This window comes from Peromyscus leucopus, chromosome 16_21 (assembly GCF_004664715.2).
Source record: "Peromyscus leucopus breed LL Stock chromosome 16_21, UCI_PerLeu_2.1, whole genome shotgun sequence".
Taxonomy (NCBI): domain Eukaryota; kingdom Metazoa; phylum Chordata; class Mammalia; order Rodentia; family Cricetidae; genus Peromyscus; species Peromyscus leucopus.
In genome coordinates this window covers 14,315,493-14,385,875 of record NC_051084.1, presented here as the reverse complement: position 1 = coordinate 14,385,875, position 70,383 = coordinate 14,315,493, and the positions used below count along the sequence as shown (strand labels likewise).

Here is a 70,383-nt window from a genome sequence, read left to right as displayed (position 1 = left end):
GAGGTAAGGGGTCAGAGAGAAACATTTAGAACATTCTGATTCCTCACACCTTAACCCTCCCCAAGCATCTTACATCCTGCCCCAAAGACCTGTCAAGTAGGCTGTGAATGGGATGAAAGTGTGATCGAGAGGGGTTCAGACTGGGGGCGGGGCCCCTGCCTCCTGACTGCGGGCCTTGGACAGGAGCGTTGCTCTGTGGGGAAGAAAGAGGGCTTCCGTCCCGTGCAGCAAACACTTCCACGACCCCCTAAGTGTGGGCAGAACCCATGTGCCCACCAGCTGCCCAGGTGGCTATACCATCTTGCATGGCTGAGAGGCTCTGCTAATGGCGTCCTGACAGCCAGGTGACGCTGGACAGCTCCCTTTGAGCATCGACCCTGCTCTGGGATGTCATGCATGTTGGATCTAGAAGTGTCCACAGCAGCCCCAGCTTTCTAGGCTTGCGAAAGTTCCTTTCTAAGTACTGAGAACACCTTGTAGAAAGGAACCACAGGGGCAAAGCATAATGATAGACGTTGACTCTGTGACACCAGTGGTCCTACCATGGGTCCTAAATCCTTAGCATTCTAGGATGTTAGTGGCTCATTTCTCCCAGCAGCTCCTAGAAGGCAGTTTCTAACTGCCTCTTGGCTTAGATGTGGCCATTCTCTGTCCATCATCTCATTCACCTCCAACCCTTCTTTGCTCCCCATGGAGAGTGGCCTCAAGATCAAGCCAAAAGGAGGGTCTGCTGAACTTCTCACCCACCTTCCAGGATGTGCTTGGCTGTCTGCACACAGCGCAGGGCTGGAGACACAAAGACCGCTGTGACTCGGATGCCGCTGTCCAGCAGAGCCTCTCCTGGAAAACAAGGTAGGAAACACCCTTCACGCATCAGCCTTGGCTGTGTTGAAAGATGGAGGGGCCCATGTTACAAGGCATGGGTGTGACCTCAGAAGCAGAGAGTGGCCAATAGCAGCCAGGGAAGGCCCCAGCCCTGCACCCCTGAGGATGTGATTTCTAATTATAGCCTAGGTGAGTCTGGAAGAAGCCATGAGCTCCAGATAGAAGTGACTCCATGGAACCCACCATGCCCTGCTCAAGTCAGATCTGCACTGTAGGCTTAACGTGGACATTGCTTTATACCTTCATGGTCATCTAGTTGGTCACTTCAAGGCCAGCCATGGCTTGTAGAATGATAGGCTGTAATCCAACCATGTTTTCTTTGTGACACCAGAAGTGACTTGTCACCCACACAAGATACACATCGAGAGCTGCTCAAACATCTCCATAAGTATTTAGGCACAAAGACAGGACTTCTGGGACACATATACATGTCACATGCAGACACATGTGTGCATTGCCCTGAGGGAGAAGGGACCCTGTGGGGCTATGTGTGGCTGGTGTATCCCAACCTCAGAGCCAACCATTGTCTCACTGGGGAGCCTGAAACAGCCACAGTATGAACGTGGCACCCCCATCCAGAGAGCTGGCAGGGAAGCACTGTGTGTGTTCACACAGTGAGAGGAGCAGGAGAGCTGGTTCTCCTGGGTTCCTTTTACTAACCAGCCAGAGACTGGGGTGCGCCCATTTGTCCCCTTAGGCTCAGCTTCCTAAACTTATAAAATGCAAAGCAGATGAACTCAACAATCTCATCAGCTCCCCAGATTAGATCTCGTGGAAGGAGAATACCCAGTCATTAACTCAAAACTCTGAGGGACAGCGCAATACAACCCATGAGGAGGTGTGCTGTGTGTGTATGTGTGTGTGTGTGTGTGTGTGTGTGTGTGTGTGTGTATGTATATGGAGGTCAGAGGTCAACCTCAAAAGTCATCCTCTGGAATGCTGTCCACCCTTTAAGATAGCATTTCTCACTGGCCTAGAAACTCACTGTGTAGGCTGGGCTGGCCGGCCCCGGAGCTGGCTTGCTAGGGAGCAGCAGCCTGTCTCCATCTCCCTAGCACAGGCCGAGTACACGCCACCACACCCAGCTTTTTTCACGTGGGTTCTGAGTATCAGATCCAGGTGCTTCTGCTTGCACAGCGAACACTTGGCCGACTGAGCTGACTGCCCAGCTTGGTGTTAATTTTAGCAGGGATGCTCTTGGTGCATCTGTGTTTATTGATCTCTCCTCTCCCTACGGTGTCCCCTTCCCTGTATTTCATTGCTTACATCACCAACCATCCATTACTGGATCAGACTGCTCCACTTTTGGTCACTAGCTGTGTGACCCTGGCTAAATCACCTCATACCTCTGTGGTGGTTTAAATGAAAATGCCCCCCTCCTCATATATTTGAATATTTAGTCTCCGGTTAGTGAAACTGTTTGGGAAGGATTAGGAGGTGTGGCATTGTTGGAAGAGGTGTGTCACTGGAGGTGGGCTTTGAGGTTTTAAAAGCTCGTATCAGGCCCAGGCTCCCTCTGCATCCTGCCTATGGATCAGGAGGTAAGCTCTCAGTTACTGCTATAGCTCCATGCCTGCCTGCCGTGATGGTCATGGGCTAACCCTCTGAAACTGTAAGCAAGCCCTCAATTACATGCTTCCTTTTGTAAGTTGCCTTGATCACATCTCTTCACGGCAATAAAACAGTCACTAAGACAATCTCTGTGTCCCTGTATGGGCAGAGTATGGAAGGCATCAGTACTAATGTCAAAGGATGCATGGCAGGGGCTCAGGGTGCACAGCTAAGATCCTTATTATCACTGTTTCTCTCTGGTGGGAGCACTCTTAAACACACCTGTGGTGATATATTGTGTATCCTAATAAAACTTGCCTGAAGATCAGAGGACAGAACAAGCCACTAGATTAAACATAGAGGCCAGGCAGTGGTGGCCACACCTTTAATCCTAGCACGCAGGAGGCAGAGATCAGTCTGGATCTCTGTGAGTTCAAAGCCACCCTGGACTATATGAGATTGACTCAGTCTAGGAGAGAAACAGAGCCAGGTAGTGGTGACACACACCTTTAATCCCAGCACTTGAGATCTCACACCTTTAATCCCAGTATGTGGGAAGTCACATGCCTTCAAGCCCAGCAATAGGAAGTAAGTAATATGGTGGGCAGAGAAAGGTACATAAGGCTGGAGGAGATAGGAACTAGAGGGTTTTTTTCAGGCTGAGAAGTCCTAGAAGTAAGAGGTGTCTGTGGCTTGTTCCTTTGTCTCTCTGATCTTTCAGCAATTACCCCAATATCAGGCAATGGGTTTTTATTATAAGAACTATTAGAATTCAAGCTACACATACCAGCAAGTCTGGCCTGGAAAATTCCACAGGATGATAAGGGCGGATCATTTTCAAAGTCTTTGATACCATTGCTCCTCCTGGGCAGGCTGCGGGGGAAGTTCAGGTCTGGCCTGTAGTATTTTCCTAAAGTAGAAACAAGTAGCAGACATCTGGGACCACTGAATCAGATCCATTTGTCCCTCAAGATCCCAAAACCGAGATCCACATGGGAAGGGTATTGCCTAAATCCTTGCCAATGCTGTCGTTTCTAGAATGTTCTCTGTGATATGGATTCAATTCATGGAGCAAATATTGCTCTGCAGGCCTGTAACATATTCTCAAATGCAGAGCACATAGATTTGAGCCCCAGGGACTAGGAGCCTACTTTATCCTCTCAGCCCTCGTCACTCACACAAGGGAGAGGAAGTGTGTCTCTCCAAGATAGGCTTCTGAGTGGCTTTCAGTTATCTGGGGGCAGTATGAAGCCTCCTGGGTATATTGCTGATGTTGGGACAATACACACTTGGCTGGAGGTGCCCCACCTTGGGAACTCTTCAGTCAGGTGCTTAAATGTAGGACCAGAAAACAGGGGCTGCATGACACTGTGGTCCCCTTGAATCTGATAATGGCCTCTCAGATCTGTCAATCTGGTAGGAATTCTATGGGAATTGGGACCAGAAACAAGTGGCTGAAGCTCTCTCATCAGGAAAAAGGGGAAACCAGGATTGTCACAAGTCACTGGATTGGTGCCAAGGGCCTGGCTCAGACATGGGGCCGATGTGTATGTGGGTGGGTGTCCATACCCACCCAAGTGACCCCAAAGCCATCTCCCAGCAGCAGCTGTGCTATGGCTGCTCTAGAGGACAGTACTGCTGGGATCTAGGGCCCCTCAAGGACACAGAGACGGTCTGTCTAGAGTCACCTGGACTCCACCTACCATCGACGGTAGTACACTGCTGTAGCCAAGACTTCCCAAAGACCTGGTCCACTCTCTCCCCATGGCGTACTACCAGCACGCCTCTCCTCGCGATGGTAGCCTGGAGCGGGAGCAATGGGACACAGAGTTATTAATCAGACTCACTCTACAGAATCTGCCAGCCATTGCCTAGAGACAGAGCCTCTCCCAAGATGCTCAGCCACTGGGGTCAGGCTGCCAGCCTTCACAGTGATGAGGCTGGGTCACCCCATCATAGACACGTACTTTTTAACCTTTTTGTCTCTTTCAAGTATGTATGTATGTATGTATGTATGTATGTATGCATGCATGCATCTCTATCTATCTATCTATCTATCTATCTATCTATCTATCTATCTATCTATCTATCTATCTAACTTCCAAATACATATTGCTACCTGTTGGACTGTCTAAATTTTTATTGTCTGTCTTTCTTTCTTTCCTTCTCTTTCTTTCTTTCTTTCTTTCTTTCTTTCTTTCTTTCTTTCTTTCTTTCTTTCTTTCTTTCTTTCTTCCTTCCTTCCTTCCTTCCTCCCTCCCTCCCTCCCTCCCTCCCTCCCTCTCTCTCTCTCTCTCTTTCTTTCTTTCTTTCTCTCTCTCCCTTCCTTCCTTTCTTTTTCTTTCATCTATCATCTTTCTATGTATCTATCTTTTTATTATTTATCTATACATATTCCAAATCTATCTATCTATCTATCTATCTATCTATCTATCTATCTATCAATCATCTATCAACCTATGGTGATTGTAATGGGAAGTGTTCCCTATAGGCTTAGGTATTTGAACACTTGGTCCTCAGTTGGTAGTGCTGCTTGAGGAGGTTTTAGTAATCGCATCCTTGTTGGAGGAAGTACATCATTGGAATTAGACGAAAGCATGGCTCTACTTCTAGTTTGTGCTCCATGTTTCGTCCTTACATTTGAAGATGTGAACTGTTGGCTTCCTGTTCTTGCCAACCATGCCTGCTGCCTGCTGCCGTGCCTTCCCACCACGATGGACTGAAGACCAGCAACGTTCTAGGAATGCTCTGGGACTCCAGCACCAGACTGAGACGGCTGGACATCCAGCCTCCTGGACTGAACACCTACTGGATTCTTGGCCTTTCCACTGGGAGACAGCCACTGTTGGACTAGCAGGACCACAGCCTGTGAATCACTCTAGTAACTTCCCCTTTAATATGTATGTGTTGTATCAGTTCTGTTGCTCTGGAGAAATCTGACTAATATAAACTTGAGCCAAATAAACTTTCTTTTGTAAGTTGCCTTGGTTGTAGTGTTTTATCACAGCAATAGAACAATACATAATCACTTGTCTATCAATGTACTATTCTACCATCTTGTCTATTCACCTATCATCTTCTAATAATCTACCTATCCATCCATCCATCCTTCTTTCTTTCTTTCTTTCTTTCTTTCTTTCTTTCTTTCTTTCTTTCTTTCTTTTCCTTCCTTCCTTCTTTCTTTTCTTTCTTTCTTCCTCTCTCCCTTCCTCTCTATCTCCCTCCTTCCCTCCCTTCCTTTCTCCTCTTTATTTCTTGCCATTTCCTCTCTTTTCTCTATCATATATCAAGCTATTTATAGTTTCCTCATTTACTGCTGCTCTTCCTTTTCTGAGGAGCCCTCCAGGACTGCCCGTGTTTGAATCTACCCCAAGTAGCTTTCTTGTGGTGTCCAGGTGTGTGTTTTTCCTCTGAGCACCCAGGTAAGAGGTGCTCTTCTTCCTCATTGTCTTCCTCTAGCTGGACAACCTCTGCTTGCCCAAGCGCTCTTAGTGAGCAGGAGAGTCATCCCTCAGTGCACCTGAGGTGGGCCGAGGACCCCTGCAGGTACCAAAGTTCACAGATGCTCAAGTCCCTTGTATACAATGACATGATATTTGCATTGATCGTAGACACATCCCCTGTGTATTCTAACTCATCTCAGGCAACTTAAACACCTAATGCCATGTGAACAATAGCTGTGTCGTATTGTTTAGAGAACAGTGACAGAGAAAGTCTCTATGTGTTCAGTACTGGTGAAACTATTGTCCTCCCTCCCTCCCTCCCTCCCTCCCTCCGTTTTCTTCCTCCCTCCCTCCATTTTTTTTTCTTTTGAAACATGATCCGACACTGTAGCCCAGGCTGCCCTGGAACTTTCTATGTACCCCAGGTTGCTCTCAGACTCACAGCTATCCTCCTGCCTCTAACCCCCCAAGTGCTGGGATTACAGACATGTGTCACCACAGCCAGTTTGGATCTTGAATGTCATTCAAAGGCTTGCATGTGGAAAGCTTGTTTGCCAGCCTATGGTACTGCTGAGACAGGGACCTTTAGGAGGCAGGGCCTGGAGAGAAGGAGTTAGGTCACTGGATTTTGACTTTGAAGAGCTATTGGGACCCAGCCCCTTCCTCTCTTTGCTTTCTGGCTTCTGTCAGGTAACCAAGTCTCCTCTGCCATCTGCCTCCATCACGGTAAGTTGCACCACCACAGGCCCAAAACAACAGGGCCCAATGATGACGGACTGAAGATGCTAAGACCATAACAAACCAAAACAAACATTCATTTTTTTTTTAAGCTGGTCATTTTAGGTATTTTGTTGCACTGCTGGGGAGCTGATTAAGACAAGATGTAGTCTTCTATAATGTTTTCCACCCCAAGTTGGTTGAGTTGGTGGATAAAAGATACCTGTGATGTAGAGATGCAGAGGCCATATTTTATTTTCCTTTAATTGTTTGCCTGACAGTGTCCAGCAGCCTCAGGTCACAGGAGGCAGCAGCTCTCTGGAACATTCCTTATTTTTCAGGCTGTCTTTCGTACTTCACAATCACAGGGCACATGCCCACTGTGCTCTTGGGGAAGCCTGTGCTTTGAAGAGTAGCCTGAGGGTCCTTAGCAGTGATGCATCATTCTTCAGGAGGGGCTCCTATGTGGGGAGTCCATCCTCTTGGGAGAAAGGCCAAACTCTGGCAGCTAATGTCTACCAGTGTGTTAAACCAGCAAGCATGGTTTACTAGCAAAAACAAAACAAGAAAGCAACCAACCAACCAACGTCCTGTTACCTGCAAAGCCTGCATGCTGCTGATGCTCCTTGACATTGACGGAGTGTGGAATTCTCCATTTCTCCTGCTGCTGGCTTCGCCGTCCTTTCTAGAGTTCAGGTCCATGGCTAGACTAAATGTGTATGTCCTGTGGGGGAAGAGGAGAGGCAGTGAATAGAGACAGAAGATGTTGTCAGCATGGGATCTGATCATGAATGTTCCTGGGAAATCTGTCTCAACCTCCACAATAAGGATCAAGACCACAAAATAAGAAAATGTGCAGAGTGCTTTGGACAGGACTCGTGAAGCCTGTGGTTGACTCATCACCCTAGCACCACCATGATGCCAGACCTGCCTCAACACCGAGCCCAGGTGTTGCTCAAATGCCATGTTATTTAGAGATGGCACCTTCTCCATGTTCCCCAGGCTGGCCACGAACTCTTGGCTCAAGACAGCCTCCCACCTCAACCTTCCAAGTAGCTGGGACTGCAGATGTGCGTCACTGTGCCAAGCTCTGTTCTCAATGTCACTAAGAAGGTACCTTTGAGATGACACTAGTGGTGAGGCCAGCAGACCTTGAATAAAATAGACCCCGTGTGTGTAGGGTAGGGTGAGATGCTTATGACAGGATAGAGGGAGGTCTCCACGGAAGGGTAGATTCTGTCTCCAGGCCACCTTCAGACACAAGCTGTAGTTTCGGATCTTTCCTGGGCCCTGCCTACCAGGCCACCCTGCAGATTTCGGATCCGCCAATCAAAACTTAAGCAGATCCCTCCCTTCTGTGTCTCACCCCCTCTCTACATCCTACTGGTTCTGTGCCTTTGGTGAATATCAAATCTGTTTTTCTCACACCCCATCCTCTGATTCACCATCTGTTCAGGTGGAAGTAGGTGGGATACTGGAATAGTGGCCAGACACCCTCAAGATCTGTGGGAGCACGGGGATGTGCCCTGTGGGAGCACGGGGATGTGCCCTGGTGGGAGCACGGGGATGCGCCCTGTGGGAGCACGGGGATGCGCCCTGTGGGAGCACGGGGATGTGCCCTGGTGGGAGCACGGGGATGTGTTCTGTGGGAGCACGGGATGTGCCCTGTGGGAGCACGGGGATGTGTTCTGTGGGAGCACGGGGATGTGCTCTGGTGGGAGCACGGGGATATGCCCTGGTGGGAGCACGGGGATGTGCTCTGTGGGAGCACGGGGATGTGCTCTGTGGGAGCACGGGGATGTGCCCTGTGGGAGCACGGGGATGTGTTCTGTGGGAGCACGGGGATGTGCCCTGTGGGAGCACGGGGATGTGTTCTGTGGGAGCACGGGGATGTGCTCTGGTGGGAGCACGGGGATGTGCTCTGGTGGGAGCACGGGGATGTGCTCTGTGGGAGCACGGGGATGTGCCCTGTGGGAGCACGGGGATGTGCTCTGGTGGGAGCACGGGGATGTGCCCTGTGGGAGCACGGGGATGTGTTCTGTGGGAGCACGGGGATGTGCCCTGGTGGGAGCACGAGGATGTGTTCTGTGGGAGCACGAGGATGTGCTCTGTGGGAGCACGGGGATGTGCTCTGTGGGAGCACGGGGATGTGCTCTGGTGGGAGCATGGGGATGTGCTCTGTGGGAGCACGGGGATGTGCCCTGTGGGAGCACGGGGATGTGCTCTGTGGGTGCTGGGTGCTGAGGCACCTGAGGACTTGCCAGGTAACCAGGAAACTGTGAATTACTTAAAGTGCCGTGAGGTGGACAGGTGTTCGGGAACTCTGGTAGGAGAGAGCCAAAGCAAGTTGGAGTGAGAACCCCAAGATATGAAACAGCAAGGGGCGTTATACTCACAGGGTTCCTTCCTGTCTGGGAGGAACAGGTAGGTGGTGAGAGAGAGGGGGGATGAGCAACACAGAGCAATGGTCCTGCGGCTCCTCCCTGGAGCAGAAAAGGAGTGATTTCCCCAGGGCAGAAGCCATGCAAGGAAAAGTTCCTATAAGTGATTTAAAAATAATTCCCAGCCCCAGTGACAGCTAATTGCTTATGCGATTCTTGGACAGACCTTCTGGGCTCTTATGGGTTGCATCTGTGAGAGGTCCTGCCCACCACCCTTTGTGTCGGAGAACCTTTGCTCTCAATTCCTGTTGACCCAGCTGGGTTACTCTCCAATTCTTTTAGGTACAAGGAACATTTTGATTCTAGTCATTATTGGAAACATGGGAAAGGGTTGCAACCCACTGAAAAAGAAAAGGTCCCCATGATTCCGTCAGCCACCGAATTCAACCACTTAATCTTCTCCGCATCCACCCATATTTAGACTCTGACCCAGTTTTTCGGGAAAAGCAGATTGCATAGTTGAGTTTCAGAAAGTGGAGTATTATGGGCTGCAATAAGGCAGGGGTGGCCTGGCTGAGTAGGCTCCTGGTTATCTGGGGGCGGGGGGGGGCGGGGACAACTCCCCTAATCCCCTCAGGGCTGTGGGTGATGTGCCAGGTGGGTGGATGGGGATGGAGTTGAGGGATGCAGAGGCAGGCTGAGGAGGCAGTCGTGAGGGGACTCAACTCTTTTCAGGGTTTGAAAGGCAACAGAGGTCAGTGTGGCTGGAGCAGAAGGAGCCAAGGGAGGAGAGGCACACAACAGAGGAGCTTTTATGGGTGCAGAACCCAGATTCACCTGAGGTTTGTGCCCGGAGTGTGAGGATTAGTTAGATTTGGTGACTATGTGAACAGCAGCCCTTGATAAACTAGATACAGAGCCTGGGTGGTGCTGGGCGATGGAGAGGATTCCGCACCAGGCTTCTCTCCCTTCCCCCTTTCTCTCCCCACTCCCCCCTCCTCCTCCTCTCCCCTACATTCTCTCTCTGCAGTGTTAGGAATCATACCTGGGCCTCCCACACTAGACAAGTACTTTACCACTGACACGTATCCAAGCTCGACTCTGGGCTTTCTGCCTGAGCGATAGGAAAGAGTGGATTGCTCTTGAACGAGATGAGGAGTTTGCGAAGGGTCGACGTGGCCTGCTTTAAGTCTGGATCTCCTCTAGTGAGATGCAGATGCACATGGTATCCCTGAGCTGGCTTTGGGTGAGAGAATATGGCTCAGGACCAGCTGGGGGCCAGAGTCACAGCCATTTTCAAAGGAGAGGTTCAGGCAGGAACCTGCTCAGACAGACGCCTCTCACAGGAGTGTGGAGTCCACAGTGTCGTGTTCTGTCCTGTGGTGCCCCTTGTCATTCTGAACGTACAGAGGGCATGAATGTCAGGCAGTGACTGGTTACCATCAAAGACAGGCCTACTAAGCGTTCTGAGATACCCGGCTGCTTCTGCACCATCAAAGTTCTCCCAGCCCGGAAGCCAGAGACACGCTTTCTATTTATTTCTTATCTCTGCAAGACTTTGCCTTGGGTGAACTATGTGGATGGGGTATAAATACTGTGGTGGTATTGTGTTCCTCAAAATATTGTGCAACCTAATAAACTTATCTGGGGTCAGAGACAGAACAGCCACTAGATACAAAGGTCAGAAAATGGTGGCACTCACACCTTTAATCCTAGCATTCCAGAGACAAAAATCCATGTGTTCAAGGACACAGCCAAGCATGGTGACTCAACGCCTTTAATCCCAGAAAGCGAGCCTTTAATTCTAGGGAGTGATGGCAGAAAGGAAAGATATATAAGGTGTGAGGACCAGAAACTAGCAGCATTTGACTGGTTAAGCATTTGGCTGGTTAAGCTTTTAGGTTTTGAGCAGCACATTTCAGCTGAGAGCCATTCGGATATGAGGACACAGAGGCTTCCAGTCTGAGGAAACAGGACCAGCTGAGACGTTGGCCAGGTGAGGTTAGCTGTGGCTTGTTCTGTCTCTCTGATCTTCCAGTGTTCACCCCAATACCTGGCTCCGGGTTTGTTTTATTAATAAAGACTCTTTAAGATTTATGCTACAAAATACCGATGATGTCTTTCACTCTTCCCCACCAGCTTCTGTGGGGCTCCCAAACATGGATTCCCAGGATGCCAAGTAAGCCTCTCTGTCACCCAATACCTGGTCTGCTCCACTCAGCTGTTGCCTTTCCTTCAAGCTAAAACCCTATTTTGATCTTTCAATGTATTATATCATTAATGCCTTCTTTAAAATATATTTTTTGAGACAGGGTCTCACATATGCCAGGTTGGCCTTAGACTAACTATGTAGCCAAAGATAACTTTGAGCTCCTGATCCTCCAGCCAAGTGCTGGGACTACAGGTGTGCACCACCACATTTAGGTTTAGGGGTTGCTGCGGATCAAACCCAGGCTGGGCAAGGACTCGATGAGCTGAGCCGCAGGCTGATCCCCCTCATCACTTGGCTCCCAGAATCTTCTCAGCTCTTCTCTCCTGCTGTTTCTTCTAGATAAAAATGCTTCATTCTTTCTGTGACATTCAAACAAACGGTCGCTCCAGGACTTTGTCCTAAGTGTCATCAAACCCGGAAGTGACTCTGAAGTTGACAGGTTCTTGTGATTCACTCTCTTTAACCACCCATGAGGTGTGTTTTTATTTCATTCATCCCTTTTCTTATAACAGATTATCATGTGGCAGCCAGCAGCTCCCTGTGATTCCAGCCTGAGACCTGTCTAGAGCAACATGGCATCATTCACCCTGTATCTTGGCTACAGCTGTCTGCCTGACCCCTCTGACCTTTGTGGCATTTTTGTTAGGTTGGAACCTCCAGCTTGTCCTTGCATGAACAGGAAAGCCTCATTCCTCTCTCTCTCTCTCTCTCTCTCTCTCTCTCCAAACCCCACCATCTCAGAGAATCTACAACAACAACAACAACAAAATAGGCGCCAAAAAGTCTAGTTCCTGATTCCTGGTGACGATTGCAACTTCCTCCCCTGCTGCTGCAGCCCAAGTCCCTGACTAAGCATTCCAGCTTTGGACCTTACTTGGGCACAAACCCAGCTTGTGGCAGATGCGTCATCACCCCTCGCTTACAGGCTATATAATCTCCCTGCTTTAGTTCAGGCGTGCGGCTTCTCTGGCCTCCATCCCTGGGACTGGAGAAGCCACCTGGGAATTGCTTTGCTCAAATAAACCTGTTATTATAATTTTTCAATTCGGCTTGATCTGGTTTGCTGCATCAACAGAGAAACCTATTATCCAGGTATAGAAAAACCTATTGATTTTGACATAGTTCATGCATTTAATGTTTTATTTTATTTTATGGATACCGAAGTTTTGCCTGTGTGTATGTCTGTCCATCATGCATATCCCTGATATCCATGTAGGCTGGAGGAGGGCGTCAGATACCCTGGGACTGGAGTTACAGTTGTGAGCCGCGAAGTCGGTGCTGGGAATTGAACCTGGGTCCTCCGAGAGGACTCAGCTCTTAACTGCTAAGCTATTTATCTAGTCTTACCATGTACTTTTTGGTTACCCATGAGTTATGGTCTTCTGTCCCTGTCATTGTGTCCTGTCTTGATTTGTAACCTTTTAGGGGTTCTTCCAGATGGACTTGAGCTCAGCCGTTAGAGGATAGGCACACAACCAAAAGGGCATGGACTTTCCTCATGCATTCTCACACTGCAGACGCCAGTGGGTTGAAATGCCGCTGTCTGTGGCTTCCGTAGCTGAAGAGTGACATACACTGTAGCTGCTCACAGCTCCTCTTCAGCAAGCCTGTCACACACAGGGCAGGTACAGCTGAAACATCCTGACTCAGGAAGTACTGGTTGCTTTCTTCTTCCTGAGGGCAAGGCGGGGACACCTGTGTAACCCGGGGGCTCGTGAGCAGACTGTAAAACCATTGTTATCTCTGAGTGACATCTGTGAACTTTACAGTCAGAGAGGAAGTCGAGTTTGTCCACTAGTCTTTCAATTAAAAATGCAAGCGGCAGGGTGGTGGGCGCGTTGGTGGTGAAGGGAGCGTGTGACATTTTTGTTTTTCTCTTGGACTTAAGGGAGTCAGTTAGCGGTTTAACTTGTGCCATAGAAATAGATGTTTCCATTCTCCTTTGTTCTTAGAAGGGGGTCACCCCAGTGTGTGGCATTTCAAAGACAAAGTCACCGCAGTTAGTATCCTCAGGTTACTGTCACACGGACTGGGGCTTCTGTGACAAAACAGGTTTCATTTTCTCACTGCCCTGGAGAGTGGGAGGTCCAAGATCAAGGGGCTTGTGATTCATCTTGAGAACTCTGTCCTGGGCTTGAAGATAAGATGGCATCTTCCCCCTGGGTCCTCAATGATCCTCCCTCTGAACAAAGTAAGAGTGGATAGGGGATCATAGTAAGATCTTGTTTTACCTTCTAATTTAAAGGTCCTTTTCTTAAAAACAAAAAATCAAAACACCCACCCGGGCTTCAACATAGGAGCTTTGGGAGGGAGACATCTCATCCCACAGCAGTACCCTTGCTAGGTCTCCTGCCGCCAGCTTTGTGGGATTCGATGTCTTCTGTGATGGAATCTTCCTCGCGTGGTTGGAGGACGGCTTCAGCTTCTCCTGGGCTCTAACTTTCAGCCGTTGCCTCTCTGAGCTACAGCCAGGCTGTATACATGCCCCCTGTGAAGATGCCTGAAACAGGTAGCTCAGGCGTGTGCCCTCCTTCTACTAACTCGTGATTTCTAAATAACAGGCGTGTGCCGGATCAGGCCTACTGATCCGGCCTACTGATCCTCAGAGTCCTGGAGCCACCGGCTTAAAGGCACACTGGTGTAGTGGATTGTAGGTAAATCACAATGTGTTCACACGGCAGCCACCTCCAGGCTTGGGGAGGTGTCCTCTGAACAGGAAGGGGCCTCTTCCCCGGTGGTTTGCAGATCTTCCCCTGGGCGGTGGCAGACCAGCAATTCTTCCCTGTGGCCTTGGGAGACAGATATCAAATGTCTAGACAGCAAGCTGTCTGCCCACTGGCCAACTATCTGTGCACACAGCTGTCCGAGTACACCCTCCCACCCCCCCAACCCCCCCACCCCCTTCTTAACTCTTTCATGACACATTCAGATATGCTAGGGTCTTTTGAGACAGGATCTCACTGTGTAGCCCTGGCCGCCTTGGAACCCACAGAGGTCTGCCTGCCTCTGCTTCCTAAGTCCAGGGATTAAAGCTGAGCATCACCATGCCCTGATTTTAAACCTCTTTAAACGTTTAAAAGGATGTTTAGCACCATGAGAAGCCATAGCCAGCCTATTGCCACCTCCCAGCCTACAGTCACCCCTCAGTCAGCGGGGGGGGGGGTGGTGGTGCTGCTATCCTGTGAGGAAGGGGTGATTCTGATACGGGGGGAGGGGGGGGTGTCCCCATCAGGTACGCCACAGCACTCAGCCAGAACTTGCTTTTTCTTGCAATTTTTGTGACTATACACTGGCCCCTAACAGAAAGCGGTCTCTCAGGAAGGTCAGGTCACAAGGTGGGACACTTCCACAGGTGACACCCTGACAGGGAAGTGGAATGTTGCTAGCCACAGCTCACTGCAGAGGCTCTGCTGTAGCTGCAGAATCCAGGCTTGTCCCTTGCCTGGCGGCTCCTCTGCCAGAGTGAGGTTTTCTGCCCTGGCTGTGGTGAGGAGGATAGGGTGGGGCTACAGGCCACCCAAGCCCCAGCCTCCTGGACTCTGATGCCAACATCTCCGGTCTTCAGTTCTGCCAACTGTTTCTGAAGCCGCTGACTGATCACGTGGGGTCTGCAGGAAACCAAAGTTTCCTTGATTTTGTGACATTGTTCATCCCGTCACCACCCAAGCTGGGAACTCAGCTTTCCTGGGAGGGTATCTTCAGCTCTCTCTACAGGCCCTTGTGACTCAGTGGATCATGAGCCGACAGTTGATATAAAGGCCTGGGAATCATGGCTGAATTTGCCTTTCCCAGTTTGTAGGTATGCTCCTCAGCTCTTATGAATTAGCATATGAGGCTAAGATGACATGGAATGACCCACTGCAGAACTGGCTGAATCCGTGCATTTTAAAAGCTATTTTATATCAGTGTATATGACAGATCCCTAACTGCATATAAGAATGCATGGTTGGCTCAGTTGCCTAGCATACATGAAACCCGTGTGATGGCTCATGCCTGTAATACCAGTACTCTGGAGCTGGAGGCAGGAGGATCAGAAGTTCAAGGTTACCCTTGGCTATATAGTGAGCAACACAGTGAGTCCCCGGGGAAGCCTGGGTTACATGAGATCCTGCCTGGGTAGGGGTGGTGGGGGACCTACTCTGGTAACTGCATTTGGTGGTGGGGGGCCCAAGGGCACAAATGCTGTCCCTGGCCTGTCATGAAAACTCAAGTGTAAGCTTAATTAACGGGAAGAAACAGTAGCCTAGGGCTCTTCTGATCTCACTTAATATTTTCCGGGAAAAAAAAAAATCTCCATTTAAAAAAAAAATAATAGTTTCTTGCTAAGTCTAGTTATTTTTCCCACGGCTGCACTTTTAAAAAAAGGTTTTGCAAAAATGACCAAAATCAATCATTTGCTTCCAATATTCAAAATACATTGCTTCTTAGTTTACTCTAAACAGAAGTTTTAGCTACCAGAACGTCTACTGTACTCTTTAGCTTCCAATAGGCACATAAATAAAACAGTGCAGTTTCCACAGCTCTGCGAGCTGTGGGCCAGCTTTGATAGAGAGACATACAGGAAAAAGCTCCCCGGATAGAGGGAGGCTAGAAAATCTGTCCACAGATAATGTCCAGCAAGCATGCATAACACACATAGACACAACATGCTTGTGCACATGTAAACACACACACACACACACACAGAGTGAAAAAGCAAATAAGAAGTCATGGTTATTACTGGCAGAATGCATATGGAGTGTGAGGTGACAGCCAGAGGTTTGAGACACAGACATAGGAAACTGGGGCAAGGTCCCTGTGTTGCAGCCAAACGCTTAGCAACATTGTTCATGGGAAACAGACCTGGTAAAGAATGAAGTCGGCTAAGTAGCTCAGGCTATCTCTAAGCACAGTGTCAAAGCTGTCACCAAATTTCTCCTTTTTGCTCATAGTAAAACGGGAGAGGAGACAGATATGTTAAGGGAGGAACCAATAAATTCAAAAAGCAACACCACCCTAGTTCTGATCATTCTGAAAATCCTTAGCCTTGACAGATGGTGCTAAATGCTAAAATAAAGAGATCGGCCAACTGTGCCAGAAGAAACGAACCATCAGGACGATACCAGCTTCCAGGAAGTACATTTCACCGACAACCACATGAGCTTAGGGAAGGATCACAGCCTTGCAGGACCCCAAGCAGAGGGGACCCAGCTAAATTTGTGTCACTTGGTTCTAGAACACTAGAAAATTGCTAACCCTCCTTAGAACGCTACGAGGCCCAGCTCTGACCTCTGTGTGCACTGTGTGATGCCCATAAGAAGGAAGTATTGGGGCTGGAGAGATGGCTCAGTGGTTAAGAGCACTGGCTGTTCTTCCAGAGGTCCTGAGTTCAATTCCCAGCAACCACATGGTGGCTCACAACCATCCATAATGCCCTCTTCTGGCCTGTAAGCATGCATGTAGATAGAACACTGTAGACATAATAAATAAATAAATAAATCTTAAAAAAAAAAAGAAGGAAGTATTTCACAGTACTATCTCAGAAGAGCAACTGAAGCCATCTGATTTCCAGAGGGTTATCAGCAGAACCATAAATGGATCATACGTGTACTATGTGGGCAGAGGAACAATGTGGCCAGCATGGGGACTGTTTTTCAAAGGACAGAACCATCTAGAAGCCCATCACCACCGTGCCCACTGTTTCAGGTGGTACCTGGCACAGAGAGGGCAGTTCTTACCTGTGCTTAACCCAGGTGTCAGCCTCATTGGCTCGCTCTGTGTAGTTCTCCGGCAAGAAGCCCCGGCAGCCAGTCCGATGTGAGATCCCGAGGGCCCAGCCCTCACTGGCTTCCTCTTGCTGAGTGGGGTCCACGAAGATGTAGTCACCAGGCCTGAGCATCAGCTCGTCTTCGTTCTGGGGTTTGTACTGGAACAGCGCCTTCAGGGTCTAGAAAGGAGGCGGTAGCCCCATGTCTTAGTGAGCGTTTGGCTAGGAATCAGTTTCAGCGGGAAGCCAGATACCTCCTGGCTAGCCTTCTGGCTCCTCTGAGGTGTCTTATGCCCACAAGCCCCCATCATGCCTTTGCCTATTGATACACAATGTGGAGCCGGTGTGTAACAGTGTGAAACAGTACCAAATCCCAAAAAGTTTAATGTCTATCTTCCTTTCCTCTACCCATCCCTTTGGGTACCCATCTACCAATCCACTTGTCCATTTATTTATTTGCCCACCAACATGTTTGTTCATCCTTTCGTTCACCCACCACCCATCCACCCATCCATTCTTCTGTCCATCTACTCACACACCCATTTTCCCACCCATTCACCCATCATCTATCCCTCCATCTACTTTTTCATTCATCTGTCTGTCCATTCATCTGCCCACTCATTTTCCCATTCATTCATCTGTTCTAGTCAGCCATCTGTCCATTTATCTACTCATCCATCCACTTGCCTACCCACCTCTCAACCCACCTATTAATTAATTAATTAATTTGTTCATCCACTCAGCTACCCATTCCTCCCCTCATCCATCCATCTACCTATCCACTCAGACATCTGTCTATCCACCTGTGCATTATTCCACCCATTTATCCATCTATCCACTTATGCATCCACCCACCCATCCATTCGTCTGTCATCCACTCACCTACCCATTTTTATCATCCATCCATCCATCTATCCATCCATATGTCTATCCATCCACGTATTCAACTACCTACCCACCCACCTACCCATTTATCCATTCATCCATCATTTATCCATGTATCTGTTTCTCTTATAGGAAAGACCTTACAGTGTGACCAAATGTGTATATCCACCCTCCTTGGTGTGAAGCTATTCACAACTTCTCTTATGACAGGGAATTTGGTGACTCCTTCATACTTATTCCCTGTGTAATGTACTTTCTTCCTCAACTAATCAGCTCTTAGGAAAGAAGCCTTGGAATGAAGCCCACCAAAATCATTACACAGGGTGAATTAATAAGCAAACCACATATTAACACATCTCGACAATGGGCTTTTCTAATACCACGGGAGAGCTTTCGTTGTCTTTTGAAATGACTGTGCATGGCCAATTCAGCTATAACGGAATGCTACATCTAAACTGCACACGAGGAGAGGGATCTAGCAGAGGGGAGGCCCCTCTTCTCTTCAGGGAGGGTTGTAGAAGTGAGTGCTGACAGAGGAGCATTTATTTATTCACCTCCTACCAGCAACCAAGGCTGGGCTAGCCCACCAGGCAGTCCGGGTCCTCTCACCTGGTAGTGCACAAAACGCATGTCTCGGGAGTACAGGGCAGCTGTCCACTGGCAGGTGTGGCTGGGCTGGATGGCTCTGGCCAGCTGCTCTAGGGTCCTTTGGTGGTGAGGGTAGAACTTATGGGCCAAGGTCAGGTGCAGCTGCTTGGTGCAGGGCTTGACGCTGCAGTCTGTGGAGTCAAAAAAATGCAGGATGCTGAGTATCTCACCCTGAATGTCGACTGGACATAGACTGCTAGGTACCCATTCTGAGTGTCAGGTGAGAAGAGGGGTGCTGAAAGGTGTCCCCGAATGTCAGTCCTGACTGCCTGGCACAGACAGAAACCCTATCTGGTCATGCCTGGGTTCTACCATGCCTGCTCCTCAGTGTTGGCGTTTTCTCGACAAGGCAAGGACTGGGTTCTCCCTGTTAGGAAGGATGTGGTTGGATGCTTGCAGAGTTTTTGAAGAAAAACAAAAGGCAGGCACAGAGATGTGGCTCAGGTCTTCAGAGCTCTTAGTCTGCATGCTAGTTTAAATGATAGAAATGTAGTGAACGACTCCTTCATTCTCTGGTGCACACACAACAGGGTCTAGACTCCAGGACTAGGTTTTGTTTCGGTTTTAGTTAGAGACAGCATCTCATGTGTCCTAGACTGCATTGAACTTGTTATGTAGCTGAGGATGACCTTGAACTTGTGATCCTCCTGTCTCTATCTCCTGAGTGCCAGGATCATAAGTGTACACTCCCGTACATGGTTTGTGTGTTGCCGGGGATTGAACCCAGGGCCTCACTGTGGCTAGGCAAATCCTCTGAGCTACATCCTCACCCCAGACCAGTGCCTTTTGCTTGAAGCAGAGTCTCAGGAAGACAATTCCTTGAGCAATGGCCTGTAAAACCCGCAGCATGTCTAATGTTCATTTGCCTTTCCTCACTGGCAGTCCTGGCAGTGCCGAGGCCCAGTCTCTGGGATGGCCTCTAACCTTGAGAACCCCTTGGCTCCTGGTTGGCTTGTGAGTCTTTCAGGTTGATGAAGAACAGAGAGTGGCATCCCCGGGACAGCCAGGTCTGGGGTCAGCTGGATCACAAAGCATTTCAGACTCTGAGGAGGCAGTCTGGTGTCTTCACAGGAATGGCACAGATTTGGCTGTGGAGAGACCTTTGTTCTCATCGCCACAGGGGCCTTGACTAGCAGTCATGCTCTGACTTGGGTTCCTTTTTGATGGTCAGGACTTGAGGACAAAGAGAGCTGGTTCCAGACTCTGGAGTCCACGGAGGACTTTCAATGCCCTAAAGCTGCTTGCCACCTCTCTGTGTAGGCCATGAAGCAAACAGGACTTGTCATGCCCCTAATGAAAGTTCTGGAAGGTGCGGGCACCATGATGCTAGGTTCACCACAGCATTCTCCACACAGGGGACTTTAGCACCAGCTAGACCCTGGCTAGGTCCCTGAACCCCAAGCTTCTGGGAAAGCAGCCCGCAAAGGTGGCATGAAGGTGTGTGTAGGTGATGGGAAATTCCTTTCGTGACCCTTTTCAGCAATTGGGGAGAGTGGGTTCCCCTTGTGAGTCAGCACAGCCTGGAAAAGATCTGGTCTGGCTTCCCCGGAGACCCAGGGGTGAGTCATGCTGACTTCTTAATAGGCTTTTGTTTTTCCTCTGTTGCCCTGTGTCCCTGGGTTCAGTTTCACCGAGAGGGCTGGTGTGGGCAGGAAGGAACTCAGGACACTTCTGAGCTGTCATCCCAGGAGAGTCTCCTCGCCTCTCTCGGGTCAGACTGAGGCATAACCTAGGAAGGCAGGGAGAGCCTGTTCGGGGTCAGCAGATGGATAGAGCTCAGGGCCAGCTCTCCCAGGAAGTGAGGCTTATTATCAACACAGAGCCCTGGTCATGTTCAATGAGGCAGAATGCTCAGTTCCAGGTCACCAGCATGGGGGAGCATGGCACTCACTTCCTGCTGCAACAGGATATCAAAACTGGGTGGCGTAAAACAACAGTTTATTGTCTTAGAAATCTGGAGGCCAGAAGTTCAAAATCCAGGTGTGGACAGGGCTACATTCCTTCTGAAGGTTCTGGGGGTGGGTCCTTTGGTGTCACCCAGCTCCTAGTGGCCCCAGGCATCCCTTGGTTATGGCTCTATCCCACCCATCTCTGCCTCTGTGGTCAAGTGGCCTCCTTGTCATCGCCATGTGTTCTTTTCAGGACACCAGTTATTGATGTAGGGTCACTTTACCCCAGTGTGACCTCATCTTAACTAATTGCATCTTTAAAGAGCCCGCTGTTAAATAAGGTCCCATTCTGAGGGTCCTGGTGGGAGGGGACCTTGTGTAAACTAGCATAGGGATGCTGGATAGGGATGCTGGATAGGGATGCTGGATAGGGATGCTGGATAGGGATGCTGGATAGGGATCTTGGATAGGGATGCTGGATAGGGATCTTGGATAGGGATGCTGGATAGGGATGCTGGATAGGGATGCTGGATAGGGATTCCTGCTGGGCAGTGTAGTTTCCTCATCATTCTTCCCTCCTTCCCTTCCCTTCCTTTCCCTTCCCTTCCCTTCCCTTCCCTTCCCTTCCCTTTCCTCCCTCCTTCTCTCTCTCTCTCTCTCTCTCTCTCTCTCTCTCTCTCTCTCTCTCTCAGACAGAGTCTCATGTAATAAAGGTGTGACTCACACTTGTTATGTAGTGAAGGATGTCCTTGAACTCCTGATCCCCCACACACACCCTGCTTTCCAGATTACAGGTATGTAGACCTTATGCCTGGGATACATAGCACTGAGGATTGAACCTCATGTCCAGGCCAGCACTCTTCCCAACTGATATAGACCCCTGGAACTTCCTTCCCCCTTTTAAGGTGAGGCCTACAAGACCCATCGAGGGGCATGGAGATGGGTGTCTGTCTGAGGGCAGTGGCTGGTGTGCTGTTTCTGGACAAGAACCAAACTGGCCTCTGGAGGTTGGACATTAAAGAGCCATCACCACAGACAGGAGCTAGTCCACCAAAGCCTTAGGTATGGCTCTCCTGGGACCCAAAGGGTACGATGTGTCTGTCCACAGCTGGGGTGCCCTACCTGCCAAGACTGATGCCTCCGTGGCAAATGCCATGGCGAATTCTCTGATGACATCAGCAGGGCTGTCGTTGATGAAGAAGCCGAGGTAGCTGATAGAAGAATGGAGAACAAGAGGAACCTGGGTAGGAAAGGAGCTCAGGATCCTGTCCCCTGCACGCCTCAGAGCCTCATACAAACACTCCACCTTATGGTCTTCACACTAAGGGAAGAGAAGCAGAGAATGGGTGTCCTCAGTGTTCGCTGAATTAACTCACCTGTTGAGAATCAAGGCTTAGTCACTATGGGCTGTTCTCCATCCAAGGCACGGGGATACTCCCTATGCAGCCCCTGCAGTTATGGAGTAACGGGACACCACCCCCATATTTTCTGCTTGGTTATTTGAGGCATCTTGGGTAAGAGTCTCTCTGAAATATAATCTCCTTTATGTGCCTAGGTTGGAACTCCCCTGTCACTGTCCCCCGTCACCTCCCCAGTCACTCCTCTTTCCTTCTGTGCTCCTTGCTTGTCTCAGTGTGCCTGTGTTCGCTTCTGGAAGTCTCCAGTCAACTCGGAGGAAGCTCATGGTGCCCCATGGGCTCCCAGCTCAGACCCCCAGAAAGCAACAGTTTAGTTCTGTCCCCAGAGATCTCTCAGTCTCAGGCACACAGAGGTGCTTTGTGGATGCTCGGGAGGTGTTGTTTCCCAGGAGACAGCTTCTGGAAGCTTCCTTCTTGCACATTATGCCTCTAGCACCGTGGAGTGGCAGGAGAAGGCTCTGCCCGGCTGTCCTGAGATCAGGCGGGCCATTCTCTAGCTCATCAGACAGAGGTATAGAGGAAATGGCTTTGGGTCTTCCTCCTTGTACTCAGACCTTCTCTTTGCCAGTAACTGTGCATCCTCTTGTCTTGGCAATGGTGCCCGGGGAGGCTGCTGACTTGACCTTTTTTTTTTTTTTCCTCAGAGGGCCAGGCCCTGATATAGGGAAGACCCTGGTTATGTCCAACCCAAATCAGTATTCTTCAATACTTCAATATTGTCATCACTCAGGGGGCTCTTGCTTTGTTCAGGACTTCACTAATCTCTCGGTGGCTAAGGACCAGGGCAGCATCTGCCTTCCTAGGGGCATATCACCCTCATAGCACCCTAGAGATACTGACAGAAAGGTACTGAGGTTATACCTCCTTCTGCCTGGGGAGCTGAACATTCTAAAATGAATTGGGTCCTGAAGGATGAATTGAAGTTGGCCAGAGAAAGGAAAAGATCCCCACCAAGGAGCCAGCTCATGCTAGTGTCTTGATTAAAACAAACCAGTTTGTGTTCTATTGCTGCCTAGTTACTAGAGACAATTGGCGTCAGCTGCAATTGGTGAGCGCTGAAGGCCTCTGGGGTGGACTCACCGTGAAAAAGTCACAGAGTGTCACGTGAGGGAAGACCTCATGAGCTCTGTTCTTCGCACACTGGCGCTTGCTCTCCCTCCAGAACTCTTGGAGTTTTTCCAGCAGGGGCCCTGTGGGGCAGAGGAAGAGGGCGTACTCCTGGGGGATGGGGTCATCCAGAGAAGGGTCACTGCAGTGGCCATGCAGCCTGCAACAGAAAATGCCATCATATCAACCGGAGCTGTCCCCATCGAGGACATGCAACAGCAGGGGCACCAGCTCAGAGTTAGGGGCATGCCGCTGTCACGGAAACGTATTGGTGCTGTGGCCATCCCTTAAAGATGGAGTCCAGTGGTGGAGCTGTGTGGCTCCAGGCTAGACCAATGCATACCTGTCCTCAGCCCCATTAAAGTCTGCCTATGCAACCAAAGACCGAGGGGCTCAGACCCCAGTCTTCGGGAGAGTCCTGGTCTAGGTACCTTTCTGATATAGAAACACGGAAAAATTTTCACAATTTATCTTCACCACAGACTTCAAATTAAGTGGAAAATTTGAAACCACAGAAGACTGGACAAAATTTAGGTGAATACTGCTGGTTTTTTTCTTCTTTTTTTGACTCAAGAAATATTTAGATTAAAAGAGCGTTTGTTTATTTATTTATTTATTGAGGCAGAGCTGTCCACACCCCAGGTGGGTCTAGTGGTGAGTCTGCTCCTCTGGGCCTCCTCACTGCTGGGGTTACAGGTGTGAGCCACCACACCTGGCTAAGAAAATCACTCTAGAGACAAGAAAAATGGATGCACAGCACCAAATAGAAGTTTATCACAAACAGGTAAAAACTGAAAAGAAACAATTTCTCTTTATTGGTCAAGTTAACGTAGGCGTCTATTTCAAAGGTTCAAGGCTATTTTCCACGTGTCTGAAGTGCAGCAAGACCACAGGCTAGAGCTCTGCCGCCCTTACTTAGCCGGCACGTGCAGAGGAAAACACTCAGTGTCTTCATAATCCTGCCCTAAGACATTTGTTTGTCCCCCGGGGAAGAGCAAGAAGCACAGGCCAAAATTCACATGGGAAAATCCCTGTAAGGCAATAGCTGGGCTGCGTTAGCTTGCTTAACATGCACGCATTGCGATTACAGCTTTGAGAATTCCCTGTGACGGACACTTGCCTGTGATGTCATGTTAGGGCTAGGAAGTGTGGTGCTGTCACTGGGCTGACACCTTGTGTATAAACCCATTCCCTTGATGGTGATATTCAAAGGGGAGGGGCCTGCACACCTCTTGGCTCCCTTGGTGCCTCTTTCCTGAGTTCACCCCAATGGTGTATTTGCAGCAGGTCCATCCAACACGTGTGTGCTTGTATCGATCATGAGCTCTTTCGTGTGGAGAATAGACATCCAGGTATATTGCCAGTGTGAAGCTTTCCAGGGCTGCCTCATGACCATCTTACACATACGGAACATTGCTTCCAGCTATTTCCAAAACCAGGGATGTTTCATTTATTTATTTATTTATTTATTTATTTATTTATTTATTTATTTATTTATTTATTTTTTGTCGGAGCTGAGGACCGAACCCAGGACCTTACACTTGCTAGGCAAGTGCTCTACCACTGAGCTAAATCCCCAAACCCTCCAGGGACATTTTAACTGCTTTCCCTTTTCCAAAGCTTCCAGCACGGTGATCAGGGGCTCCGTGTGTATCTGATCCTTTAAGATCTCTGCACAGAGGTAGAACCGTGTGGCGCTAGGTGGTCAACTTCCCACGTTCCCAGTGCTGAGGGACACTGCACACTGCCTGCCACAGACATGAGCGGCTCCCACCTCCTCCCCATCCCAACAGCATCCAAGGTACTTTTGGATTTAATGGTGTAATCTGTGCTTCCCTAGTTCCTGTAGGATGTCAGGACTACTCTCAGATAAGTGCAGGGGACCTGGCTTCATCCCTCTTCCTTGGTGAGTCTCATTGGCTAGGCTGTTACTGGCAGGTGACATCCAGGCCCCTCCCAGCACTGAGCTGGGCTTATAGTGTATCGTCTGAATCTGGAGGCTGGGACTCTGGGCATTCCCCACATCTTGTAGAGACCCTGCTTGTCCACCCTCAGTCTTCAGTCAGACTGCCAGGACTCTGGGCATTCCTCTCTCCAGTGGAGGCCCTGAATGTGTGCCCTCTGCTTACACGCCCTCTGCCTGTGAGTCCTGCCTGCGCCCCCTCTGCCTGTGCACACTTGGCCTGTGGTCTTATAAGAAGAGGTTCTCCTAGAACACAGAACCCCGAGATCCATTCACAGGCTTCTACCCAGTGCTGGAAGAATTTTTGTTTTGTTTTGGTAAGGCTGGGAATGGAGCCTGGGATGGTAAATATTGGTTGTTCATTTGCTCGATTCTAGAATCAATCCTAAAGACAAAGTGCCTGGCTCGTCCATGAGGGAACTTCTAGGCTGGGTCCACTGAGGAAGGAAGACTCAACCTGAATGAGGGGCACCATCCCATGGACACGGGGGTATGGAGCTGGGTAAAATGGAGAGAGTGAGCTGAGCACCAGCAGGGTGTGTGTGTGTGTGTGTGTGTGTGTGTGTGTGTGTGTGTGTGTGTGTGTGTGTGGTACCTGAGTGTGCTTCATGCATTCATTGCTCTCAACTTTCTCACTGTGGATACGAAGAGACCAGCTGCCTCACACTCCCGCTGCATGGCTTTCCCGCCATGACGGAGTGCACACCCAAACACTCCCAGATAAGCCTTTCTTCTTTAAGTTGTTCCCGTCAGGCATTTGATCTCAGCAACAGGAAAGGAAACTAACGCAGAACCCAGGTCCCCATGCACACTCACTCGCTGGCTCGCTCGCTCGCACTCGCTCAGCAAGCCCTCAGCACGGAGCCACAGCCAAGCCCAGGATCTGCTTTTTGCTGTTTGGTTTTCACTGTGGCTACTTCAGATAAGAGCAGGAGGGACTTCCCAGCGGGGTGGAAGGATGGCGTCAGGTTACACCAAGGCCGGGAGGAGCTCCTAAGAGTAAGGATCCCCACCCCCCAAAGGCAGGAGGGTGAGGTGATGGGCAGGTGACTGGAGTGGGAGTTAAGGAGGTTCATCCTTCCCTAACCCCCTTCCAGGTGTTTCCCAAGATACCATGGGGATTCATGACTGTCTTTAAATTCTCCCATCTGCAGTGGCCTGATAGCGTGGTGAGTTTTTTTTTTTTTTTTTTTTTTTTTTTTTTTGGTTCTTTCGAGACAGAGTTTCTCTGTGTGGTTTTAGTGCCTGTCCTGGATCTCGCTCTGTAGGCCAGGCTGGCCTCGAACTCACAGAGATCCGCCTGACTCTGTCTCCCGAGTGCTGGGATTAAAGGCATGCGCCACCACCGCCCGGCGAAATTTTTTTAAATTTATTTTTTAATTACACTGATAATAGCCATTAATTACACTCATGATATTAATTACATTTGTGGTATTCATTGATTACATTCGAAGTATTCATTCAATAATTATATTTATGATATTCATTAATTACATTAATTGTATTGATTTATTACATTCATAATATTGTGTCCTGATACTACTGTCCATTTGTGGGGTTTTTCCATCACACAAAATAGAGATTCTATACTTAGGAAATCATTGCTCTATATTCCTTTCTGCCCTGTCTTGAGATAACATCTAATCTTTCTGTCTCTATGAATTTGTATAGTCTATATATTTCATGTAATACAATTCTATAGTATTTGTCCTTTTTTTTTTTAATGTAAAAGCATTTTATGTACAACTTTGGGAGAAATAATACTCAGCCTGAACATAAAAACAGGTTATAATTTAAAAGTCCAAGGTTATTTTAAACAGTAAAATATTTTCTCTGTAGAAAATAGTACAAATGATAACATTTCCCAATAAGCCCTTTTAAGCCAAATGATAGCTAAATTATACATATAAATACTGATTAGATTCTGGGATACAGAAGAGACCTATCTTCATCTGTTCAGAGAGCTATGTTTTACTTAAGTTGTGTAAGTGAGATTCCTATTCATCTTCCCCTTCACTGTTTGATTTACAGCAGACATTTTTCTATAGGCTAATCCATAATCTAAAAAGATTTTAGCCTCCCCTCCTGAAAGTACGCCAGCTGGTGAATTTTATATCAACAAAAATGACACCTTCCTACTTATTTAACATATATCGTAAACAAAAACCCTTTTTTGAGTCAAATTTGGATTATGCTTATGCACTAGGGGTGGAACCCAGCATGCTGGAGCCCTAAATCTGGCTTTTAAGTTAGAAAATCTCTCAATATCTCAAGGAAGGTAATATTACTTCCCTGGGCTCAGGGTGGGGGGGTTGGGTGGGAATGGGTGTCATTTTGCTACACATCACAGACAATCCCCATCCCCGAGGGCCCACCCAGGGAACAGAGTCCGGGTGGGGTCCCCCAACTCCCATGTAGGCCTGCAGCTCCCATCCCACTCACCAGTCTGCAGCCTCCTCTGCCGTCTTCCTCCCCGTGGCCGCCAGCGCTTTGAGCCTGCGGATCGGATCGTGAACACAGGATGGTCAAGGCCCAGTTGTTTTTTTCCTTTGGAAGGGGTGAGTTCTAATAGTGAAGTGGTTGCTCACCCATGCTGTGTCCTACCAGGGCCAAGCTGCTGGACTTCCCAACAGTTACTCTTATGCCAAGATCTCCATCTTTTTTTTTCGGTGCTGAGGATCAAACCCAGAGCCTTGCACTTGCTAGGCAATTGCTCTACCACTGAGCTAAATCCCCAAACCCGATCTCCATCTTTCACACAGTGATTCATGTCCCAACTTGCCCCCCACCCCCATCCCCTTCCCACGGTTTGACCTCTTCTTCCTGGGCCCTGGAGTCCTAGAACTCAAGACCTCTGTCCTCTCTTGCTTTCTCTCTGCACCCTGCTACCCTGCAACAAAGCCCAATCCTATCTCCCTGTGGCTGCTAAAGTCAGCTGGGGCGGGCTGTACTCCGGACTCTCATGTGCCTCCCTCACACATGCAGCCCCACCCCAGTTGCTCAGCAGGAAGCATCCCTGACCCAACCACTGGACAGACTGGTCCACATCCCTCTCCTGTGTCCCCCCAACTCTCAAATGCTCCTTGGGGTTTTCCTCGGGGCTCCATGGGTCGTATTCATTCTGGGACCTGGGATGTAGATATGTTGACTTGAATTTGACTGAGGTAGGCTAAACAGAGCAGAGTGGCCCACAGACCCAGCAGTCACTGGCTGATACCGCGGTCCCCATTGGAACCTAACGTGGTGCTACCCAGAACTACAGCTATTTGTGTGAAGATCAGTGGGGAGGTAGCCACCCGGAGAGGCCATGACGAGAGGCCATGCCATGGGCCCTACTCCGAGCCCCGCCTGAGAGCGAGCATGAAGACATGTCGGTGTTTATTGTTTGAGCTAGCGGGGATTTTGAAGGCAAGCCCACCACACGGGTTGAGCAGCAAAACGGTGGCCCTGGGAGGCATTGGGAGCTGGCTCCTGAGCTAGGCTCGCCACAGGGTATTCTTTAGGCTGTTGCTGGTTTTTTGTTTGTTTGTTTTTTTGTTTTTAACTCTTTTTTGGGGGGGGGCACCACCCAGTTCCCAAATAAATCACACATGGAGGCTTATTATTACTTAGCTTGGCTTGTTTCTTGCCAGCTTTCCTTAAATTATCCTGCCTACCTTCTACCTCTGGACTTTTCCTGTTCTCTTTTTCTGTATCCCTTTCTTTCTTACTCCATTACTGGTGGGGTAGCTGGGGAGCTAGTTCCTGATGATCCTCCTCCTTCTCAGGATACTTCTTTTTCCTCCAAGATTTCTTTTTCTATTTATCCTCTCTGCCTGCCAGCCCCGCCTATTTCTCTCCCCTGCCTCACCATTGGCTGTTCAGCTCTTTATCAGGTGTTTTAGGCAGGCACAGTAACACAGCTTCACAGAGTTAAACAAATGCAACATAAAAAATAACACACCTTAAAATAATATTCCCCAACATTAGGCCTTGGTATTCTCATCTGCGGCGGGATGGTGAACAAGTGACTGATGGCTTCCTGATGGACTGGGTTCTGTTCCCCATTTGGTGACAACAAAGCCCCTCCTGATATTAGGAGAAGGGACTAGCTTCAATACCATGTCCTCCACACTGGCCAGGGTCTTTTTTATCTCACTGAAGGTTGCGCTTAGCTCACTCCCTGAGCCCTGGGCTCCCAGAAGCACACTTCTTACTTGTGTCTCCCTAGGAATAAGGACTACAGCTAAGAAGCGGACTTGCAATGGATGATGTGATCATGGTCAGCAGTATCTCTGCCCTCTCTGTGCGTGGAGACTTGGACGAGCCAGGTGGTGCCCAGTCTGGCCATCTCTGGAATTTCTCACCCATTTTCTTTTGTTACCGGATATTCCAGATATTTTTCCCTAGAGACAAATGGTTTTCCCTGGGTGGCTTAGAAACTCGAATGGTAGTTCTATCAGGGAGTCCTAGCCATAGAAGCTCATATCAGAGTCAGATACCCTGAGCCTCACCTTTGGAGTCATTGATCTGCAGGAGTTACATCTGCCCTCACTCTCCCCCCAAACTCCACAAGTGGGCAGCCGGAGACCCACATGGCTTCCACTGTGCACATGTTTCAGAGGCTCTATCAGTCAGGGGGAAGAGCTGATCTTTCAAGGGTCAAGACCATCCCAGGTATAAACAGGAGGAAGGGGCCCTCTTTTGAGACACCGTCTCTCACTGTGAGGTGACCACTTTACCAGGAAGTCAGCAACATCTGCTTATCAAGTGGCTGGTGTGGCAGGTGGTGCAGGGGAGGGGTCTACCTCGGGCAGGGAAGCCAGGCTGGAGGGCCTTGGCCGCGGCAAGTACTCACGCGGTATGTGTGGGGAAGCCCATGGCTAGGAGTGGGTCCAGGAGCGAGGAGGTGTTACGGCCCTTGAGCTTGTTGGAGACCTTGGCATAGAGCTGCGTCTCCCCCGCAGCCATGTCTTCCTGCTTGCCGGGCAAGAGGCGCCTGCTCGCTGCCAGGACCAGATAAAGTGAGGGCGGCGAAGGAGGCAGGCTGAGGCTGTGAAGAAAAACCTCAAGGCTTGTTTGATCTTTCTGACACAAGCGAATATCCTGTTTGCACAATGATTGGGCTTGAATTCTCCCGGTGGGTCCACAGCGGCGTCTTCCAAACCCACCTGCTTCCGCAGCGGGGTCTGCCTTGAAGTTCATCACTGGGATCTGCTGTGTACCTGGGAAGCGTTTGGGAGGAGGGATATCTGAGAAGGTGGAGGAAGCAGAAGCCTGGAACAGGCTTCTCTCGTGGGTTCCACTGGGCACCCACCCCAAGCCACCCTGGACCTTAGCCTCCCTCCATGTCTGCAGACAAGACCCTGAAATTCACTCCTTGCACTGTCCCTGCTTGCTGTAAAGTCTTAGAAAAACATTTTTTGTTTTTTTAAATTTTTATTGACTTTTTTTTTTTTTTTTTTTTTTTTAAGTAAGAACTTTTAAAGTCCAGTGCTATGTACGTAGCATGAGGAATTTCCATAAAGTGAGCACATTCCCTCTTTCCCCCAGGACCAATGAAACCACAATGTAAAACCTAGGGCATTTTCATTTTACACCCCTCTCTAAAGGGACAGTTGGCAGTGTCTGGAAACATCTGTGGTTGTCAAAATCTGAGAGGGGCAGGAACATGGTGACAACTAGTGGATGTCAACCACAGCTGCCGCCAGCTGCCACAGTACCCAGGACAGTCTGTACAGCAAACTTGTCCAGTGCAAGCAATGCAGGTTATGAAACCCTGTTCCAGAACTTTCCATTCCCCCAGAGGATCTGCCCCACCCAGCCTCTTCTTGTGGGTTCCCCCTCCCCCACAAATCTCCTCATGCTGCTAGAACACTGGAACACGTGCAGTGTCACGGCATGCTTCTTTTCTTTCTTTTGTGGTGTCAGGAATTGAACTCAGGGTCCCAAGCACGGCAGGCAAGTGCTTCAACCCTTTGGCTCTTTGTGTCCTGATTCTTGGCTTGAAATGATGTCTGTGGGAGTTAGCCATGCTCTTGCTTGCTCTGTAGTTCATTCACTGCTGTCGCTACATCCTGCTAGACAGCGTCTTTTTCCTCCATCGATACAGGCAGAGGTGACAGTCTGCCCTCTGGCCAGCAGAGGATGGGAAGCCTGGCGTTTTCAGCCCTCTGGTCTGTGTACAGAAGCATCTCACGATGCGGTTGCAATTCGAATTTCCCCGAAGGACTGGGACACCACTGATGTGGCACAGGCTTGCTGGCCTAGGATTAGCCTCTCTGGGGGAAGAGTCTGCTTGGATCTCCCTTCTTGTTTCCGCCCTTGGGCTGCTGGTTTTTATTTTATTTTATTTTATTTTTTCAATCACTCTGTGGAAGCTCTGGTTGGCATCTTCCGCCCCCTGTTTGAGAAAACGTTGTTTATCCGCATCGGTGAACATGGCGTCTTCCTCTCTGTTCTAGAAAAGTCTGCTGTTGCGGCCATTCCTGTTTAGCTCAATGCCGGTTAGAAACCACTTTGTGTATGGTGTGAGGTCAGGCTAAAGGTTCTTTATTTTCCCTTTGGCAAGACCAGTACACGCCAGTGGATTGCCAGCTACGTGATTGACAGATGTCGTTTACTTCTGGCTCTGTCGTGTTCTCTTGTCTGATTTATTCATTTTTGTGTTCGTTCATTCTTTAGGTACGATGGTGTGGGAGTGCTCTGATTTTGTGTCTGTGAGATTGTTCTACATTCTTAGCCGCGTGTGCGCCGTGGAGGGTGCCAATGACTCACATACATGTCAGTCACCTGTCAATAGCCAGGCACTGTAGTTCCCCGGAAAGAGCTGCTGTTTCACTAATGGTGCCGGCGAACGGCACAGCATGGATGGAGTTCATTCAAAATGGAGGACGGGCTTAAGCGTAAAATCTGAAACTTCAACCCTCCCCAAAGAAAGCCTAGAAGAAAAATGTACGTTGTGTTTTAGGGTATAGAGCTTTCTTAGGGCATAACAAACATAATCCATGATCTTTTATTGTTCCACATAGGGCTTCATCAAAGTCGTAAACGTCGACTCTTTGAAAAGTATCATAAAGGAAACGAAAGAAAAGGTAAGCCACAGAGTGGGAGAAAATGTTCTCCGCCTACGTACTTGGTCTGATACCCAGAATATACAGTGTATATGCAAAGTATGCATTCTTACAGCTAAGGAGAGAACCAATAAGCAAGTTTGGAATTAGGACAGCATCTAAATGACACCTCACGAAGACGACTTGGGAGCAGTTGTGAAGGATGTCCAGCCTCACTCATAACTGAAGGATGAAAATAAAGACCACAGCACATATCCACAGTACCAGCTAGATTTGGAGCTAAAGTCAAAAGGACCAAGGTCAAGCTTTAACGAGGTGAGGAAACGCTTCAAACACCCACGTTTTTAGTGAGATTATTATTTATCCAACCACTTTGGAAAACATGTTGACACTATGTCTTATAAAGGTCAACCAACATACACTGACTCCGTGATCAATTCTGATCTGAGATTTTACCAAGGAAAAGTGAAAATGTGTGCCCCCACAAAAAACCATCTTTAAACATCCACGGTGGCTTTATTCATCATAGCCCCAAACCGGAAAGGATCCAAATAGTCCAAGTGAGACCCAACTGCTAACAGACACACAGAGTCGTGAGCTCATGGAGCAGTGATCACCCACAGGAAGAACCATTGCCCTGTTTCCTGCAGCATGAACGAACAGAATAGCTCATCGCACTGAGTGCCGGGGCCAGGCGCCATCACACTTGCTGGGTGGATTTATTTAGGTGCCATTTTAGACAAGATAAGATTGAGCTACAGTTTCAGAGAGCAGATCAGCGGTTGCCTGAGGTAGGGTGGGAGTGAGTTAAGGGCTGAGGGACCTGACTAAGTAGTGTTTATACAATCGACTTTTTTTTTCTCCCAAGACTACCAAGCTGAGTATTTGGAAAGGGCACCTTTTGATGAAACTGATTTTAAAAAAAGAGAAATGAAAGGAATGCTAAATACAACAAAAACTGATGCATTAATTAATTTATTTTTTGTCAGAAACAATCTGTGAGGTTAGATTGAATCTGCATATCATTTGAGAAGAACTGACATTTTAATAGTATTATGTCTTCAATGCCAGGAATATGGTATAGCTCTCTACTTAATTTCTTCTAGTAGTGTTTTGTAATTTTCAGGGTTTTTTCTTTTTTTAAGGTTTATTTATTTATTTGTTTGTTTATTATACAACATTCTCCCTGCAGATATCCCTGCAGGCCAGAAGAGGGCACCAGATCTCATTACAGATGGTTGTGAGCCACCATGTGGTTGCTGGGAATTGAACTCAGGACCTCTGGAAGAGCAGCCAGTGCTCTTAACCTCTGAGCCATCTCTTCATCCCCCTGTTTCTTTCTTTTTTTAAATTAAATATTTTATTTATGATTTTTTGTGTGTGAGCGTGTCTGTTGTCTACCTGTGGATGCATGCATGCCCTGGCTTATATGTGGAGACCAGGGGACAACATGGTAGGGTTGCTCCTTCCCCTCCATCTTTGTGTAGGTTCTAGAGATCAAACTCAGGTCATTAGGGTTGTACGACGAGTACTTTACCCACTGAGCCATCTCGCGGGCTCCTTCTGTTATGTTTTTGATGCTATTATAAATTATGTATATCTATCTATCTATCTATCTATCTATCTAGTCTATCTATCTATCTATCTATCTATCTAGTCTATCTGCACAGGCTTTCATATAGCTCAGGTTGTTGTTAAACTCATTATGCAGTTAAGTATGACCTTGAATTCCTGATCCTTCTGCCTCTACTTCCCAAATTCATGGATTCTAGGAGTGTAACACTATACCTGGTTTTAAATAATATTTAAATACATATTTAATCTTTATGTGTATGGGTACTTTTGCCTACATGAGTGTATGCACACCACATGCATGTCTGGTTCCCATGGAGGCCAGGAGAGGGCATCAGAACCCCTAAAACTGGAGTAACAACCAGTTGTGAGCTACCATGATAATGTAAACTACCATGTGGATTTGAGGACCTGAATCCAGGCCCTCTGAAAGAGCAGCCAGTGCTCTTAACTGCTGAGCCATCTCTCCAGTCCCCTGTAAATAATGCTTTAAAAACACTATCTATTCCTAATTGTTGGCAGTGGTAGAGACGTGCGACTGATTTTTGTATAAGGATCTTGCTAAGGAGTTGACTTATCACCCCTAGAACTCCAGGGATTCTTTGGCATTTTCTACGGATATCATGTGACCTGATCTCCAAATAACAGTGGCTTTCCTCTTCCTTTCAAACTGTTCTTGTAATTTGGGCTGTATATGATTTTATTGTACCATAATTTGCCATATTCTTCCAGTGAAGGCAAAAGTGGGCTTCTCAATGCCATATCAACCTTGTTTCCTAGGGTTAATCCTCAAGTCCCAACATGCTTTTCTATAAACATATATGAAATATGCATGTGTATGCTTATGCATTTTACTGTTGGGAACTCAGTGTACTAAAACTTGATTAAGGGGGTCTGTATCTGTGTCTGTGAACTCGCTTAGCTGACTCCTTTTGTTTTTTGTTTTTTCAAAGACAGGGTTTCTCTTTATTTTTGTTGTTTTTTTCTCCTTTCTTTTTATTTGTTCAATGTGTCCTTCACATCATGCATCTTGATCCTATTCATTTCCCTGTCCCTTTGCATCTGCCCTCTGCCCCTGCAACCCAACCCCTGAACTCCCTCCTCCCCGCCCCCAAAGTAAAACAAAATTTAAGAGAATTTAAAATCTCATCATGGAAGCTGCCGTGTGACACAGTGAGTCACGCAGTAAGTCCCTTTTTGTCCTTGTAGCTTTACTTGCAAGTGTTCATTGCAAAGACCCGAAGCTGCAGGATCTCCACAACACAGGGCAACAACAGGATATCCAAGGAGAGTCTCAGCAAGGGCCCAGCATTGATGGTGCAGTAGAAATCAGACCAGGGTTTCTCTGTATAGCTCTGGCTGTCCTGAAACTCACTCTGCAGGCCAGGCTGGCCTTGAACTCACAAGATCTACCCACCTCTGCTTCCGGGATGCTGGGATTAAAGGTATGCCCCACCACTATCTGGCATATTTCTTTTTTGATGGTGTCTGAGTCAGGTGATCCACACCTGGATTGCCCCCGGACTTTGTAGGTTTTGGTGCTCAAAGCCTGCACCTCTGCAGATCAGGGCTGGGTGCCCCACTCAGGACCAGTCTTCCCATAGCCTAAAGAATGAGTTAAGGGGTGTCTCCCTTTCTCCCAGTTATCTGAATTTTTGTAAACACCATATAATTTCTCTTTTAAAAAAATATTTGTACAGATTTGTCAGTCAAATGTCCTGTGCCTAGAAGTTTCTTTGATGGCAAGTTTTAATGTATGAATTAATTTATATAATCTGTTTTGTTAAATTGTTTTTCAAGGAATTTATCCCTTTTAACTTTCCTGACACAGGCTTGCTAGTCTTTAATTCTTTTCACTTCTGCTGCAGGGGTTTCTGGGTAGAGATCATGCGGTATATATTACACTATCTTTACGTAATGAGCAAACCCTGGTGCTCCTATAAATTGTATCTTTTTAAAGATATCCATGATCATGCTTTGTTGGTGGTAAATTTATCACCATGCTTGTACTCTTTCCTACTGGCTCTATATCCATAAGTCCTGCTAGATTTATTTATTGATTCTAATAATTTATCTTTAGAATTCTAGATATTGTCTATGAGTGAAGGACATTTTATTTTATTATTTTTAAATTGTTATTCTTATCTGATTTTGAGTTATGGTGTCACCATGTAGCCCTGACTAGCCTGGAACTTGCTATGTAGACCAGGCTGGCCTTGAACTCACGGAGCTCCCTTTGCCTCTGCCTCCTGAGCACTGGGACTAAAGGTGTGCACCACCACCACACTCAGCTTCATGTCCTTATTGCTCACCGGTTCTTACAATTTTTCTTTATATAGTTCCTTCTTTTTCATCTCGTCTGTCCCTTTTTCCTCCCAATCTTCTCTTTTCTCTGTCTCTTTGGCTTTCTTTCTGCCTTGATTGTACTATGTTGGACCCCAAATAAGATGCTGAATATACGTGATAACACCTCCATGCCACTCCCTCCATCAGAGGAGGGACTTCAATGTTTCACCTTTAAAATGTGAGTTTATTCTACTTATATTATAATGTCTTTAAACTTTTATTTAATTGGAAAATTATCTATCTATCTATCGATCTATGACTTCTCAAATCAAATAGTCTCATTCTTTATTTTTAATTAAAAATTTTTTATTTGGGGGCTGGACAGATGGCTCATCAGTTAAGAGCACTGCTGCTCTTCCAGAGGTCCTGAGTTCAATTCCCTGCCACATGGTGGCTCACAGTCATCTGTAATGGGATCTGATGCCCTCTTCTGGCCTGCAGGCATATGTACAGAACACTCATACATAAAAATATTAATATATTTTTAAAATTTAAAGATTTTATTTGTGTGTTTGTGCACTCACATGTGTAAGGGTGCCAGAAGAAGGTTTTGGGGATCCCCTGGAGCTGGAGTTACAGGCAGTTGTGAGCCTTTCAACATGGGTGCTGGGAACCAAACTCCATCCTCTGCAGGAGCAACAAGTGCCCTTTGAAGTCGGTTTTCCAGACTGTCCAGCATTCAGTGCAGCACTGTGTCTGTGAGATCACACCTGACGCCGGATTTGCCTAGTCTGCATATCTAAATCTACACCCTTTGATTCCTATCTCCTCACTTCTCACTCCACCCGACTCCACAACCACCATGTGGTTCTCTGCTACATTCTCTCTTTTGCATAGTCCACACCCAAGGGAAATCGGGTGGTCTCTTTCTCTGCATGTCCATTTCCTTTGCCACGGAGACCTCCAGGCTTCCACCCTTTCTCCTTCCCCCCCCCCCCAGGGACTCAAGGGGAATTTCCCAATCAATGTACTTACCTCGAATTTGAATGTTAGAAATAGACAAAGTTTGCTACCATCAAGGCAAAACTCATCTCTTGCTTCAAAGGGAACTAAGAGATAGTTCCTTCTGATTCATCTGGGAGTCACCTGGATCCGAGTTGCCCTGAATGACAACGCTTCACTGTGGAAACATGACACGAACTTTTTATAAGCAAAGCACAAAAGGCGGCCTAAAGGAAGGCATTTTCAAACCCATTGCCAGGGACATCAACTAGATGGGATGCAGGAAAGCGGAGACATCTCTCCCATAAGTCTCAGATGCTATCTGAGGACATTCTTAGCTTTGGGGTTGGCAGAAGCCAGTGGTCTGCTGAATTAATACATCCCAGGGGCTTTACTTGTTAGTTGATAGGATGTTAGGTCTGACAAAGAGGTGGGCGATAAAGGACCATGAAGGGATTAAAGATAGCCCAGGATAATTTGGTTCTTGACCCGCAACATTCCAACACACACACACACACACACACACACACACACACACACACACACACCACCCCATAAAGTTCTAGTCAGTCTATAAAATCTTCAACACAGGCGAGGCTTTGTGAGGTGTGTGTGCACAGGGGCTTCATCCCACATTACCCAGAGGAGAAAAAAGTAAATATAGGGTCTGATAAATAGCTCTATTCAAATATGATTTTTCTCTTCCAAATAATAATTTTGAACAATTACAACCATGTCTGTAATATATTAAAATATGAAATGTTTCTACTCATCTCTCTGTAATCCTAGAACTTGAGGCTGGGGCAGCAGAGTAGTGAGTTTGAGGCCAGCCTGGGCTACACGTGAGACTTTGATTCAGAACACAAAAGGAAGCAAGCAAATAAGAACCAAATGAAGGAGGGAGGGAGGAAGGGAGGGAGGGGACGGGGAAGAGGGAGGGAAAAGGTCATTCACGTCAGCTAGGAATCCTCTAGCTGTTTTATTCCTTTCCTCATACCTTAAAAAGTTGTCTTTCAGGTCAGACAGAGGCAGGAAGCCCTCCCTGTGGGCAGCTCATCTCAACACTCGCCCAAGAGAACTCGCTTGTGTGCAGGTGGTGCTGAGGGGGCTGGGAGACCCGTGTGACCTCTGCTAGCCTCCTTGTTGGCTTTGGCTGTCTGTGTGTCTATTCAGCACTGTTGGACAACTTAGGTTTCACAGTCAGCCCTTCTTGGCCCTGGTCCCTGTGGGGATTGTGACAGAACATTCTAGGGGACCGTCTAAGATCGCCAGTTAGGAGAAAGAAAAGAAAGCTTTAAGAGCCAAGTCTCCTATCGCCGGCTCAGTAAATATTCATCTTGGGGTCGGGAGAGTAGTCAGCGCTAAGGAAGGACCTGTAAGCGCGGAGAACTTTAGTCTTTGTCTTTTTGTTTTTCTGAGACAGGGTTTCTCTGTGTAGCCCTGGCTGTCCTGGAACTCACTCTGTAGACCAGGCTGGCCTTGAACTCACAGAGATCTGCCTGCCTCTGCCTCCCGAGTGCTGGGGTTAAAGGAGTGCACCACCACACCCAGCAGTTTCTGCCTTATTTATTTATTTATTTATTTATTTATTTATTTATTTATTCATTCATTCATTCATTTGTTCATTCGTTTGTTTGTTTATTTTCTATGTATTATTTATTTTACAACCCAACCACTGTTTCTCCTCCTTCCTCTCCTCTCAGTCTCTCCACCCCCACCTCTCCTTCCCCCCACCCACCCATCCACTCCTCCTCCATTTCTATTCAGGGGAGGGCAGGCCTCCCATGGATATCAACCAAACATGGTGTATCAAGCTGAATGAATGTTCATAGCAGCTCTATTAGTAATAGCCAGAAACTGGATGCAACCTAGATGTCCCTCAAGCGAAAAGCGGATAAAAAAACTGTGGTGCATTTACACAATGGAGTATTACTCAGCTACTAAAAACAATGACATCAAGAAAAATTGCAGGCAGAGGGTTTAGTCCCTGTCTTTTGTCCTCAGGGCAGCCGTAGGACTAAACCCGGGGCTCAGTCACCTGGGTGGACGGCACTGTCCAGCCGAGTGCTGACCTGCCCTTCTGTGGGGCTGTCTGCTTGGCACTGGATGTGGCCCCTTTGGTCATCTCCACAAAAGGATTCTTCTGTGACACTCCTATGAGTCTGGCTCTGTTCGTTTGCAAGCTGTTCTCTCCATCTCTGAGGCCGTACCACCAGGGCCACCTGATAACCACATCCAGATCGAGTTACACAGGCGCCGCCGTGGTGATGCCGCTGGCCTCAGAGTCCACAAGGCTGAGTGACTTGGTGGAAATATTTTCCTCCTGGGCTCCCCTTTGCCAGCTGCTCACCCTCCCGCTCGTTTTTATAATGAAAAAGGAAATTATTACTGCTTCACACGATGGCGGCTCCAGAAATTGTAAGTAAGGGGAGGCCGGGGGTGGGGAGGGCACCTCCAGGATGCACTCTGTGTTAACGGCTCAGGTTCCCCATGTGAGACCTGCCAACCAAGGCCTGCTTGGGTGGGGATACTCCCCCCGGGCCCGGTTTTCCAGAAAGCTTAGCGTTTACTAATATTGGGAGAAACAAGGGTAGTTGTTAATGGTGTGTAGCTCCATTTGGAATGTGGACAAAGACAACAGGTAGCCAGGAAGGAGGCAGACATAGGTTCATCATTGGCGCTCGCTCACCAGCCTTCAGGGGGTCTCTGTGGACCTCAGCCTGGATGGAAGCAGATTCCTAAACACCCTGGTTGTATACTTGGGAGGAATGACCTGGGACTCACCTGAGAGCGCCCTTCATGTCTGCGCTTGCTCACCCTCTCTGGAAAGTCTCTACCGTAGGAAACGTAGGAAACAGAGACCTGTGTGGGTTTGGCCTGAGGCAGAGACTCCCAGCCACTCCTCACTTGGCTGGGTGGCCTGGGTCCCCAGGGCTTGGATACTTTCCTTTTCAATTAGGTCATGTCTGCACGAGCCAGGAAAGGGCTGTGTTTGTGGGGAGCTACTGCCAGGGTGACCGTGGCCTTCCTCTCGTGCTGCTTGCATTTTGGGACAAACAAATTGAGTCTCAGAACATCTTATGTCTAGGACAGGTAAATCTATGGCTAGAAAGAAAAAAAATGTTGAAGGGCAGAGGAAGACAGCCTTAGAAATCACTCAGATGCACAGTGGCTTCTGTGTGGTAAAGGGGCTTATCTTTAAAGTGTCACTTGACTGGTTTTAAGATTGGCTGCCATCGTTGTTATTGGGGAGGAATCGAAATTCCGCTCTTTTATCAACTCTAGGTTTTTGTTTTTTTTTAATCAACAATTTCTCCTGTTTACCGTGGTCCAAGGAAAGTTGTGTTCTCAGTAGACAGATGTTTGGGACAAACCCACAGGGTGTGGGCTTCCCAGCTGACTGAAAGGATTTCAAATGGGACAGAGGCACCCCTGGCGCCCACGCTTCCCACAGGGACCAATCCCGCTCACTCCTGGCTAAGCAGGTGGAGGTGGAGCCGGAAGCCAACATCAGAGGCCCTGAGATAGTCACCATGGGGGAAAATGATCCTCCGGCAGCCGAAGCCCCCTTCTCCTTCCGATCGCTCTTTGGCTTGGATGATTTGAAAATAAGTCCTGTGGCACCAGGTAGGTGGGACTTTGTGATGTGGGCACTGGGCAGAAGTGGGGAACGTGGTCAAGTGTTCGGGGGTGTGTGTGTGTGTGTGTGTGTGTGTGTGTGTGTGTGTGTGTGTTGGGAGGGGGGGATCTCCTTGAATATTCTCTCACTCTTTCTTTCTCTCTCCTGCCTCCCTCTGTCTGTCTTTCTCTTCCCTTCTCCTTCCCTCTTTCCTGTACTGGGGATTGAACCAGGCCTTACACACGCTACATAAGCATTCTGTGACTTTGCTGTTTCCCACCTTCCCTGGGTATTTTCACATTGATAGCCGGACGCGTCCCTTTCCTGATGTCCCTTTCCTGATCTTGCCAACACAGGAGTTGGAGGGTGCTCAGGAGGAGGCCCTTTGTGTTGGGCACTTGCTAACTCCCTGCAGGTGGTATTTTTTAGTTTGTTTTGCTTTCTTCTCTTCTTGGAGGTTTTCAGAGACCCAAGCTCCACATTGGCTCTGGTTCATTTTGAAGGAGGTCAAATGCTGGCCAGGAAAACCCTGAGCCCTCCAGGAAGTCCTTAGGAATAGTGGCCGCAGCCCTTCTAGAAAACTCAGGCAAGCTGGTTTCTCACCAAAGGTTAAGTGTCCGGTTAAAAGTGAAAGGTGTAGCCACCAAAAGGACAATTGGTGTCATGAGTCACCTGCCTACTAGGTAAAGCATTTTTCCCTCTGACGAATGTTCCTGTGGGGTCTTTGTGCTGAGAGCCATCCATGGCTTGCTGGTTTGGAGAGTCCGGCTTAGGAGCAATGGGAACGATGACCTCTGGGGCTGGGGGAGGGTGGGAACTGGGACAGTTCAGGATGTAGCTCTGGACTACCTGCATCCAGGATCCCCTAAGGGTTCTTTTTAAGCCATCTGGATTGCTACAGAGTATGAAGGGCAGGGTGGGAGGCGCGGGCTCACGAAATTGGAAAAGACCCCTAGGAACTCCATCCCATGTGGGCCACGGCGATGCTGAGGATTTCCTGCTGCCCTTTTGCTGGCTGTTCAGCTTGCTTCCTGTTTGCCAGTTTCCGGAACGTCACCCCCACCCCCACCCCCCCACAGGGTGTGTGGAGACAGACATCTGTGTACACCCATGACAACATTTAAGATACCTTCCCAGACGTGACGTCGCTGGGTCAAAAACAGCATCTGCTTTTAAGCCGTGTAGAGACATCTCCAATCTCACACAAATGGGAAGCGAACCATGTCCCGTCCCTGTGCTGTGTGAGAAGCCTGGGGTCCCTGGTCCCTTCGCTGTGAGCACCAGTGGGTGTCGTACCAGCAAAGTCGTTGTGATGTTAGGATGAATTTAGGTCCGTTTTTTGTTTCATTTCCAGGGAGGTTGGGAGGTTTTCCTGCTTGTCTGTCCTTTGTGGACACTGCCCCTCTCTCGAGATGCATTTTATTCACCATCCCAAGTGTCTTTTTTAAAAATTTTTTTCCGAGACAGGGTTTCTCTGTGTAATTTTGGTGCCTGTTCTGGATCTCGCTCTGTAGACCAGGCTGGCCTCCAACTCACAGAGATCCACCTGGCTTTTGCCTCCCAAGTGCTGGGATTAAAGGCGTGTGCCACCACTGCCCGACCATCCCAAGTGTCTTAATGTGCTTTTCTATTGCTGTGATAATGTCATGACCAAAAGCAACTTGGGGAGGGAAGGTTTATGCAAGCTTTGCAGCCTGTGGTTCATCATCCAGGGAAGTCAGGGCAGGATCTCAAGGCAGGAACCTGGAGGCAGGAACCGAAGCAGAGGCCATGGAGGGGTGCTGCTTACAGGTTTCTTCAGCCCACTTTCTTATACCATTCAGAACCAACTGCTCCAAGGTAGCATCATCCACAATGATCTAGGCTTTCCATGTCCATCATTAATCAAGAAAAACACTCCATAGATATGCCCAAAGGCCAGTTCCCTTTTTCCATGACAGCTAAAGAAGTCAGAACCTAGGTAACCCAGTCTTTAGAAGCTGCAAGCAGAGCTATGCCAGCTCTGATCTGGAGGCAGACATGAACTTTACTAAACTGGACAGTGAGTGAGCTACCGGACAGCCCCATTCTGGGGGATATGTTGCCTATGTGGTAGCCTCTGCCCATGTGTGGTGCATGGCCTGGAACAAAGGTTGAGCATGACTCTGTGGGGGAAGGCCAACTCCCTTCAAGCACATGGTGTAAAAATCTCCTGTCACATCACCTACTCTGGACACATTGTTGGGTACTGGGACTTCCTTAAACTGTTCTCCCAGGGCTGCTGGGACAAAATGCCACAGCTGAGTGGCTCAGTCAGCAGAGTTTTCTTGTCTCCTTTTGGAGGCTAAAAGTCTGAAAGCTTTGATATCACTGAGGCCCTGTTCCCACAGATGCACACAGGCCCCGCCAGGCCTCATGCAGATGTAGACCTTTGGCCAACAGCCTTTGGGACTCCTCGAATTGTGGACATGTCACTCTGCCCTTGGCCTTCATCTTCACACAGCTGTCTGTTCCCTTCATCTCTTCTTGTCATCTTTCTTCTGTGCATGTCCGGGTCTGTGTTGAAGTTTCCCCCTTCCTGAGGACACCAGTCATACAAGATGAGTGCCTTCTCTAAGGACCTCATCCTAACTTGTGTTCTCTGCGACCAACCGCCAAGTAAGATCCCATTCTTGGCTGTTGGGAGTTAGGGTGTCAAAGGCTCCTTTGGAGGATACTTTTCAACCCACAACAATGTCTCCTAAGCTGGGACGGAGTGCTGGGCCGTAGCTGGGAGGGTGAGACTGACCCAGACAACGTGGCCATTCATCCAATGCAGTCAGCTAGCTGTCTTTGGGCTGGTACTTGCTCTGCACAGAGGGGACAGGGAACACGCGGCTAAATTTTAAGTTTTATGTCACTCAACATCAATGCTCCCTGGCTCCCCTCCCGGCACCCCCAAACTCCTCTGGTTCTCAGATGCAGATGCAGTGGCTGCGCAGATCTTGTCCCTGCTGCCTTTGAAGTTTTTTCCGATCATCGTCATCGGGATCATTGCCTTGATACTGGCGCTGGCCATCGGCCTGGGCAGTGAGTACCGTCCATTATTTAGTAGGTGCTCGAATACCTGCTCTGGCATTTAAACTTGCATGAGTCCCCCCACCCCCACCCCGTCTGCACTTGCTGTTGCCTGGCCTTAATTACCGGTGGGTGATGTCCTCTTGGTTTGAGGGCTACGGGTTTTCTCTGCCTGTGTGAATGTCAAGCCAGTGTGGGAGCGGGCGGGCGGGCGGGCAGGGGCTGCTGGCTGTGCTCCGGGCTCTGCCACCAGGGTACCTGCACAGTTAGAATTACTCAAAGGTAGCTGATGAAACAGGACTCTGGGATGGGAAGGGGGAGGCTGGGGTGGAGCAGACAAAGAACTCCATTCAAGGCATACCACGCACCCTGGCTATTTTTATAGGGAGGTATGTGGGGCTTTTGAGAAAGTGGGTCATAGGGAGGAAGGGGCTCTCTTAGAGCATATAGTTTCTCATTCTCCCCTTCAAGTAACTGCAGCACAGGGCGGCACAATGTGCCTCCGGCTCAGCCATGTGCTCCACAGTTTATTGGCTTCAGGCCCAGAGTGAAAGGAAGCAGGGCGTTTGAAAGGTCTCAGTTGGGGCTCTTTTTGGGCTAGCTTGGTGAGTTGGCTACCGCCATGCCTTTTTGCTCTTGACTTTGAACCCTTAGAGTCCGAATTCACCCTGATTTGTGCTTCCTGGAAGTAGTGCGACTGTGGGTGCAGCAGTCCTGCCCCTTGGAGTTCAGGACAGAAATGGGGCTGAAGGAAACAGGCTGCTGTCAGGGATGCAGTTTCAATGCAGGTGTCATTACTGATGGGCAAGTTCAAGGCCGTGCAGCAGGTGCCCAGCTGTTAGTGCCGCACCCAGAAGGGGCTGCTTGCTCGAATTCTCACTTTCCTCCCTTTGCCCAGTCCACTTCGACTGCTCTGGGAAGTACAGGTGCCATTCATCTTTCAAGTGCATCGAACTGACCGCTCGGTGTGACGGGGTCTCTGACTGCAAGGATGGGGAGGATGAGTACCGATGTGGTGAGTCGCACCCGTTCCCGGAAGGAAGCAAAAGAGAGTAAACACAGCCCAGCACTTGCCCTTCCGTCTGTGAGATGGATCCAGGGCGTAGCCATTGCCACGCCCTGTCCTCCTCACTCAGCTGGGATGTGTCTAGCGAGGTTCCGGGAGGATGTTGTGTGTGCTTGCATTCACTTGGGGGGACTGGACAGGCTCTGAGTTGGGAGGGGGTCTCAGGGTGCAGGCCACGGGGACTGTAGCATCTTGTGGGGGAGGGGCTATGGGTGGGAGTGGGCCAGGTTGGAAGAGGGGCTGGCTGCGTGGCGTGAGTGAGGCTGCAGTCAGGCTCTGCCCGGCCTCAGCCTGCACGGGTCCTCACCGCCCTTCTCCCCACGCCTGGCCAGTGCGGGTGAGCGGCCAGAGAGCAGCGCTTCAGGTGTTCGCGGCCGCCGCCTGGAGGACCGTGTGCTCCGATGACTGGAAAAACCACCACGCCAAGGTTGCCTGTGGCCAGCTGGGGTTTCCCAGGTGAGTCAGGGCCAAACAGCAAGGGTGACAGATTGCTCCTGGACAGTCAAGAGCTCTCTAGATGCGTTCACACGTCACACCTCATTCTTAGGACAACCTCGTGGCACTTGGACCTGTCTTCCTTCACAGGGAGCAAGGCAAGGCCCGAGCAGCCAGGTGACTCCAAGTCACACGGAACATTGTGTGTGAAGAGAGTTCTCAGGACTAGGCCAGGACTTCAGTTAGGTGCAAAAGCAATTTAGATCCTTGGGGCTGGGGCTCAGTTGGTAGAGCACTGACCTAGCATGCACAAAGCCATGGGTTCCGTTCCAGCACTGTAACAACCCGGCCAGGTGGCACACATGTAATCCCTGCACTGTTGGGGCAGAGGAGGGGACAATGTGTGTTCTAGGCCAGCCTGGGCTACAAGGAGAGTTTGGGACCAGCTTGAGCTGAATAGTGGGTTCCTGTCCAACAACAAAAACAAACCAACCAATCAACCAATCAACCAACCAACCAACCAACCAATCAAACAAACAAACAAAAAACAAAGACAGCCAAACAAAACATGCAAACCATAAACAACAACAACAACACCCCCCTCCCCCCCAAAAAAACAGTAACAGAAAGCAAATAGTTTGTAAGCCCAGAACTTCTGAGTGGAAAATAAATACTCTGGCTAGGTGCTTTGCAGCTTAAAAAAAGTAGATATTGGAACACTGTTGCACATGGTCATGATGATCAATCACATCCATCTCTGCACACACATCCTCAAGAGCCCCAGAGGATGGATGTAGTTATTCAAAACCACCCTTAGCCTTAGGAGACCATCTAAGACGGTGTCTTTCCATCTTCAGGGTTGGGAGTCGGCTGCTGGCTTTCCACACTGCAGCAACATGCCTTTCCTAACTGAGGGCTCGCTCCCTTTCACGGCCGTCCCTCCTGACCCCTGCCTTGTTTCCCAGGGTGCCGTTACCTTTTGACTTCTCAATACTGTAGGTCCCGGTTTACCACAGACAGGTTCCCAGGTTCCCACACTCATCTTAGGAACTGAGCAAGCTCAGTGGTGGCATTCTCAGAAGTACATTCTAGTATGTAACCAAGGAAGCAAGGTCCTCAGAACTACAGGGCTACAACCATCTGTGGAGGATCTAAGCCAGTGTGATCCTAGATGCCCCAGTGCTGAGGTCTCCCAGGCCTGCCTCCTCTGCATACCATGTCTGCCTGGGTTCCGAAATAAGCTGCAAGTAAAATTCATTGATGGCTGCAAGGGTCACTAGAGACAGTGTTGAGAATTATGTAGCTTTACTCCTTAGAGAAGAGGGAATTCAAACAGCACAAAACACACTCATACATGCACACATGTGAACACACACACATACACATACACGCACACACACACACACATGCACACATGCATGCACACACACACACACACACGCACACACACATGCACACATACGCGTGCGCACACACACACACACACGCACACATGCATGCACACACACATGCACACACACACACACACACACACACACACACACACACAGCCCCAGTTTCCCCATCAGGTATCTGTTTCCTGTCAGCCTCTTTCTCATTCCTCCTCTTCTCTTCCAGAATATTCTCCCCTTCCAAATCCCCGCCCTTGGCCATACTGTCCAGACACACTCTGCTCAAGTCCTCCGTGCACCTTGCGGACCCTGGATAGGAACTTCAGGTCTCTGGGCACATGGGAGCCACCTGACAGGGTGGGCAGCTCCTGGTTCTAAAGCCCATCCTAGCCTCCATTCCTCTCCTCTGAGAGGATGGTAGGTAGGGACTCAGCTCGTCCCTGTGCCGCTTTCTCCCGCACCATGAAAACATCACCCCCCCCCCCCCCCCCCCCCCCCCCCCCCCCGCCACAGCCCCAGTCTCTCTGACTTCCTTCCGTGTTCTCGTCTACCCTTTCCTCCTCTCCCTTTAGAAGCTCCCCTCCTCGGCCACATCTGTCTCTTATCTTAGGAATAGCAGCAGACAAGCGAGCAAACAAACAAACAAAGAATCAAAACCCAAACCAGACAGTCCAGATAATTGGCTCGAGTCTTGGTGCAGATGGAGGCCAGTCTCGTGAGACTTGCCTAGTCTCCTCCCTTAGAATGGACAATGTCAGCGCCCACCTTGAAAGGCTGAGGGAGCTCAGTGGTCACTAGAGTGATCATGGCCGTGGTCGGGGTGGCTGCTACTCTGAGGTGATCTGTGGGTTCCACTTGTGACACATAGGCTCCTTCTGCATTTCGTGAGCTCATCACCCTGCCCGTCTACCCCATGACCTGACATCCTAGCAAGAGCCGGCTCCTTCACATCAAGGCACCCTACTGCAACCTCCCCTGGGAGGAAATGCCTGGAAAACATCCTGGTGGTGTTTTCTTCAAACTCATGCTTGGCTGAACACTGCACTCTACTTACATGAGTCTCTGTGGCACTTAACAGCAATTGGATGGCATCCTGTGGGACAGACTGCTGCCACCTGTAGTATACTTTGTTCCCCCACCTTCTTTGAGGACTCCTTAAATAATTCTCCTTCTCCCCTTCTCCTTCTCCTTTTCTCCTTCTCCTTCTCCTTCTCCTTCTCCTTCTCCTTCTCCTTCTCCTTCTCCTTCTCCTTCTCCTTCTCCTTCTCCTTCTCCTTCTCCTTCTCCTTCTCCTTCTCCTTCTCCTTCTCCTTCTCCTTCTTCTTCTTCTTCTTCTTCTTCTTCTTCTTCTTCTTCTTCTTCTCCTCCTCCTTCTCTTCTTCCCTTCTTTTCTTCTTCTTCTTCTTCTTCTTCTTCTTCTTCTTCTTCTTCTTCTTCTTCTTCTTCTTCTTCTTCTTCTTCTATTGCTGGGTATGTGCTGACCTACTCTACCCTCTTCTGGTCTCTTTAATTCCATCTTCTGCACCACGGATGTATATACCCATCTCCTGACTGAGCCCATTTACTTGACCCCAGGGTCCTGGAGTCACTGCTTTCTTTCCATGAGTGCTAGGCAAAGTGGGTCAGGCTCTCATACTCCCCGAACTCCTGGCCCTCGGGAGTTAGATGTCTAGCTGCCTCCCCTGAGGCTTGGCTCCAGCAAAGCCAAGTGCATCAGAGTCGGGTGGGTGGGGACTACCTAACTGTGGCAGGAAGTGGTCTTTCTTTGTGGCTGGAGCAGGGTGGGTGGGCAGGCCAGGCTGTGGACTGGGGGACAGCAAGCAGGTCGCCAGGCCACACCCAGCCTGGAATGCCTGGCTAAGGTGTATGCATTTCATCAGCAAGATAAAGCCTTTGATGGTTTGGGGAGGACCCAAGGAGGTCCCCAAAGTGGGCTGCCTGTAATCTGGTGAGTATGTCTTGGGTGACGGATATTTCAGAGTCTCCATGACTGTTGGGTCTGGGTTTCTGATGTGCCTGCAGCTATGTGAGCTCAGACCACCTCAGAGTGGACGCACTGGAGGAGCAGTTCCAGGGCGACTTTGTGTCCATCAATCACCTCTTGCCAGATGACAAGGTGACCACGCTGCACCACTCTGTGTACATGAGGTAAGCCGTTCAATAGGTGCTACTGCTGTCTGCGTCGGTGCTGAGTCACAAGGCTGGGTTTGTGAAGCCGTGGTGCACTCTGGGAGGGAGAAGAATGTCACCTCCACGAGCAAGGGCGGAGCTCACTGCTGTGGTTAGAACAGTGGTGTCTAAGCTAGGATGCAGGGGTGAAGCCCCAACCCTGGAGAGTAGGGTTCTGTCAAGGGAAGGAAGTACAGTAGAAGAGCAACAGTGATGCCCAGTGACGGACAGGGATGTCTTCAGGCCAGTGCTGGGTCTGCCTCACAGCAGGGAAGTGTGGATGTGCGTGCGTGCGTGCGTGCGTGTAAGCAAACAAGCAGGGAAGGGAAGAGAAAGCTAGACAGCATCTTTTACAAAGTGCTTTCACATTCACCAGTTACTCACACCCCGGCCCCCCTCCAACCATCCAACCCCTGAAACTCTGATAAGGAAGAACCAGGTTCCCTTAGCAACAGTCAGATGCCCAGATCGGAGACATCTCCCCATTGGGGCCCAGGCTGAAGCAGGGAGAAAATACCACAGGTGCTCTGCAGCCAGGTTTTCCTCCGGACACCCAGGCCCCCAGGTCCAACGTGTGTGAGCCCTGCTCTGTGAACAGCAGCTTGTTGGCCTGTCCATGAACTGTTCTTTCCACTGTAGGGAGGGCTGTGCCTCGGGCTATGTGGTCACCTTGAAGTGCTCAGGTAAGTGTCTAAATACGTAGGGAGCCACATGGAAGCCTGCCCTTGTGGAGTCAGGTTCTCCCTTTGGGGACAGCTCAAGACCACGTCTCTTAGATGCCAGTGTGGGACTAGGCGCTGGGAGGTCATTGATGGGCAGGGTGAGCATGCCTGCTCTCTGAAACAGCCCTTCTCCCACAAACCCCGCACATCTCAGTCTTTTGTGTGCCCGACCCTCTCCTGCTGGGTCGGGGACAGGGACATTGCCAGGTAGGAGATTTAGGGTGATGACAGCATTACCCATAAACCCCTGTTCTCCCTCTGTAGCCTGTGGCCTGAGAACTGGCTATAGCCCCCGCATTGTGGGTGGAAACATGTCCTCGCTCGCCCAGTGGCCCTGGCAAGTCAGTCTCCAGTTCCAGGGGTACCACCTATGCGGGGGCTCTGTCATCACCCCTCTGTGGATCGTCACGGCTGCGCACTGTGTCTACGAGTAAGTGCCTGGGCCCGCTACTGTAGAGTCTGCTCTTCCCAGAGCCTTACCTAGTCCTGGGTCAGATGGAGACGGGGTGATCTGGGGGTGAGGGCAGGTTAGGAAGGCAGGAAGCCAGTCACCCTAAAGGTACATGTAGTGTAAATGCCTGCCTTTCTTAAAGTGAACCTGTCTCTGTATCTGGGAATGACATGAGCCGGGCTGGCACAGAGAGGGCAGAAAAAGGAGGAAGATTGGGGAGGGAAGAGACCTTGAAATGAGGTCCCAGGCCTTCCTGTAGCTCACTACTGTCATCCATGTTAAGGCACAGCAGGGTATCATGGGGTGGGAGTGCAGGGCACCCAGAGAACAATGAGCCCCCACCAAGCTGTGTCTGCCAGGAGTTTAGATGGCAAGGAAGCCACAGAAAGCATCTCAAACCCAGTGGCGGGTTCTCTTTCTATCTCCTGTTTCAGTTACTGTCTGGTGGAGAAAGCCACCCCCACCACCATAGCCTCTGCAGGGAGCAAAGCTGAGCCCGACCCTCAAATGCCTATCTCTCGGGTGGTGTGGAGAGAATGGCTTGTCTGGGATGTACATGGGGCGTGGTCTGTGTTCCTGCAGGACTTGGGACTGTGGTCAGTGTGGGGCACAGATGTGCGGGACCTTGGTGTCTCCCACCTGGTGACATCTCTCACTCTCTCTCTCTCTGGGCTCTTGGGACATAGAGCTCAGCATGGCTGGCTCTGTCCTGAGCCCCACCTGTCTGTCTGTGCATTTCAGCCTGTACCACCCCAAGTCCTGGACTGTCCAGGTGGGTCTTGTGTCCCTGATGGACAGTCCTGTGCCCTCCCATCTGGTGGAGAAAATCATCTACCACAGCAAGTACAAGCCAAAGCGGCTGGGCAACGACATCGCCCTCATGAAGCTGGCCGAGCCGCTCACCTTTGACGGTATGTCTAGGCTTCTGCGCCAGATAGTTGCTTTGAACTCGTTTCAAGAGCATTGGTGGTTACTTGTTGAAGCATTGGTCTAATGGCTGCTGCTTTACTGTCCTTGCCAGAAAATTCTGATGTCTGATTCAGCTGGGGATCGACACCAGTGCATTATCTTTGCTCGTTGAAGTTGTGTGCATGCACGTGCACGTGTGTGCACCCATGTAGGTGCATGCACATGGAGGCCAGAGGCCAACACCAACAACCTTGGGGTTGTTCCTAACCTGCCCTCACCCCCAGAGACTTTTCACCTTGTTATTTTGGGGGAGCAGGGTCTCTCACTGGTCTAGAGTTACCTAATAGGCTGCCTGGCCAATAAGTCCCAGGGATCCTTCTGTCTCTGTCTCCCCAGCATGGGTAACAGGCTCAGGGCCATTACATCTGGCTTTTTACATGGGTTTCACAGACCAAACTCAGGTCTTCATGGCTGTGTGGCAAGCACTTTGTCAACTGAGCCACCTTGCCAGCCCAAGTGATATGTGTCTTCAATCTGAGCATGTTAGGAGACTGAGCCCTCTCCTAAGACTTCAGTCCTCTTACCTTCTTTAGATCTGGTTTGTTGATCTTGACGGTGGCTCTGGCGTTAATTTCATCTCACAGCCTTCCTGGTTCTTCCCTGGTCTCTCAGTCTGGTCTGGTACCGCCTGCATGTCTGAGCTTCTCTAGGCCAGGCCACCTGGTGCCTCTAGGTGGTGGGAGAGAGTCACCTGCCTTTAGGGACCCAGAGCAGACAGCACGTTCCTGTCCTGGTGTTTGCTATATGGAGCCGCTTGAAGGGCATCTCCAGTGCAAAGAGCAGGATCCCAGCCTGGGGGCAGCTTTGAGGGCTTGGCAGGAGCCTCCCTCTTCCTCAGCATCTGGAAGTTTCTAGGCCTCTTCTGCTCCCTGGGCGTTCTTAGAACCGATCTCTCCCCTTCTTTCCGATTCTGCCACCTCCAGTGACTGAGGCTGTGAGTTCCAAGCACAGCACTCTGGCTGTTATAGAAACCCCCACAGAGTCAGGCCTGCCAGACCCCTCTGGCATTCTGTGAGTGGTACAGGACAAAGGAAACATTGGCTCCATCAGTGAGAGTCCTGACCTTCTGAGGATAAGCACAGTGGAGGGCAGGCAGGGCTGTTTCCCAGGTGGACTCCTCTTCTCTGCAATGTGAGATTTCTAGCACAGCAGAGAGAAAAAAACTTCTTGGGGTGGGGGTTGAGGGCTGTTACTTGCTAATTATTTTTGGTGGTATTTGAGTCTAGAAAAAGGAGGTGTCTCTAGCTGTACTTGGCTAAAGAGTTAAATACGTCTCCACCCCTCTCCACCTTTCTATTATCACCATGTGGGATGGGGGACATCTCAAGGACTGCTCACGTGAAAGCCCGGGGCACATGCAGTCACTTGGCTTTGCTAGGCTCTCAGTGGCACAGCCTAGGTACAGGCCAGTCTGCTGTCAGAACAAACACCTGGGGCAGCAGGAACATCCACAGTGTGATGTTCTGTGTATACACTCGAAGTCTGGACCAGGAGTGGCCAGCTCTGTCCCAAGGGTCAAGTGTGACTCAATGCACATTTGAGCAGGTAAAATCTTGTCATAAATCCACCAGCTCCTTTTGTTTACATCTCCTGTGGATCCAGCAACAGTGATGACATGTGATCACATGGCCCACAAGCCTGAACTATTTACTGTCCAGGGTTTTATAGCCAGGGTTTGCTGCTGGCTCTGGACACACACTACAGTCTAGTGCTACACTTGAGTTTTATAGACTCTGGGGGATGAGTAGGTAGGGCCTCTGCTCTGAGCTGGCTGCCTGCCATGACCAAGGCCCAATCCCTCCCTAGAAGACGGGTTCAGAAAGTCAGTTGATTTCTGGGACAGTGGCTTCAGGAACTTCACATCATTATTCCCTTTCTAACAGAGACTATCCAGCCTGTCTGTCTGCCCAACTCTGAAGAGAACTTTCCTGATGGGAAACTGTGCTGGACATCGGGATGGGGGGCCACGGAGGATGGAGGTCAGTGGGCTGGGAGGGCCCCTCCAATGTTCTGCCATGATGTCGCCTTAGGATACTTGGAGGTCCCAGCTCCGGGTCAGTGCAGACCAACTGTTCACAACAGCAGTCTGCTGAGTAACCATGGGCCACTGTGGCGTCACTCATCTTTGGACAGTGTGACGTTGTGAGGCTTCTCTAGGGAGAAATGGGCTATGAGGGAGAAGTGTGGGTACTTGTCCATGGAGAGGCCCTCACCCACCCATCCTTCTTGCCTCCTCTCACTCTGCAAATCAAGTGTATGAAGCACACCTAGGTGACCCCCCAAGTTTTATTCAGCATGCAGGGATACAGGGTAAAGAACTGATGTCTGTGAGAGCTGGCAGGGTGTGCTACTTTCTCCTGTGAGCATGGAGTAGAAGGCGTTACCCAGGAGCACCCACTGTGCTGGTAGTGGCAATCCTGTCAGTCACGGTCACCTGCCAGGGACATCTGTGTCCCTTGCATCAAGAGTGCAGACATGGTCTCGAGGCTCAAGGTTCCCAGCACTGACTTTCCTTTATGCATTTTCTGGACTCAGGTCAGTCTGCTGTCACTAGAAACTGTAGCAAACTACTGTGGCCTGGATGGCTCAAAAGGCTCAAAAGTGCAGATGCAAGTCTTCTCACAGTTCTAAAGTCTAAGGTCAAGGTGTCCTCAGGCCTGAGGTGGGGTCTGTCCCAGCATCTCCCCAGCATCTGGTGGCTCCAGCCATTCTCAGGTTCCTTGGCTGGCTGATGCGTCTCTCCAGTCCCAATGGCTAGATGGTTGAATTTTTGTTGTTTGGTTATCCCTCCCCCCCCCCCCCGTCCCCGCCCAAGGTGGGTTCTGGGTATTGAACCAACCACTTTACCAACTGACCCATCTCCTCAGTCCCTTGATCCCTGTCTCCATGGCATCAGTTGTCGGATTTAGAACCTGCCCTACACACAAGATGACCTGGCCTTGAGATCATACTTCAGCAAACCCAGCAGAGGCTGTTCCAAATAGGGTCACTTGTCTTGGTTACAGACAGACAAATAAGAAGGGAGCTATAGTTCAACCCATGCAGGAAGTCCCATGTTTCCCTTAGGAGACATGTTCATTCAGGGTCTCACTGCAGCCCAGACTATCCAGGAACTCACTATGTAGCCCAGGCTAGCCATGAACTTCCTAGAAACCCTCCAGCTTCAGCCCCTCAGACTCTGGGATTCAATGCCAAGCTCGTGTTTATTACCTTCCAGTCATAGCTCAGAAGTCACCAGCCAGCCTCAGGGGTCGCTGGTGCCGGCAGGCTAGTTCCTCAGGTGGCTCTGATGACAACTGTCCCCTTACCTTTGCCTCTACACTTCTGGGCTGGTGGCCTCGGCCGCATCTTCAAGGCCGACTGGCTGATCTGATGCTAAGCCCTGCCCCTCTGACGGTGCCTTCTTTGAGTCCTTGTAGTTTACGTGGGTCTACCCACATCATCCAGGCTATCTCACGCCTGTGCCCTCGAATGCCTGCCCGGGAAGTCCCCTGGCTAATGGCCTGGCCACAGGTCCAAGGCCCACACCTATATTTGGAGGGACACATTTCTGCCGACCGCATACAGCCCTGTCCGGATGTGTGTGGCCTCCGGGAGCCCGAGTTTCCCTTTTCTAGTGTGGATTGACTGGGGTGGGTCAAGGGCTTGGCTGGCTGCGGGAAGAAGCATTTGTCTACTGTTTCCCACTTCTCTTCCCCTTTGGGTCTCTTAGGGGTGTAAGTGGTCCTGATGCAGAGGTGAGAACACACAGCCCACCCAGCAGGGACACTCTGGGCCCCATGTGCTCCGTGACAGTCTGCCGTTCCAGCTACAGACCTGGTGTTCGCTCTTGTTGCTCTATGTCGGGTGGCGTGTCCCTGGCCCCCCTTTTCCTTCCATCCCTGTCTCTCTGTTTTCTAAGCCAGACTCCTCACTGCACATTTCTTCATTACTTTGAGGCAGGTGACGCCTCCCCCGTCCTGAACCACGCGGCTGTCCCTTTGATTTCAAACAAGATCTGCAACCACAGGGATGTATACGGCGGCATCATCTCCCCGTCCATGCTCTGTGCAGGCTATCTGAAGGGCGGTGTGGACAGCTGTCAGGTAAAGGACAGCCAGTTACCCTGGGGGCCAGGGCAGCAGGCAAGGGTCCAGTACAGTGACCCAACCCACGGGACAGGCCACTGCCAGCTTCCCTGTGACTGAACAAAAAGCAAATTTACATGGCATAAGGGAGAAATTTGCTTAAGATATCCCTGGCTTTCCTGGTGGCCCGGCCTGTGTTTACCCAGGCTCCCAGTTTTCCAGGGCATGGGGTGTTGCCTTTCCTAATCCTCTCTAGCCCGATTCTAAGTGTGTAGGGGCCCAACTAGAGGCACAAGCAGGTGTGAGCTGATGGATCTGGGCCCCCAAAAGCCAGAGTGGGTGAGACTGAGTACCACCTGTGGACACAGTGAGTTAGTTCTGTCTCATGCACACCCTTCCTCTTCCAGCTCCAATGGGTCACACAGGCCACCGTTGACCTTCCCGGTTTAGTGTTTGGAATCTGGAGGGAGACACACCTAGAGGGAACCCTTCCCACACAGGGCATGGGCCACCTCTTGAGCACAGCAGAGTCTATCCTACAAGTACACAGGGAGAGTGTGCCCCGCGGTGTCACCCACCTGCCACGTGAAAAGGGAAGTCGATGTCACCAGCCCAGTTCTCTTGACCTTTGCCTCCTTCTGCTCTCCAGGGAGACAGTGGGGGGCCCCTGGTGTGCCAGGAGAGGAGACTGTGGAAGCTGGTGGGCGCAACAAGCTTTGGCATTGGCTGTGCCGAGGTGAACAAGCCTGGCGTCTACACCCGAATCACCTCCTTCCTGGACTGGATTCATGAACAGTTGGAGGTGGGTGGAGTGCCCAGCGGACGTGAATGTGACTCTGCAGCTCACATGTTCCCTGAACCCAGTGTGACCGCGGCTCTGCCCTGGGGAGCCAGGAGAGGATGGACAGACTGTTGATTATGCACTGATTTGGCAACTCTGGGTATCGGCCCCAGGGCACAGCTAACCCTGTGGGTGTGACCCAGGCACGCAGGGGAGGGACAGGAAGAACGGACCTGCTTGACTCAGCAGGGAAAAAGCTGACCAGTGGGTGAGGTGTTCCCTGGGAGTGGGGGTGAGTTTGGGATGCCATATGTACATGGAGCAGAGCGGGGGGGGGGGTGTTGAGTCTAGATGAGGTAGAGCCAGGTGAGGGGGCCGGCCCCCAATGCCCCTGTGAAGTTGATGCCTTGCTCAGAGCCAGAGTGGTACAGAGTTCTTAAGCAGGAGGGGTCTGAGTAGCTTTGCTTCAGGGAAGGGGACACAGAACAGGCCTATAGAGCCTCCTGGTCAGCAAGAGGAAGACAGAGAAACTCTAAGCCACCAGGGAACTGAACTCACTGGGCACCAGGCAAAGCGATGTTCTTAGACACAGTCCTTGCTGTGGGGAGAGCCAGATGCCCACGACCCCTCTCCCTCTGAGTGGGAAAGGGCTGGAGGCCAAGCCAGGGACCAAGCACCAGGCAAATATTTACTAACTTTCTCTCGGACTGGCCTCATGTCATCCCCTCGTCCAGTTTCAAAGATATTTTCGCGTGACATAATAGGGGTGAAATTTATGTGGCATAGACAAACTTTCAAAAGACAACAGTCCCAGGGCGTTTGACACACTAACGTGTGTGGCCACCACCTCTGTTCAGTTCCAAAAACCTTCCTATCATCCCAGTGGAAAACCATGTCCCTTCCTGCCCTCCAGTCTCCAGCGATCAGCTGTGGGCTTCCAAAACCATATATATATATATATATATATATATATATATATATATATATATATATATATATATATAGTGTGTGTGTGTGTGTGTGTGTGTGTGTGTGTGTGTGTTGTTTGACACAGGGTCTTATGAAACCCAGATTGGCCTCTAAAACTCATTGTATAGCTGAGGATAATCTTCAACTTCTGATTTTCCTGCCTCCACCTCCCAAGTGTTGGGATAACAGGCATGTACCAACATACTTGGTTAATGGGATTCTGGGATTCAAACCCGGGGCCTCATGCATGCTTGGCAGGTACTCTACCACTGAGCTACACCACAGACCTTAAAAAAAAGATTATTTAATTAACTAAAGATCTTATTTTAATTTTTGATAGTGTGTGTGTGTGTGTGTGTGTGTGTGTGTGAGAGAGAGAGAGAAAGAGAGAGAGAGAGAGAGAGAGAGAGAGAGAGAGAGAGAGAGAGAAAGAGAGAGCATGTGAGTACAGCGTCTTCCAAGGTCAGAAGAGGAGGTCAGATTCCCCTGGAACTAGAGTTACAGGCTGTTGTAAACTGCTCAATGTAGGTGCTGGGAATGAAATCCAAGTCCTCTACAGTATAGAGTAGTACGTGCCCTTAACCTCTGAGCCACCTCCAAGATCTTTTTAAAGGAGCTCCTGTCATTTGAAGCAACTGACTAAGAAAAGCTACCTTCAATAACTGCCTTAGCACTCCTCAGGTGGTCATTTCTGCTTCTTTTCTTTTTAAAGTTTTGTCTTTAGTTTATGTGCATGGGTGTTTTGTCTGCAAGTCTGTCTGTGCACCATGTGTGTGCCTGATGCCTGTGGAGGCCAGAAGAAGGCATCAGATCTCTTGAGACTGGAGTTACAGACAGCTGTGAGCTGCCATGTGGGTGCTGGGAATCAAACCCAGGTCCTCTGCAAAGAGCAGCCAGTGTTCTTAACCTCTGAGCCATCTCCCCAGCCCTGATTATTTATTATTGGTTTAACTCAAGGTTCCTTTCCTTCCTTCCTTCCTTCCTTCCTTCCTTCCTTCCTTCCTTCCTTCCTTCCTTCCTTCCTTCTTTCTTTCTTTCTCTCTTTCTTTCTCTCTTTCTCCCTTCCTCCCTCCCCCTCTCTCTTTCTTTCTTTCTTTCTTTTTTTTTTTGTGACAGTTTCTCTGTGTAACCTTGGCTGTCCTGGAACCTGCTCTGTAGACCAGGCTGGCCTTGAACTCACAGAGACCTGCCAGCCTTTGCCTCTCAAGTGCTGAGACTAAAGGTTTGCACCACCACTGCCCAGCTTTCTTTTTCTTCTTTAGCACTGAGGACTGAATGCAAGGTCTTGTGTGTGCTAGGTGGGGCTCCACCACTGAGCTGCACCCTAGCCCTCGGCTTCTTCATTTGAATTTCAGCCTTAAATGAGGCAGGGCACTGAACATGGTTCCTGTGTTGGGGTGGGGTAGGGGTGGAGCAGTGGCCGGTGACGGTGACGCCTGGGCTTGTTCGGGTCTTAGCATCACTAATCATTTCTGCAGCCTTGTTTCCATCTACTGTGCATGATGGAGCCCGTTAGGGCTGGCCCAGTGGAGGCCTGGCTTACTGGTCACAGGCCGGCAGGAAGCCGCCTGTGGGAGCAGTCTGCGGGTGCCACAGTACAGCATTTAGCCAACACTTGTCTTCCCTTTGCTAGATATGGAAATGGGCATCTGAGCAGGTGATTTCCTTGTGCAGAGGCCACTGACACTGTGCGATGAGACTAGGATGCAGACAGGGCCACGTGCACACGGGAGGTGTAGCAAGCCATCGAGGAACTTTAGAAAGCAAGTGTGGCCGGGCAGTGGTGGGGCACGTCTTTAATCCCAGCACTCGGGAGGCAGAGCCAGGTGGATCTCTATGAGTTCGAGGCCAGCCTGGTCTAGAGAGTAAGATCTAGGACAGGCACCAAAACTACACAGAGAAACCCTGTCTCACAACCCCCACCCCCAAGTGAAAGCAAGTGTGCCTTCATGTGGGTGCTCTTGGGACACAGCTCCCATGTGACTGAGCCTCTTCTGAAAGTCTAAACTACCAGAGGTTACAAAGCAAAGAAGCATCTCCCCTGGCGCTTCACACTGTTGAGGAATATGGGGCAGCCAGGGGCTCAGGCTAGGAAGTCATGACGGGGACGGGGTCCTAGACAGTAGGCTTTACATTGTGGTGGGTCCTACAACCTACCTCGTGATAGATGGGGATCTTGGACAAGTGAGGGCTCCCAAGTCAGTAAGGACACATATGAGTACAGCCAAACCCAGACCAGGACCTCAGCATGACTCTGCCCAGAGAGATAAACAGATACCAAACTTGGGCTTGTCGACAAAGCCTTCCTTGGCTGTTTGCTAAAACTGAAGATCCTCAGTTCCCTCTTCCTGCCAATCCCACTGGGGATTTGGGGCAGGGACCAGGTGATCTTCATGTTTTGAATACCATTTTAGGAAGGCTGGTGTGCCAAGACTCCCCGGCCATCAGGAAAAGGCCTGGCAGTTTCTGGAATTGTCTGTTCTCTAAGGGGTTTCACCGTGGTGGCTGATTAGGCTTTCTGAGGGTCTCTTCAGGGCGTCTCAGCCGTCAGCTGTCTCTGGCCACTGAGGACCTGCAGGAGATGTCACCTGCCAGACACACCTGCTTCCAAATAGCACAGGGAAGAGCCGGAAGCCCCCTCCCTTCTGTAGGAGGAATCCCAGGTTTGACTTGTCTCACTGGAGGCCCTTCCAAGAGTCCCTTCACCTGGCCACACTGTCCCACCTGTCAGCCCCAGAGATCTCCACCCTATCATCTCCATTCTGCTCCTCACATTTCCCTATCCAGTTCGGGTTTAAAACAAAATTGTTCTGGCTCATATTAGGCCTCAGGGATATGCAGCTGAGACCCAGTGCCTTCACATAGCAGTCTGGGGACAATCTTAGGCAGAGATGAAAAGTGCAGAGGCCTTTCTGGGTGGGAGCCTTCCAGAGCTGGCAGCCTCCTCCTTCAGAGACCCAGCCCTCCACAGTGACCACTGGTAACATTTAATGGGAAATCTAGGTGCCCACGGAGTCACAGTGTCCAAGACATGGCTTGCAGGGGGAAAATGGTGACCTCTGTTTTTACTTTTAGAGAGACCTGAAGACTTGAAGAATGGGGAAGAGCCTGAGCTCCTGAGGGTGGACGCAGCCCAAGCCTTCCCTGGACTCCTGTGTGGGCATGGTGGACGCGAGTACCGGCATTTAGTGCCCTGCCCATTGCACTGAGGCAGAGTCAGCGGGAAGAGCACCCTCGCTACCATTGCTACCCAGAGCCGTCTGCTGCTAAAGCCTCTGGCCAGTGGGGTGTGGGGATGGAATGACCTCGGAGCTTTCTGTGCTTCTCAAGGACAAAAGCACCCCCACTCAGGCACCTTTCCCTGCCATCCCCCTAGATTTCCCCTGAGAGCCACTGCCAACACAGGCAACCTCTTGTGCAAAACCACTGACGCCAGTTGGTGCAGACCCGAGGCAGGAACTGCTGGTGTGGATTGTTACAGATGTAGTCACCTCTTCCTTCTGTCCCCGGGCTCCAGGTCTCAAGCCGAACTTCTGCTTCCAACAGCCCATTTCAGGAGCGGGGCAACTTAGTTTGTGAATGAGTCAGCCTAAGGTTTTGCTCCACTATTTTCTCACAGCATTTGGTGCTTGATGAACTGCTAGCTTCTGGAAGGTGCCCCTTCTTCTCTCAGCGTGGCTTGTCCTTGGGCTTACGTGAATGAGTTGTGGCGGCTCGCAGAAACCGCCATCATGGGCTCGCATCGAAAGACCACCCTACACATGTCAGGAGTCTGCATTTTCCTGTTAGAACAGGTTTCTCAGCACATTAGAAGTATCCCATGTTGCATCATGGGACTCATAAGCAGAGTAAGGGACATAGGTCTGGGCAAAGACAAGACCAGAGGACACTAAAAGCAAGCTGAATAGAAGGTCCTACGTCACCGAGGGTTGTCACACCTCCATGCACTCTGCTAATGTACTATAGCTGATGGCATCTGGGCCCCTCCTGCATGGTCCACAATCCTATGGTCCCCATATTATCCAGTAACAGAGGAGGGTTACATGGGAAGCAGCCATTGGTCATTCAAGCTTGTCACAGATTAGGTCTTCAGAATATGAATCAGTTGCTTTGTGGCTGCAACAGAAAATGTGTGTGTGTGTGTGTGTGTGTGTGTGTGTGTGTGTGTGTGTGTGTGTAGAGGAGACACCACCAAAACAAACTGCCACATGGCCATTGTGCTTGGACTCAACCCTGTCCAGATCAGAGCCACTACTCAGATCTCTGTGACTAGAATAAAGGTCCCGAGGCCCCCTGTGGGTGCCCGAATCTTCGGCTGACCCTGAGCCCTGTAGTGATGCTCCTTTTCCCTGTGCACACATCTCTGTGGTGTAGTGTATCTACTAGTCACAGGAAGAGATGGACAATCATAACTCATCATACAACACGGCAGCTCTAAAACCATATGGCATCAATACTGACTGCAAGTGTGGTGTTCTAGGGCCTCTCTCTGCTACGCCCCCGTTACAGACAACACCACACTGTGCTTTGCATTTGGAGGTCTTTATCATCCATGGCAGACCTCAGATGCTGTGGCTTGAACAAACGGGATGCATAGACAGCTCAGCAGTGAAGAGGGCTGGCTGTTCTTGCAGGGGACTGAGGTCTGTTCCCAGCTCACAACTGCCTGTGACTCCAGTTCCAGGGTATCTGACACCCTCTTCTGTCCAACTGTCCCAGGCACATATGTGCACACACACATACAGAGACATACACACACATAAATAAATATAAGATAAATCTTAAAAAAATAGATGTCTTAGTTAGGGATACTATTGCTGGGTGGAACATCATAACCAGGGAGGGTTTATTTCATTCAGAGTTCATCATCAAAGGCAGTGAGGGCAGGAACTCAAACAGGTCAGGAACCTGGACGCAGGAGCTGATGCAGAGGACATGAAGGGATGCTGCTTACTGGCTTGTTCCTCATGGCTTGCTCAGCCTGCTTTCTTATAGAACCCAGGACCAAGAGCCCAGGGGTGGCCCCACCCATGATGAGCTGGGCCCACCCCAACCAATCACTAATTAAGAAAATACCCTACAACCAGATCTTCTGGAGGCATTTTCTCACCCGAGGCTCCATCCTCTCTGATGACTCTGACTTGTGTCAAGTGGCCATTAACTAGCCAGGACACTATGTAAAGCAGACGCTGCAACCGCGGGGAAGTCAAGCCATGCCCCTCACAGCCTTTCCCATTTCATGTAGAGAGCAGGCAGGGCAGACCTACAGTGGCCTCAAAGTTCTTCTCTCTCCTCTTTGCAGCCAAAGGCAGCCACGGGCTCCCCACGCTGCAGCTTCACCCTGTTGTCTGGTGCCTTCTTGCCCGATTCCTAACACTCAGGCTGGGTCCCTGGCGTGGTTGGAAACCCTCACCCCTCAACCTCTAAGAGCCGGAAACTCCCTCTGAGCTCTGAAACTGGAGGCTCTCTCCCTTCAGAACCCGGTCCGCTGCCGTAACTATCGTAGTAAGCCTCTTCTGAAGGGTAATTTGTCTCAGCTCCTAGCCACAAACTTGTAATATCTTTTTTTTTAATATACCTATAACAGTTGCAAAGTAAAAGAAGGGCCATTTGAATGCAAGCATTGCTCTACCAAGACTCCACCCAATAAATGAAGTAACTATTAACTGACGAGTGGGTGGGTAGCATATACGGCGTGGACACACTGGACAGAGGCATGATTTATGTCTGGGGGATAGGGAAAGGCATGAGGTTTCCTCATGCTACTCAGAACAGTGTGTAACTGAAGACTCACTTAGGAGTCAATTTCTGGAATTTCCCATTTAATACCTTTGGACTACATACAGTTGACCTGTTGTAACCGACACTTTGGAAAGAGAAACCTTAGATAGGCGCTGAGGACATTTTCGTTTCAGGTGGGTTTTGCCAAATTCTCTGTGAAAATACTGCTGGTTTCTGTGTGATATAACCAAGCTGTGAAATGAGGAGTTTTCCTAAGTAGCCACCTCACTGGAGACAGCCGGACTGTGAGGCTGGCAGCAGGACATGTCCAGCCTGCTGTGACTTCATGCTTCTCTGACCACTGTTGTTTTGATGCTTACACTCCGGTCTTGGATGGTAAGACAGCACCCAGCTAACCAGCATGGACTGGGGGCCTGCTCCAAGCCCTGCACATTCAATGTGCTCACCTCTCTGTCACTGAACTCCTGCTGCGACAGCTGGGCTGCTCCTTGGGAGCCGTTCCTGGCAGTCACCTTTACTTCCTTCGTCCTGGCCCTCTCCAGGCCTGCTTCCCCTCTCCAGGCCTCCCTCCCTCCCCAAGCCATCTCCTCCCCAAGCCATCCCTTCCCTAAGCCTGCCCCACCTCAAGGCCTGCTTCATCTCCCTAGTCCCCTGCAAACCTTAGGTCCCTCCCCTTTTTGCCTGGCATCCAAAATTCTAAAGAAGAAACCTGCCTAAAGGATCAATATGCTGACTGACAAGTCCAGTTTCTTTAGATTTATGGGATCTAGAACAACATAGCACTCTTCATATAACTTAAAACACATACTTCCTTTCCATAGTCTTTCATGAGAAACATGAGCATTTCCGTGAGGTTTGGCTCACAGGAAAACACCCTGTCCTTCAGAAGGGAGCGCAGGAACTCCTCTCTGGAACTTGAATTCCATTGCAACCAGGCCAGAAGGAAACAGAGCTGGATGTCAAGACTACATTCCGGACCCAGCCTTTCTGCTCCTCTCCTCCCTGTAAACATCAGCTGCACCCCTGGATTCTCCAAGGCAGACCTCCAAGGACAGCTTTATCTATTTACCGTGGTGGTGGTCCTTGAATAAATCTGATTGCCTCCCACCAGCTCTCATCTCCCAAACACTGGCTTTCAAGTGAGATGCCCAGATGTCAGTCCAGGGACACTAAGGGACAGGACTAGTATGACCCCTCTTCTGTGATGAGATGTCTAGGGTGTAAGGATGGAGGCACTTTCCCAAGGCCACACATTGGTCCACAACATATGGACTCAAAATAGTTCATCGTATCAGCAGAAATGAAAGTGACGTGGGGCCAGACACTTTGTCATTTTGCTACCCATTCAGAGCCATCAAAAGGGCTTGCGATCCCAGGTCCTGACTGACTTCACCTTCCTCCAGGGCAGTGGACCACAGGTGGAGAACCAGGAAGTTGTTGCTTTCCCAATAGAGCAGTGGTTTTCAACTTGTGGGTTGCGACCTCCCAGAGGTCGCAAATCAGATATCAGATATAAGATATTTACGTTACAATTCATACCAGTAGCAAAATTACAGTTATAAAGTAGCAATGAAAAATAATTTTGTGGTTCGTGGTCACCACAACGTGAGGAACTGTATTAAAGGGTCACAGCACTAGGAAGGTTGAGAACCACTGCTCCAGGAAAATACTTAGTCTTCCTAAAGACAGCTGTTGGCTCTAGGCAGAGTCCAACAGGGTGGCCGTGTTCTTCCCTTTCTAGGAGTTGATGTCAAGTGTCTTCCTCGGTCATTCTCTTCCCCATTCCCTAAAGACAAGGTCTGCTACTGAATCTGGAGTCTGTAGTTTGTTGACCAGCAAAGCCCCAGCAAAGCCCCAGCAAAGTCCCAGCAACCCCTTCCTGTTTCTGCCCTGCCCTCCCCAGCTCTGGAGTTACAAGTGTGTGTGTTCATGTCCAACCTTTTCGTTTGTTTGTTTAAACCCAGTTCTGGGGATCTGAACTTGGGTGGTCCTCCTTTCACAGCAAACGCTCTTAGTCGCTGTCTTAGCCAGTGTTCGATTGCTGTGAGGAGACACCATGACCACGGCGACTCCTATAAAGGAAAACATTATAACTGGGTCTGGCTTACAGTTCAGAGGTTTAGTCCATTATCATCACGGCAGAAAGCATGGCAGCCTGCAGACAGACATGGTGCTGGAGAAGGGGCTGAGAGTGCTACATCCGGATCAGCAGGCAGCTGGAAGGGAATGTCATACTAGACCTAGCTTGAGCATTTGAGACCTCGAAGCCCGCCCCCTTATGATGCACTTCCTCCAACGAAGCCACATGCACTCCAACAAGGCCATCCCTCCTAATAGTGCCGCTCTCTACGAGACCTTGGGGGCCATTTTTATTCAAACCACCACACCCACCGAGTCATCTGCTGTTCCGTAAACCTTTAAGTGACACCAACTCCAGTCTCTTCAGAGAGACTTCCTCACTGGGTCTCATCCTCACCCATACATCATACAAAAGAAAGAATTTCTCAGCTTGCTACAGGCTGCAGCTTAGCACAGACCACACTCTGTGTCCAAGCAGAGCCTGTGGGGTGCTTAGCATGCAGAGACATGCTGTCTGTCTGTCCTGCGGCACCTTCCTGAGATGGGGTGCTTTCTAGTTTAGTTATGTCTTCTGTGTGCTTATGTAGACTAGGTTTTTCTTGAGATTCACAAACCACCCCTGTGTTAGCTACTTTTTGTTGCTGTGATGAAACGCCATGCCCAAGGCGACTCAGAAGCAGGTGTTTATTTTGGATTATGGTTCTAGGGGGATTGGAGTCCATCGTGGGAGAAAGGCATGGCAGGAAACAGCAGGCAGGGCCGCCACAGGAGCAGAGGCTGAGAACTCACATCTTCAAATGCAGGAGAGAGAGAGAGAGAGAGAGAGAGAGAGAGAGAGAGAGAGAGAGACAGAGAGAGAGAGACAGAGAGAGAGACAGAGAGACAGAGAGAGACAGAGAGAGACAGAGAGAGGGAGGGAGACAGAGAGAGGCAGAGAGAGATAGAGAAACAGACAGAGACAAAGACAGAGAGAGACAGGGAGACAGGGAGACAGACAGAGAGAGACAGAAACAGAGAAACAGACAGAGACAGAGAGAGAGAGAGAGAGAGAGAGAGAGAGAGAGAGAGAGAGAGAGAGAGAGAGAGAGAGCTGGAAATGACAGGAGGCTTTAATCTCAAAGTCCGTCGTCCCCAGTGACATAGCTCTTCCAGGAAGGTTGCACCATCCATACCTCCTCCAAAAGTGTCACTAACTGAGGACCAAGTGTACAAATGCCTGAGACTGTGAGGGACATCTCATCCAAACCACTACGTCCATTCTTTCTTTATGACCTTTATAATATATGTCTGAATGTATATGTGTATAATAGTAATGTGTGTGCTTGGCTGCACGCGAGTGTGCATATGGACAGTAACCCTTCCTAGCAATGTCAGCACTTGTGTGTGAGCCTGTCTGTCTGCTCTAAATTGAGAGGTTGTTGGCGAGGAAGTTGGTCCACTGATGCCTGTGTCCCTGGCATGGAGCCCAGGACCTACATGATGCTCACACATTCTGGTGGGATGAATGATTTCTATAAGGGCAAGCTACCACCACAGACTTTCCTGGAAGCTGTCATTTCATACACCAGCACATTGGCTTGAAAACAATGAGAGGCAACCTGAAGAGAGATGTTAACATCATGATTTGTTTTAAAAGTCTCCACGTCTCGCCGGGTGGAGGTGGCACACGTCTTTAATCCCAGCACTCGGGAGACAGAGCCAGGCAGATCTCTGTGAGTTTGAGGCCAGCCTGGTCTACAGAGTGAGTTCCAGGAAAGGCACAAAACTACACAGAGAAACCTTGTCTGGAAAAACCAAAAAAAAAAAAAAAAAAAAAAAAAAAAAAGTCTTCACGTCTCTCCACTCAAAAATGCAAGCATTATCAGTGGATATCAGAAAACTGGACTCTGGGATATCACCATGTAGATCTGGACCATATCCTAGGCTGCCTGAGTGGTGTGAGTCATGTAGGAACAGCGATTCGAGGTGTAGTTCACAGAAGATGGCCAGAGTACGATCACAGCGGAGGAGTTACAGCTTGGCGATCACAGCAGAGGGGTTCCAGCACAGGGCTGGTCCCCCAGCTTCTCCCCCAGCCCTGTCCCTCCCTCTTCCTCCTCCTCTAATAGAATGGCAAGCAAAGCATAGTGATCCCTGTCTCAGAGCTATTCTCTAAGCACTGGGGGCATCTCAGGGACAGGACCTGGATTCTTGGCTTTTTCCATTGTGGTCTCTTGGTCTTTTCTTTCTCTCCTTTGCACCTGGGTGCTAACTGGAGGCTCCCCGCCCTCTAGGGGAGCTGGGTTTACTGTCTCCTTTATGTGCGGTCTGGCTCCTTGCCATCTCCCCTTGGTACCAAGAACCATTGATGAAGGATGGATGCAGTCCCTGTCCCTATTATCATCCCTCTCCTTGCTCTCATGAGTACCCGGGGTGTCTAGAAGGCACGATGGTGCGCAGGAGCTACTCTTTTGGTGGACCTGAGTTCAGTCCCCAGCACTAATAATGCTCACAACTATCTGTAACTCCAGCTCCAGGGTGAGCTGATGCCTCTGGCCTCCGTGGACAACTGCACTTGTGTGTACATAGACACACAAACATACATACATTCATTAAAAATAAAACCAGTCTTAAAAAAGTTAACATTGACCTCCTAGTTTCATTTTGTGGCTATGGTAAAATACTTGGACAACAAGGTCTAAAACCAGAAAAAAAAAGGGGGGGGGCTAATAATAATTCCAGGCTACAGTCCATTATTGTGGGGAGGACCGGAGGGCAGAAACTTGAGGCAGCTAGTCATAACACCCATAATCGAGGGCAGAGATGAATGAATGCTTATTTGTGCTTGATCCCACCTCTGTACTCACACAGTTCAGGATCCTCTGCCTAGGGAACGATGCTGCCCAGAGTGAGTGGGTCTTCCCGCCTCAGTTAACGTAATCAAGACAAGCACAGATACAGTCACATGCCAACTTGATCTAGACAGTCCCTCACCGAGACTCTTCCCAGACGATTCTAGATGGTGTCAAGTTGATGATGATAAGGGGTGAGGTCCAGCTGCTGGAGTTGTGTCAATTCTCAATTTTACAGTAGAAAGCTGGAGAACGTTTTTGCTTAGTTTTGGGTCCTGGAAGATTTTTTGCCTGTGTTTATCTTAGAAGTTCTATGCTTTACATTTAGTTCTAGGATGGATATTGTGTGAGGTGTGAGGTGTGAGGTGTAACTGAAGCAACCCCTACTCCCCCACAGCCACAGCACAGACTCCCCTTGATCCTCCAGAGATGTCTCCACTAGATTGCGTCCTTCGTCAAAATAACCTGAGCCTAGGTGTGAGGTCTGTTCCGAGTCTTCAGCTTTTCTTCACTGACCCATGTGTCTCCCTTCGGCCACCCCTGCATTGTCTCCAGGACTGACCCCACAACAGCAGACCTGAAGACCCACATCACTCTTTGTTTTTAAGATTGTTTCAGCTCTTCCATGGCCTGCATCTCTCCAAGTAGATTCTAAAATAAGCTTCTTTATGTCTACTGAAAACCTTGCTGGGGGTTTTCATAGGAACTGGCTCCGTCCGGGGAGAATGGACATCTCTCCTGTCCAGAGCCACGGTCAGTATTCATCACATTTCTTCGGTATCCACCACCTTTCACTTCCTTCTAACTTTTGTCAGGAGTTTGTCATTCCTTTGGGGTTTTTTGTTTGTTTTGTTTCTGTTTTGCACGCAGGTCTTATTTTGTGTTTTACTTTTTTGAGTACCTGTAAAAGGTAGTTGGGTTTTGTAATGTTTCTGCACCCTCACTGACAGAATAGTAGAAGAGCAGTTGGCTTTTGTCCATCTCTAGCTCTTTTTAGATTCCTTAGAATATGATCTTCCATATGGTTCTAGAGATCAAACCCAGGGCCTCACACACACTAAGTATGTGGTACTCTACCCTAGAGCTGCACCCTTACCTCCTTGAGACCTTATGTAGATGTGGGCATGACATCTGCAAACAGTTTTATTTATTCCCAGCTATATATTTTCTTGATTACACAGCTACAGTCTCTATTACTACACTGAATAAGGATGAACAGTCCTTCCTCATTCAACCTCAGAATAAAAGCATCTAGTCTTTCACCAGTAAATATGACATCGCTGTGGGCATTTTGTGGATGCTCTTTTTCAAGGTGAGCTCATTTGCATCTGTAACCAAGATGCTAAGAGATTTTTAAAGTCACAAACAGGGGCTAAATTTTGTTAATTATTTTTTTCTACTTTAGTTGATATGGTTGTATAATTTTTCTTCTTTAGTTTCTTGTTATGGTGGTCATTTTTAGAGTTATATCAACCTTACATAATTAGAAGAAATCCTAATTGGTTTCACATACACTTCTTTTTTATACATTGTTGACTTAAGCTCCTGATGTTTTATTGAAGAAGTTTGTGTCTAAGTTTATGAATAATACTGCTCTGTTGCTTTATTTGTGTGAATTGGCTTTGCCTAGCTTTGGTAATTAGGAGATAATGATCTCATAAATGAGTTAAGTATTCACCATTCTCTGTTTTCCAGATAAATCATGTGAAATTGGTGTTAATTCTAAAACCTGAACCTGGAAATCCAACTATGAATTCAATTTCTCTGAGGATTATAGGATGATTCAGAGCAACCTTTTCCCTTCATTGTGTTTGGCAGTTTGCAGTGTTTGAGGAATTGGTCTGTTCCTTCTTACTTGATGACATCATGAGCAAAACAAGTCATTTTCTCTGAACCTTTATAGATGGCTGTAGGGTCTGTAGTGACATACGTCTGTTGCTGTATTTGTGTTATTAGTGGTTTGGGTCTTATCTCTTAAATTTTGTCAGTTTTAATATGGGCTTGTCAATATTATTGATCTTTTTGTTTGTTTTAGACAGGGTCTCACTTTGTAGCTCTGGCTGGCTTGGAACTCACTACGTAGACCAGGCTGGCCTCAAACTTCCAGAGATCTGCTTGCCTCTGCCTCCTGAGTACTGAGATTAAAGGTGTGCATCACCATGCCTGGCCCTTTTAATTTTTCAATCAGTGAATCAGTTTGTTATTGGTTTGAGGATGTCCTCATTTCCAACATACATTAGTGCTATTACCCCATCTCACTCCTGCTTCAGCTGAGCCCTGTGAGTTTTGAAATGAAATGTATTTTCATTTATATTTAGTTCTATGTATTTTTAAGTTTCATGTGTTTCCAGCCCCCCCCCCGCCCCCGCCCCCCAACATTGTCTGATGCTATTCCCGGTTTGATCCCACTAGTCTGGGAGCTTTTGTTGATGTGTGTTTTGTGGTCTCATCTCTGTAGGGTCTGTCTTGGAGAGCTGTATTCAGCTCTTGTTGGTTGGAGTGTCTTATACATGCCAGTTAGATTCCACCGGGCAATTCTGCCCTTCTTCTGTTTTTCTGCTGATCCTCCACCCAGTCACTCTGATGTTATCAGTTGCCGGGAAGGGACCCTGAGGTCCCCAGTGGAATATATTCCCATTTCCCCTGCCCCATTTGGACCACATTCAACTCCCTCATAACACCAACCTTAGTGTAGAGAGTGTGTGTGTGTGGAGGGCTAAGTCCCTGGAGGTCTAGCCTCAGAAACTAACTCTACCTCTCACTGTGTGTGTGTGTGTGTGTGTGTGTGTGTGTGTGTGTGTGAAGTCCCTTTGCATTGCCTCATTTCGTAGAAAAATAGAAAAGACCAAAAGCATCAAAGAAGCCTGCAGAGGAACCATCCACACACCTCTCACTAAAACACTTCACCATCCTGGTGTCCCCCGTGCGACATGATCGTGGCCGAGCTGGGGTCAGCACTGAAGTCCCAGAGGTGACTCCTGCTTCACAGTCTCAGGAGGTCATAGCGAGGGCTGCGTCAGTTTTCAGGCTCTGGTGTATGTCTTGCTTGTCCGAATGGAGGCCGGTGGGATGGGAAGCAGAGGAGGAGGGGCAAGAGGCAAAGGGGACAGGGCATGGGGTTCAGAGGTCCCCACTTTACCGCGGATAGGCCTGGGTATCTTCTGTCCCCTCATTGGCCCGTGTGGAGAGAGGCTCTGGGATTTACGGGGTGGGGTAAGGAGGACTCACCGGGCAGGAATGGTTGGCTCCACTCACCAGCGCCTGGTATCTGAAAGATTACAGGAGCTCACAATTCACCT

At 49.4% G+C, this 70,383-nt stretch overlaps 2 protein-coding genes across 7 annotated transcripts in view; one reads left to right on the top strand and one right to left on the bottom strand.

Moving 5' to 3' along the window:
• Positions 1 to 29,865, bottom strand: part of Ubash3a (ubiquitin associated and SH3 domain containing A) — a 35,286-nt gene extending 5,421 nt beyond the window's left edge. For 2 of the 6 annotated variants that reach the window (XM_028885078.2, XM_028885079.2), the window contains exons 1-10: positions 29,683 to 29,865; positions 27,288 to 27,341; positions 22,856 to 23,042; positions 21,480 to 21,678; positions 18,430 to 18,599; positions 16,907 to 17,115; positions 7,194 to 7,320; positions 4,140 to 4,239; positions 3,224 to 3,346; positions 748 to 840 (exon numbers count right to left, since the gene is read on the bottom strand). In XM_028885078.2, the coding sequence (XP_028740911.1) occupies positions 748 to 840; positions 3,224 to 3,346; positions 4,140 to 4,239; positions 7,194 to 7,320; positions 16,907 to 17,115; positions 18,430 to 18,599; positions 21,480 to 21,678; positions 22,856 to 23,042; positions 27,288 to 27,341; positions 29,683 to 29,795 (1,375 nt within the window). In that variant the 5' untranslated portion in view covers positions 29,796 to 29,865. Of the gene's footprint in view, positions 1 to 747; positions 841 to 3,223; positions 3,347 to 4,139; positions 4,240 to 7,193; positions 7,321 to 16,906; positions 17,116 to 18,429; positions 18,600 to 21,479; positions 21,679 to 22,855; positions 23,043 to 27,287; positions 27,342 to 27,433; positions 28,059 to 28,555; positions 28,619 to 29,682 lie in introns of those variants that run through there. The other 4 variants (XR_005090112.1, XM_037199797.1, XM_037199796.1 and 1 more) reach the window with 4 other exon arrangements.
• Positions 29,866 to 39,997: 10,132 nt separating this feature from the next.
• Positions 39,998 to 61,060, top strand: Tmprss3 (transmembrane serine protease 3). Its single transcript, XM_028885077.2, has 12 exons — positions 39,998 to 40,384; positions 43,314 to 43,424; positions 44,311 to 44,427; positions 44,811 to 44,934; positions 48,327 to 48,452; positions 49,113 to 49,156; positions 49,460 to 49,625; positions 50,388 to 50,557; positions 52,499 to 52,594; positions 54,558 to 54,700; positions 55,332 to 55,484; positions 59,508 to 61,060. Exons 1-12 carry the CDS (start codon positions 40,291 to 40,293, stop codon positions 59,523 to 59,525), a joined length of 1,362 nt encoding a protein of 453 aa, XP_028740910.2. The 5' UTR covers positions 39,998 to 40,290; the 3' UTR covers positions 59,526 to 61,060.
• Positions 61,061 to 70,383: the final 9,323 nt, after the last annotated feature.

Excerpts from the sequence above, each read along its gene's own strand:
- Tmprss3 (XM_028885077.2), top strand. The coding sequence starts at position 40,291 with ATGGGGGAAAATGATCCTCCGGCAGCCGAAGCCCCCTTCTCCTTCCGA. Across the intron at positions 44,428-44,810 it reads GGAGGATGAGTACCGATGTG|TGCGGGTGAGCGGCCAGAGA; the intron begins GTGAGTCGCACC and ends ACGCCTGGCCAG. Across the intron at positions 49,626-50,387 it reads GCTGCGCACTGTGTCTACGA|CCTGTACCACCCCAAGTCCT; the intron begins GTAAGTGCCTGG and ends TGTGCATTTCAG.